At 38.6% G+C, this 72,089-nt stretch overlaps 5 long non-coding RNA genes across 6 annotated transcripts; all 5 read left to right on the top strand.

Moving 5' to 3' along the window:
• Positions 1-7,181: 7,181 nt before the first annotated feature.
• LOC127151388 (uncharacterized) lies at positions 7,182-8,361 on the top strand. The gene is made up of 2 exons (XR_007824312.1): positions 7,182-7,404; positions 8,033-8,361. It is a non-coding gene; the product is annotated as an uncharacterized LOC127151388 (long non-coding RNA).
• A 22,458-nt stretch (positions 8,362-30,819) lies between these two features.
• Positions 30,820-31,960, top strand: LOC127151390 (uncharacterized). The gene is made up of 3 exons (XR_007824314.1): positions 30,820-31,054; positions 31,150-31,226; positions 31,300-31,960. It is a non-coding gene; the product is annotated as an uncharacterized LOC127151390 (long non-coding RNA).
• A 3,002-nt stretch (positions 31,961-34,962) lies between these two features.
• On the top strand, positions 34,963-36,151 carry LOC127151394 (uncharacterized). Its single transcript, XR_007824323.1, has 2 exons — positions 34,963-35,195; positions 35,823-36,151. It is a non-coding gene; the product is annotated as an uncharacterized LOC127151394 (long non-coding RNA).
• Positions 36,152-38,286: 2,135 nt separating this feature from the next.
• On the top strand, positions 38,287-43,621 carry LOC127151391 (uncharacterized). 2 transcript variants are annotated; one of them, XR_007824316.1, is made up of 2 exons: positions 38,287-38,834; positions 39,462-39,707. It is a non-coding gene; the product is annotated as an uncharacterized LOC127151391 (long non-coding RNA). The 2 variants fall into 2 exon arrangements; XR_007824315.1 differs by lacking the exon at positions 39,462-39,707 and adding an exon at positions 43,376-43,621 and having other exon boundaries at positions 38,613-38,834.
• Positions 43,622-57,927: 14,306 nt separating this feature from the next.
• On the top strand, positions 57,928-59,033 carry LOC127151395 (uncharacterized). The gene is made up of 2 exons (XR_007824324.1): positions 57,928-58,147; positions 58,775-59,033. It is a non-coding gene; the product is annotated as an uncharacterized LOC127151395 (long non-coding RNA).
• The last annotated feature ends 13,056 nt before the right edge of the window (positions 59,034-72,089 follow it).

A 72,089-nucleotide genomic window follows, 5' to 3' on the forward strand; every position in this document is an offset into this window, starting at 1 on the left:
CCGAACACCTACAAGCCAAGCCGAGCTCCCTGTTCACCGAGCCACCTAAGCCTTCCTCCCTCCACTTCGGGTCACGGTGAGTCTTCAGTAAGGATTATTTTGATGAACTTCCTAATGTTGCTACGTCCGATTCGAATTTGAATATTGGAATAAGATTTGGTCCCACCTTTTCTCCCTTGAAGGTATTAAGGAGTTGACGTTTAAGTTCTCGGGTTCCGCGACAAGCTTGTTTGGAGATAGCTTTCCTTTCCTTGGGTAAGTCAACGGATGTTGCTTAGGACCATTTAAAATGACTTCTACTAGTATCATCGATTAAAACCTTCGTGTTTTCGTTTAGGTGGATCCGTTGAGCGTGGACTCGATAGAGGGGCATAACCAAGTTTCAGGTAAGGGTTTTCCTACTACTGAACCTCGGAGCGAGGCTGGAAACGTAGTAGTCCACAGGGGATTACACGTTAGTAACTGTACCGAATAAATATATGTGTGCTTGACTTTTAAGCATTGTTATTATTACTCTTGTCTGATGTAAAGGTAACGCGACCGCTGGTTGTAGCTTGTGTGCTATCGGGTATAAGGAGTTACTTGCTAATAGACCCCGATGCTGGATGTTCGGTATAGGGTGGTTATGTTAATGGGCTACGTTGTAGATTGGAATTGTATGTTGATGGACCTTGAAGTTACGGTTAGGTACGTGGTAGTCATGGGTCTGGACACTGATCATGGAGTTTGGACGGGAAGGACAGCGGGTCCGATTTTGATTGATTAGTTGATTGGGTCTAGGGGTTACCATAATGGTGTGCGAATTGGAAACACGTATAGCAACTGAGGGTGTAGTTGTTTAAACCTATACTATTTGACTGGCAAAGCCTATGGCGAAAGTGTAATATGAGTGTTGATGGGGTATGACTGTGGTAGACGGTTAGTATGGACTGAGGGTAACGGTTAGCTTCATCTATGGGGTAGTGTACCTTACGGATATGTGCATCCTGCGAGAGCACTAGACTGATACGTGCATCCTTCGGGGGCACTAGACTGATATGTGCATCCTTCGGGAGCACTAGACTGATATGTGCATCTTTCGGGATCACTAGACTGATAGGTGTATCCTTCGGGATCACGAGACTGATATGTGCGTTCTACGGAACCACTAGACTGTTATGTAGGGTACCCCTGAATAGGAAGTTAACAGTTGTTCCCTAACGGGCCCAGTAGTGGGTCCCTTACTGGGTATGTTTATACTCACCCTTTTCTCTTCTTAAACTTTTCAGGTAAGGGCACAGCTAGGGGCAGACCGACGAGAGGCAGGAAGGATGCGTGAAGGTCATATGGACACGTCTGATTTTCTTATTGCTTCCGTCGATGTATTTTGTTAGAATATTTGGTTTTGTGATTTTGAGTTGATGACCTGAGTTTTTATTTGAAACTTTTGTGACTGTGATTTAAAATAGGGCCCGATATTGTTTTTTTGTAATATTTCTAACGTTTTAAGAAATCGTAACCGGTCCGTTATGAATTTTGTTTTGTGTGGTCGAGTCTTAGTACTGAGTATTGACCTTAGCTTAGTCCGGAAAGTTGGGTCGTTACACAACGAGAGATTAGTAGTAGTATTCATACTAAAATTTGGTCCGTTTCTTTAATAACTTTCTCTAGTTTCGATGGACTATTATGTTTTCTTTAATTGTTTCTTTTTCTTTCTAAACCTGACAGATGTGGACAAAGTAGAAAGTTGGGTGAATGGGTGTGATCAAACGTGTAAGAAGAACTGATGCTAAAGAAAAGAAGATGAAGTATACTGAGAGGAGAAGGGAACAGGGATTGGCTTTCCAAGATATACTATATATGAATAAACAAAAATCAAGTGGTGAAAATTAAAACCATTGGTTTAAAAAGATTATTATTTCATATTTAAGCATATGTTTTGTTTTGATATAAATAAAGTTTCAAGTTTTTGCATGTCGTTAATTATGAGCAATGGGTAAAAAAGAGCCCTTTCTCTCTTTTAATGCTATACGAGAATTATGTGTGTTTTGCCAAAATTTTTGCTTTACTATAGATTGTGTGTGTGTGTGTGTGTTTGTGGTTGAATTGGTGAATAAAGGTTAATAATCTCACAAACAAATTTTATTTCGTTGATTTGAAAATATTTCTAAGGCACCAATTATCTGTTTGAAGGTGGACGATCTAATCTCGGTCCACCTTATAATTGTTAAACTAAAAATTAATCTTAATTTGAAATAAGTGTTTTGGTTTTAAAAGATAGGATGGGTCAGTTGGATGCATCGAGCATTTTCACTAGGTTGGACATCCCATAACACCCTCTCATTACTCCTAGCTCACTAATTTCTCTTAAAAAATAATCCTAAATAGTTCTCGAAACCTACACAGCTATATAACAATCAAAATGATACCTCTAAAGTTTGTTTTATTTCTATTTTCAATTTAAAAAGTTGAGTTTCAGTTCCCCCTCCATTTATTGTTAAAAAAAAATGAACTATTTTAATTTCAATTTTTTTGAAGAAAATATTATAGATGAACAGGGAAAGTGTGAAAATAATTAATTTGAATGATTAGACAATAAGGTAAGGATAGAAATAATTCATTTTAATCCAAAAAAATTCACAGGTTATTTCGATAAGATAACTTTATGTTTCTTCTTTGGTCTCGAGGTGTCATGAACGATTTGTCTTCCAAAACAAAAAAAGTTATTTAACATCTCTTGAATGCTTTGTGTTTGAACAAGATTACATAACAAAATACTGTAGCGTGTGAGTAATTGTATATAAAAGAGAAAAAAATGAAGAGGAAAGAATTAAGGGAGCTATAATTTTTATGTTTTTTTATTGATAAGGAAAAACCATATATTTTTAAATCATCTGTATCCATTCAAATCTTCACATATTTCAAAGAAAAACATATCCTTCAAGTAATTATAGGTTTTAGGGTGTCCTTCACCCAAAGAGAAAAGGAAATTAATAATAATAATAATAATAATAATAATAATAATAATAATAATAATAATAATAATAATAATAATACTCACGAAGGATTATGCATGGCTTTTGATTCCTAGTTTTTTTTTTTTTTTTAAATAACTTTATTCCTTGTTCCAATTATTTTAACTCTGAATTTTTAAATTGTTTTCTTTAAAAAAGCTATGAGATATTCTTTCTAAAATTAAATATTAAAATGGATGGAAAAATGACGTGAAAAACAATAAATTATTAAAGAACTAAAATATTTGTTTTATTGTTTATGACCCAACATATTTCATATAAAAGAATGAATATTATTAATTATAGTAAAATGAAAAATGTATTACAAAAATCAAACGTTGAAAAGGTTAAGTACTTGATTTCTAACTTAATCATAATATTAGATCATAAGTACAAGAACTGGCTTTTCATTTCGTACATCAATTGAATAATGAAAGAAAGGTAATTGTAACAAATAAAAATGGTTGAAATGCCTTGAATTTAATTTGTTATGTGGTGCTACAAGCAACAAAGAACATTTGCACCGTTTGTATTAAGAAAACATTCTCTCTAATAATAGATTTTCTCTCTATCTCGTAAATGTAGCTAACACTTCGTTCGTAAACTACGTATATCAAATGTGTCGATTTCTCCACACGTTTTTGGTAATTTTATAGTTCGTCGTCATTTCTTCAACAAAAGTTGTGACATCTCTCTTTATCTTTTCAATGTGGGTGATTCTCAACTTACTCCAAACTATGTAATCTATTTGAGTTCACGAGTCCTTGTCCGAATATAATATCTTTTTATACTTGTAACGACCCAACTTTCCGGACTAAGCTGAGGTCACCACCAAATACCAAAACTCGACCATTCAACATAAAATTTAAAACGGACCAGTTACGATTCATTAAAGCATTAGAAACCTTACAAAAAGACAGTTTCGGGCCCTATTTTAAATCAATCAAAAAGTCACAAATAAAAACTCAAGTCACCAGTTTAAAATCACAAGTCAAAATATTCTGACAAAATACATAGCGGAAGCGATAAGAAAACCAGACGCGTCCATATGGCCTTCACGCGTCCTTCCTGCCTCTCGTCGGTCTGCCCCTCGCTGTGCCCTTACCTGAAAAGTTAAAGAAGAGAAAAGGGTGAGTATAAACATACCCAGTAAGGGACCCACTACTGGGCCCGTTAGGGGACAACAGTTAACTTCCTATTCGGGGGTACCCTACATAACAGTCTAGTGGTTCCGTAGAACGCACATATCAGTCTAGTGCTCCCGAAGGAGGCACATATCAGTCTGGTGCTCCCGAAGGATGCACGTATCAGTCTGGTGCTCCCGAAGGATGCACGTATCAGTCTGGTGCTCCCGAAGGATGCACGTATCAGTCTCGTGCTCTCGAAGGATGCACACGTCTGTCTAGTGCTCTCGAAGGATGCACCTATCAGTCTAATGCTCCCGAAGGATGCACCTATCCGTAAGGCACACTACCCCATAGATGAAGCTAACCGTTACCCCTCAGTCCATACTAAACCGTCTACATCAGTCATACCCCAACGGCATTCATATTACAGTTCCGCCATAGGCTTTGTCAGTCAGATAGTATAGGTTTAAACAACTACGCCCTCAGTTGCTATACGCATCACCAATTCGCACACCATTAGGGAAAACCCTAGACCCAATCAACTAACCAACCAAAACCGGACTCACTGTCCTTCCCCGTCCAAACTCCATGATCAACATCCAGACCAATGCTTTACTACATACTGAACCGTAACTTCAAGGTCCATCAACATAAAATCTCAATCTACAATTAGCAGTCACAGTATCTTTACATCAGATAAAATATAATAACAGTGCTTAACAGTCAACACGCATACAGTTATTCAGTACAGTCACTAACGTGTAATCCCTTGTGGATTACTACGTTTTCAGCCTGGATTCGGGGTCCAGTAGTAGGAAAACCCTTACCTGATACTCGGTTATGCCCCTCGATTGAATCCACGCTCAACGGATCAACCTAAACGAAAACACAAAGGTTTTAGTTGATGACTCTAGTAGAAGTCGTTTTAAAAGGTCCGAAACGACACCCGTTGACTTACCCAAGGAAAGGAAGCTATCTCCAACCAAGCCTGCCGCAGAACCCGAGGGCTTAAACGTCAACTCCTTACTACCTTTAAGGGGTGAAAGATAGGATCAAAACTTATTCCAATAATCAACTCGAATCGGATATGGCAACATTAGGGAATTCATCAAACAAAACCTTACCGAAGACTCACCGTGAACCGAAGTGGAGGAAGGAAGGCTTAGGTGGCTCGGCTCGGCTCGGCTTGGACTCGGCTCAGCTCGGCTCGGCTCGGCTCGGCTTAACTCGGCTTGGTTCTCGGCTCGGCTCGGCTCGGCTTGGTTCTCGGCTCGGCTTGCTTCTCGGCTCGGCTCGGCTCGGCTCGGCTTGGCTTGGTTCTCGGCTCGGCTCGGCTCGGCTCGGCTTGGTTCTCGGCTCGGCTCGGCTCAGTTTTCGGCTCGGCTCGGGTACGGCTCGCGGCTCGGCTGAGATTCACGACTCGGCTTGGCTTCGCGCGGCGCCTGCAATACTCGAGCTCCACGATCGTTGAAGGCTCGCCGCCGGCCGCTTGGCGAACGGTGCAACTCGCTTCAATGCGGCGGACGGCCAACGGAGGAGGCGTTCGGCGGTGGAAACAAATGGACAGGCGGCGGTGGCGTTGGCTGGCTGCGAAACGGAGATCCGGTAAGCTTCACGACTGCGACTGTGGGCTCGGGTTGACCGGAGAAGAAGGAGAAGAAGGGCTGAGGTCGCGTCGGCTGAAGAACAACCAAGCTGGAGACGAAGGAGCCGGCGGTGATGCAGAAACGAAGAAGAAAGAGATGGAGGCGGTGGATGGCGGCGTCGGGTGGAGGATGGAGGAAGAAGAGAAAACGGATGGGGCTCGCGGCGCGGTGGAGAAGAAGAAAGCGGAAACGAAAAAGAAGGGGGGGTCTGTGTCGTGCGCGGGTTAGGGTTACGTTTTTAAAAAAAAAAATTATTATTATTATTATATATATATATATATATATATATATATATCTTTTAATAATAAAATAAATAGGATATTATTATTATTATATATATATATATATATCAATTTTTTAATTATCATAATTAATAATAAACAAATCTATAAAGTATTATTATTATATACATATATATATTAACTTTAAAAAATTTTATTAATAACAATAATACTAATAATAATAATAATAATAGAAAATATTAATATTAAATTTTATATAAGGATAAAAATAAATACTAATAAAAATAATGATATAATTACTATTATATTATTATTATATAAATTTAAAAATATAAATTTCAGAATTCCAGAAATAAATCCAAATTTAAAATTTCCGAAAAATTACATAAAACGGTAAAAGTTTACCTCGAAAATTCGGGGCGTTACAATACTAATTGTGACATCAACTTTCTATTTTTATACTAATTGATTAAATATTAAATTAGTAATTGGAGAGAAATATGATGCAGATATAGTGATTCAAATCGTAAGCCTCATGATCGCTAACACATATCACATGTCAGTTGACCTATATGTTTTATACTAATAAAATTCTTTATGTCGATTGATAACTCAGCTAATTAGGTGAAGAAATATGTTATGATCCTGAAAAATAAATAAATAAACAATTGGTATAGAGATCACTTCTAGGTTTAATAACTTAAGCGTGTTGTAATATTTTGAAGAAAAATAATTATAAATGTAACAAATGATACTATGATCTTATTAATTGATATGGTCTAGGTCTATCATTGATGTAGCACTATATATGTGTGTGTGTCTATTTGTTATATTTAGAACTAAAGAATCCGTTGGGAGTGTCAAACATAATTTAAGGGCATGTTGAAGTAAATTTTCAAAATAGCAAATTGGTAAACTACAAATGGATCGTCGACATTTGTAGGGTTTTAACGTGTAAGGTGTATTTAGCCACAAGCGGAAATTACATTTGTCCAAAAACTTGAGGTGAAGGGAAGCGTGGCAGCGTGTCATCGTAATACGTTCGTTTTCCGATAGTATCGTCATGAATACCGTTTCTTCCTCAATCCGATTTGTAGGGTCGTGGTTTAAACCAAGAGTTTTTTTTTCTATATATATATAGAGGGTTTTTCAATCTTATTTTCTATAGAACCAAGTGCTCAACGATACATAATTTTGAACCACAAGAAAATTGAAATTAAGAAAAAAATGAAATCAGTTGTAATTTTTTTTATTATTCTTAGCATACTTGGTGCAGAATCCACATCTACATTTAAGGATTCCCATATGGATAAACATGCGGTTGATCTTCATAAATTTTGTAAACTTGGTTGTGTCTTTTCTCTTTGCAGCAATGTTTCCACCCCAGAAAACCTGAGTGAGCTAATTTCTAGTACTCTTGTATTACCTATTTTATTCTTGTACATTTTTGGATGAAGCTAATATATATTTTAATCGTTTAAGTTTTTGGACTTTTGACGTCTCAATCTAAATGCTATTACATATAAGTAACCTCTTGTTTGGTTCTTTTCTTCTTCCGGCTTCTATAATATTGTTCCTTTCACATGGCTCTTTTGATTATACATATCTATGAATGTCACATTCTAGTTGTGATATTCTGGTCCACCTACAGCTAATTCACATCATCTTCTCTTTTGTTCCAAAAAAAAAAAAAAAAAGAGTTTTAGGTTAATGTGTTTTTTGATATTTCTTTTAAATTTTAAGCAGTAGTACTGCTGGCAAACATGTTGTAATGAAAATAATTCATAGAGGAAGACAATGTTTGCTATTGAGCATGAAATGTCATTAGAGATGATCCTTGTCATGACTAACATTCAATTAGAGTAGTATTCATATACAAAATTTGTATCTCGAACTCACAATCAACGAGAGATTTGTAGTAGTATTCATACTAAAATTTGGTCCGTTTCTTTAATAACTTTCTCTAGTTTTGATGGACTATTATGTTTTCTTTAATTGTTTCTTTTTCTTTCTAAACCTGACAGATGTGGACAAAGTAGAAAGTTGTGTGAATGGGTGTGATCAAACGTGTAAGAAGAACTGATGCTAAAGAAAAGAAGATGAAGTATACTGAGAGGAGAAGGGAACGAGGATTGGCTTTCCAAGATATACTATATATGAATAAACAAAAATCAAGTGATGAAAATTAAAACCATTGGTTTAAAAAGATTATTATTTCATATTTAAGCATATGTTTTGTTTTGATATAAATAAAGTTTCAAGTTTTTGCATGTCGTTAATTATGAGCAATGGGTAAAAAGGAGCCCTTTCTCTCTTTTAATGCTATACGAGAATTAAGTGTGTTTTGCCAGAATTTTTGCTTTACTATAGATTGTGTGTGTGTGTGTGTGTGTTTGTGGTTGAATTGGTGAATAAAGGTTAATAATCTCACAAACAAATTTTATTTCGTTGATTTGAAAATATTTCTAAGGCACCAATTATCCGTTTGAAGGTTGACGATCTAATCTCGGTCCACCTTATAATTGTTAAACTAAAAATTAATCTTAATTTGAAATAAGTGTTTTGGTTTTAAAAGATAGGATGGGTCAGTTGGATGCATCGAGCATTTTCACTAGGTGGACACCCCATAACACCCTCTCATTACTCCTAGCTCACTAATTTCTCTTAAAAAATAATCCTAAAAAGTTCTCGAAACCTACACAGCTATATAACAATCAAAATGATACCTCTAAAGTTTGTTTTATTTCTATTTTCAATTTAAAAAGTTGAGTTTTAATTCCCCCTCCATTTATTGTTAACAAAAATGAACTATTTTAATTTCATTTTTTTTTAGAAGTTATTATAGATGAACTGGGAAAGTGTGAAAATAATTAATTTGAATGATTAGAAAATAAGGGAACGATAGAAATAATTCATTTTAATCAAAAAAAAAAAAAATTCACAGGTTATTTCGATAGTTAACTTTATGTTTCTTCTTTGGTCTCGATGGGTCATGAACGATTTGTCTTCCTAAACAAAAAAAGTTATTTAGCATCTCTTGAATGCAACGTGTATCAACAAGATTACTTAATAGAATACTGTAGCGTGTGAGTAATTGTATATAAATGAGAAAAAAATGAAGAGGAAAGAATTAAGGGAGCTATAATTTTTTATGTTTTTTTATTGATAAGGAAAAACCATATATTTTTAAATCATCTGTATCCATTCAAATCTTCACATATTTCAAAGAAAAACATATCCTTCAAGTAATTATAGGTTTTAGGGTGTCCTTCACCCAAAGAGAAAAGGAAATAATAATAATAATAATAATAGTAATAATACTCACGAAGGATTATGCATGGCTTTTGATTCTTAGTTTTTTTTTTTTTAAATAACTTTATTCCTTGTTCCAATTATTTTAACTCTGAATTTTTAAAATGTTTTCTTTAAAAAAGCTATGAGATACTCTTTCTAAAATGAAATATTAAAATGGATGGAAAAATGAAGTGCAAAAACAATAAATTATTAAAGTACTAAAATATTTGTTTTATTGTTTATGACCCAACATATTTCATATAAAAGAGTGAATATTATTAATTATAGTAAAATGAAAAATGTATTACAAAAATCAAACGTTGAAAGGCTTAAGTACTTGATTTCTAACTTAATCATAATATTAGATCATAAGTACAAGAACTGACTTTTCATTTCGTACATCAATTGAATAATGAAAGAAAGGTAATTGTAACTAATAAAAATGGTTGAAATGCCTTGAATTTAATTTGTCATGTGGTGCTACAAACAACAAAGAACATTTGCACCGTTTGTATTAAGAAAACATTCTCTCTAATAATAGATTTTCTCTCTATCTCGTAAATGTAGCTAACACTTCGTTCGTAAACTACGTATATCAAATGTGTCGATTTCTCCATACGTTTTTGGTAATTCTATAGTTCGTCGTCGATTTCTTCAACAAAAGTTGTGACATCTTTCTTTATCTTTTCAATGTGGGTGATTCTCAACTTACTCCAAACTATGTAGTCTATTTGAGTTCACGAGTCCTTGTCCGAATATAATATCTTTTTATACTAATTGTGACATCAACTTTCTATTTTTATACTAATTGATTTAATATTAAATTAGTAATTGGAGAGAAATATGATGCGGATATAGTGATTCAAATCGTAAGCCTCATGATCGCTAACACATATCACATGTCAGTTGACCTATATGTTTTATACTAATAAAATTCTTTATGTCGATTGATAACTCAGCTAATTAGGTGAAGAAATATGTTATGATCCTGAAAAATAAATAAATAAACAATTGGAATAGAGATCACTTCTAGGTTTAATAACTTAAGCGTGTTGTAATATTTTGAAGAAAAATAATTATAAATGTAACAAATGATACTATGATCTTATTAATTGATATGGTCTAGGTCTATCATTGATGTAGCACTATATATATGTGTGTGTCTATTTGTTATATTTAGAACTAAAAAATCCGTTGGGAGTGTCAAACATAATATAAGGGCATGTTGAAGTAAATTTTCAAAATAGCAAATTGGTAAACTACAAATGGATCGTCCACATTTGTAGGGTTTTAACGTGTAAGGTGGATTTAGCCACAAGCGGAAATTACATTTGTCCAAAAACTTGAGGTGAAGGGAAGCGTGGCAGCGTGTCATCGTAATACGTTCGTTTTCCGATAGTATCGTCATGAATACCGTTTCTTCCTCAATCCGATTTGTAGGGTCGTTGTTTAAACCAAGAGTTTTTTTTTCTATATATATATAGAGGGTTTTTCAATCTTATTTTCTATAGAACCAAGTGCTCAACGATACATAATTTTGAACCACAAGAAAATTGAAATTAAGAAAAAAATGAAATCAGTTGTAATTTTTTTGATTATTCTTAGCATACTTGGTGCAGAATCCATATCTACATTTAAGGATTCCCCTACGGATACCAACCATGCGGTTGATCTTCATAAATTTTGTAAACTTGGTTGTGTCTTTTCTCTTTGCAGCAATGTTTCCACCCCAGAAAACCTGAGTGAGCTAATTTCTAGTACTCTTGTATTACCTATTTTATTCTTGTACATTTTTGGATGAAGCTAATATATATTTTAATCGTTTAAGTTTTTGGACTTTTGACGTCTCAATCTAAATGCTATTACATATAAGTAACCTCTTGTTTGGTTCTTTTCTTCTTCCGGCTTCTATAATATTGTTCCTTTCACATGGCTCTTTTGATTATACTTATCTATGAATGTCACATTCTAGTTGTGATATTCTGGTCCACCTACAGCTAATTCACATCATCTTCTCTTTTGTTCCAAAAAAAAAAAAAAAAGAGTTTTAGGTTAATGTGTTTTTTGATATTTCTTTTAAATTTTAAGCAGTAGTACTGCTGGCAAACATGTTGTAATGAAAATAATTCATAGAGGAAGACAATGTTTGCTATTGAGCATGAAATGTCATTAGAGATGATCCTTGTCATGACTAACATTCAATTAGAGTAGTATTCATATACAAAATTTGTATCTCGAACTCACAATCAACGAGAGATTTGTAGTAGTATTCATACTAAAATTCGGTCCGTTTCTTTAATAACTTTCTCTAGTTTTGATGGACTATTATGTTTTCTTTAATTGTTTCTTTTTCTTTCTAAACCTGACAGATGCGAACAAAGTAGAAAGTTGTGTGAATGGGTGTGATCAAACGTGTAAGAAGAACTGATGCTAAAGAAAAGAAGATGAAGTATACTGAGAGGAGAAGGGAACGAGGATTGGCTTTCCAAGATATACTATATATGAATAAACAAAAATCAAGTGATGAAAATTAAAACCATTGGTTTAAAAAGATTATTATTTCATATTTAAGCATATGTTTTGTTTTGATATAAATAAAGTTTCAAGTTTTTGCATGTCGTTAATTATGAGCAATGGGTAAAAAGGAGCCCTTTCTCTCTTTTAATGCTATACGAGAATTAAGTGTGTTTTGCCAGAATTTTTGCTTTACTATAGATTGTGTGTGTGTGTGTGTGTGTTTGTGGTTGAATTGGTGAATAAAGGTTAATAATCTCACAAACAAATTTTATTTCGTTGATTTGAAAATATTTCTAAGGCACCAATTATCCGTTTGAAGGTTGACGATCTAATCTCGGTCCACCTTATAATTGTTAAACTAAAAATTAATCTTAATTTGAAATAAGTGTTTTGGTTTTAAAAGATAGGATGGGTCAGTTGGATGCATCGAGCATTTTCACTAGGTGGACACCCCATAACACCCTCTCATTACTCCTAGCTCACTAATTTCTCTTAAAAAATAATCCTAAAAAGTTCTCGAAACCTACACAGCTATATAACAATCAAAATGATACCTCTAAAGTTTGTTTTATTTCTATTTTCAATTTAAAAAGTTGAGTTTCAATTCCCCCTCCATTTATTGTTAACAAAAATGAACTATTTTAATTTCATTTTTTTTTAGAAGATATTATAGATGAACCGGGAAAGTGTGAAAATAATTAATTTGAATGATTAGAAAATAAGGGAACGATAGAAATAATTCATTTTAATCAAAAAAAAAAAAAATTCACAGGTTATTTCGATAGTTAACTTTATGTTTCTTCTTTGGTCTCGATGGGTCATGAACGATTTGTCTTCCTAAACAAAAAAAGTTATTTAGCATCTCTTGAATGCAACGTGTATCAACAAGATTACTTAATAGAATACTGTAGCGTGTGAGTAATTGTATATAAATGAGAAAAAAATGAAGAGGAAAGAATTAAGGGAGCTATAATTTTTTATGTTTTTTTATTGATAAGGAAAAACCATATATTTTTAAATCATCTGTATCCATTCAAATCTTCACATATTTCAAAGAAAAACATATCCTTCAAGTAATTATAGGTTTTAGGGTGTCCTTCACCCAAAGAGAAAAGGAAATAATAATAATAATAATAATAGTAATAATACTCACGAAGGATTATGCATGGCTTTTGATTCTTAGTTTTTTTTTTTTTAAATAACTTTATTCCTTGTTCCAATTATTTTAACTCTGAATTTTTAAAATGTTTTCTTTAAAAAAGCTATGAGATACTCTTTCTAAAATGAAATATTAAAATGGATGGAAAAATGAAGTGCAAAAACAATAAATTATTAAAGTACTAAAATATTTGTTTTATTGTTTATGACCCAACATATTTCATATAAAAGAGTGAATATTATTAATTATAGTAAAATGAAAAATGTATTACAAAAATCAAACGTTGAAAGGCTTAAGTACTTGATTTCTAACTTAATCATAATATTAGATCATAAGTACAAGAACTGACTTTTCATTTCGTACATCAATTGAATAATGAAAGAAAGGTAATTGTAACTAATAAAAATGGTTGAAATGCCTTGAATTTAATTTGTCATGTGGTGCTACAAACAACAAAGAACATTTGCACCGTTTGTATTAAGAAAACATTCTCTCTAATAATAGATTTTCTCTCTATCTCGTAAATGTAGCTAACACTTCGTTCGTAAACTACGTATATCAAATGTGTCGATTTCTCCATACGTTTTTGGTAATTCTATAGTTCGTCGTCGATTTCTTCAACAAAAGTTGTGACATCTTTCTTTATCTTTTCAATGTGGGTGATTCTCAACTTACTCCAAACTATGTAGTCTATTTGAGTTCACGAGTCCTTGTCCGAATATAATATCTTTTTATACTAATTGTGACATCAACTTTCTATTTTTATACTAATTGATTTAATATTAAATTAGTAATTGGAGAGAAATATGATGCGGATATAGTGATTCAAATCGTAAGCCTCATGATCGCTAACACATATCACATGTCAGTTGACCTATATGTTTTATACTAATAAAATTCTTTATGTCGATTGATAACTCAGCTAATTAGGTGAAGAAATATGTTATGATCCTGAAAAATAAATAAATAAACAATTGGAATAGAGATCACTTCTAGGTTTAATAACTTAAGCGTGTTGTAATATTTTGAAGAAAAATAATTATAAATGTAACAAATGATACTATGATCTTATTAATTGATATGGTCTAGGTCTATCATTGATGTAGCACTATATATATGTGTGTGTCTATTTGTTATATTTAGAACTAAAAAATCCGTTGGGAGTGTCAAACATAATATAAGGGCATGTTGAAGTAAATTTTCAAAATAGCAAATTGGTAAACTACAAATGGATCGTCCACATTTGTAGGGTTTTAACGTGTAAGGTGGATTTAGCCACAAGCGGAAATTACATTTGTCCAAAAACTTGAGGTGAAGGGAAGCGTGGCAGCGTGTCATCGTAATACGTTCGTTTTCCGATAGTATCGTCATGAATACCGTTTCTTCCTCAATCCGATTTGTAGGGTCGTTGTTTAAACCAAGAGTTTTTTTTTCTATATATATATAGAGGGTTTTTCAATCTTATTTTCTATAGAACCAAGTGCTCAACGATACATAATTTTGAACCACAAGAAAATTGAAATTAAGAAAAAAATGAAATCAGTTGTAATTTTTTTGATTATTCTTAGCATACTTGGTGCAGAATCCATATCTACATTTAAGGATTCCCCTACGGATACCAACCATGCGGTTGATCTTCATAAATTTTGTAAACTTGGTTGTGTCTTTTCTCTTTGCAGCAATGTTTCCACCCCAGAAAACCTGAGTGAGCTAATTTCTAGTACTCTTGTATTACCTATTTTATTCTTGTACATTTTTGGATGAAGCTAATATATATTTTAATCGTTTAAGTTTTTGGACTTTTGACGTCTCAATCTAAATGCTATTACATATAAGTAACCTCTTGTTTGGTTCTTTTCTTCTTCCGGCTTCTATAATATTGTTCCTTTCACATGGCTCTTTTGATTATACTTATCTATGAATGTCACATTCTAGTTGTGATATTCTGGTCCACCTACAGCTAATTCACATCATCTTCTCTTTTGTTCCAAAAAAAAAAAAAAAAGAGTTTTAGGTTAATGTGTTTTTTGATATTTCTTTTAAATTTTAAGCAGTAGTACTGCTGGCAAACATGTTGTAATGAAAATAATTCATAGAGGAAGACAATGTTTGCTATTGAGCATGAAATGTCATTAGAGATGATCCTTGTCATGACTAACATTCAATTAGAGTAGTATTCATATACAAAATTTGTATCTCGAACTCACAATCAACGAGAGATTTGTAGTAGTATTCATACTAAAATTCGGTCCGTTTCTTTAATAACTTTCTCTAGTTTTGATGGACTATTATGTTTTCTTTAATTGTTTCTTTTTCTTTCTAAACCTGACAGATGCGAACAAAGTAGAAAGTTGTGTGAATGGGTGTGATCAAACGTGTAAGAAGAACTGATGCTAAAGAAAAGAAGATGAAGTATACTGAGAGGAGAAGGGAACGAGGATTGGCTTTCCAAGATATACTATATATGAATAAACAAAAATCAAGTGATGAAAATTAAAACCATTGGTTTAAAAAGATTATTATTTCATATTTAAGCATATGTTTTGTTTTGATATAAATAAAGTTTCAAGTTTTTGCATGTCGTTAATTATGAGCAATGGGTAAAAAGGAGCCCTTTCTCTCTTTTAATGCTATACGAGAATTAAGTGTGTTTTGCCAGAATTTTTGCTTTACTATAGATTGTGTGTGTGTGTGTGTGTGTGTTTGTGGTTGAATTGGTGAATAAAGGTTAATAATCTCACAAACAAATTTTATTTCGTTGATTTGAAAATATTTCTAAGGCACCAATTATCCGTTTGAAGGTTGACGATCTAATCTCGGTCCACCTTATAATTGTTAAACTAAAAATTAATCTTAATTTGAAATAAGTGTTTTGGTTTTAAAAGATAGGATGGGTCAGTTGGATGCATCGAGCATTTTCACTAGGTGGACACCCCATAACACCCTCTCATTACTCCTAGCTCACTAATTTCTCTTAAAAAATAATCCTAAAAAGTTCTCGAAACCTACACAGCTATATAACAATCAAAATGATACCTCTAAAGTTTGTTTTATTTCTATTTTCAATTTAAAAAGTTGAGTTTCAATTCCCCCTCCATTTATTGTTAACAAAAATGAACTATTTTAATTTCATTTTTTTTTAGAAGATATTATAGATGAACCGGGAAAGTGTGAAAATAATTAATTTGAATGATTAGAAAATAAGGGAACGATAGAAATAATTCATTTTAATCAAAAAAAAAAAAATTCACAGGTTATTTCGATAGTTAACTTTATGTTTCTTCTTTGGTCTCGATGGGTCATGAACGATTTGTCTTCCTAAACAAAAAAAGTTATTTAGCATCTCTTGAATGCAACGTGTATCAACAAGATTACTTAATAGAATACTGTAGCGTGTGAGTAATTGTATATAAATGAGAAAAAAATGAAGAGGAAAGAATTAAGGGAGCTATAATTTTTTATGTTTTTTTATTGATAAGGAAAAACCATATATTTTTAAATCATCTGTATCCATTCAAATCTTCACATATTTCAAAGAAAAACATATCCTTCAAGTAATTATAGGTTTTAGGGTGTCCTTCACCCAAAGAGAAAAGGAAATAATAATAATAATAATAATAGTAATAATACTCACGAAGGATTATGCATGGCTTTTGATTCTTAGTTTTTTTTTTTTTAAATAACTTTATTCCTTGTTCCAATTATTTTAACTCTGAATTTTTAAAATGTTTTCTTTAAAAAAGCTATGAGATACTCTTTCTAAAATGAAATATTAAAATGGATGGAAAAATGAAGTGCAAAAACAATAAATTATTAAAGTACTAAAATATTTGTTTTATTGTTTATGACCCAACATATTTCATATAAAAGAGTGAATATTATTAATTATAGTAAAATGAAAAATGTATTACAAAAATCAAACGTTGAAAGGCTTAAGTACTTGATTTCTAACTTAATCATAATATTAGATCATAAGTACAAGAACTGACTTTTCATTTCGTACATCAATTGAATAATGAAAGAAAGGTAATTGTAACTAATAAAAATGGTTGAAATGCCTTGAATTTAATTTGTCATGTGGTGCTACAAACAACAAAGAACATTTGCACCGTTTGTATTAAGAAAACATTCTCTCTAATAATAGATTTTCTCTCTATCTCGTAAATGTAGCTAACACTTCGTTCGTAAACTACGTATATCAAATGTGTCGATTTCTCCATACGTTTTTGGTAATTCTATAGTTCGTCGTCGATTTCTTCAACAAAAGTTGTGACATCTTTCTTTATCTTTTCAATGTGGGTGATTCTCAACTTACTCCAAACTATGTAGTCTATTTGAGTTCACGAGTCCTTGTCCGAATATAATATCTTTTTATACTAATTGTGACATCAACTTTCTATTTTTATACTAATTGATTTAATATTAAATTAGTAATTGGAGAGAAATATGATGCGGATATAGTGATTCAAATCGTAAGCCTCATGATCGCTAACACATATCACATGTCAGTTGACCTATATGTTTTATACTAATAAAATTCTTTATGTCGATTGATAACTCAGCTAATTAGGTGAAGAAATATGTTATGATCCTGAAAAATAAATAAATAAACAATTGGAATAGAGATCACTTCTAGGTTTAATAACTTAAGCGTGTTGTAATATTTTGAAGAAAAATAATTATAAATGTAACAAATGATACTATGATCTTATTAATTGATATGGTCTAGGTCTATCATTGATGTAGCACTATATATATGTGTGTGTCTATTTGTTATATTTAGAACTAAAAAATCCGTTGGGAGTGTCAAACATAATATAAGGGCATGTTGAAGTAAATTTTCAAAATAGCAAATTGGTAAACTACAAATGGATCGTCCACATTTGTAGGGTTTTAACGTGTAAGGTGGATTTAGCCACAAGCGGAAATTACATTTGTCCAAAAACTTGAGGTGAAGGGAAGCGTGGCAGCGTGTCATCGTAATACGTTCGTTTTCCGATAGTATCGTCATGAATACCGTTTCTTCCTCAATCCGATTTGTAGGGTCGTTGTTTAAACCAAGAGTTTTTTTTTCTATATATATATAGAGGGTTTTTCAATCTTATTTTCTATAGAACCAAGTGCTCAACGATACATAATTTTGAACCACAAGAAAATTGAAATTAAGAAAAAAATGAAATCAGTTGTAATTTTTTTGATTATTCTTAGCATACTTGGTGCAGAATCCATATCTACATTTAAGGATTCCCCTACGGATACCAACCATGCGGTTGATCTTCATAAATTTTGTAAACTTGGTTGTGTCTTTTCTCTTTGCAGCAATGTTTCCACCCCAGAAAACCTGAGTGAGCTAATTTCTAGTACTCTTGTATTACCTATTTTATTCTTGTACATTTTTGGATGAAGCTAATATATATTTTAATCGTTTAAGTTTTTGGACTTTTGACGTCTCAATCTAAATGCTATTACATATAAGTAACCTCTTGTTTGGTTCTTTTCTTCTTCCGGCTTCTATAATATTGTTCCTTTCACATGGCTCTTTTGATTATACTTATCTATGAATGTCACATTCTAGTTGTGATATTCTGGTCCACCTACAGCTAATTCACATCATCTTCTCTTTTGTTCCAAAAAAAAAAAAAAAAGAGTTTTAGGTTAATGTGTTTTTTGATATTTCTTTTAAATTTTAAGCAGTAGTACTGCTGGCAAACATGTTGTAATGAAAATAATTCATAGAGGAAGACAATGTTTGCTATTGAGCATGAAATGTCATTAGAGATGATCCTTGTCATGACTAACATTCAATTAGAGTAGTATTCATATACAAAATTTGTATCTCGAACTCACAATCAACGAGAGATTTGTAGTAGTATTCATACTAAAATTCGGTCCGTTTCTTTAATAACTTTCTCTAGTTTTGATGGACTATTATGTTTTCTTTAATTGTTTCTTTTTCTTTCTAAACCTGACAGATGCGAACAAAGTAGAAAGTTGTGTGAATGGGTGTGATCAAACGTGTAAGAAGAACTGATGCTAAAGAAAAGAAGATGAAGTATACTGAGAGGAGAAGGGAACGAGGATTGGCTTTCCAAGATATACTATATATGAATAAACAAAAATCAAGTGATGAAAATTAAAACCATTGGTTTAAAAAGATTATTATTTCATATTTAAGCATATGTTTTGTTTTGATATAAATAAAGTTTCAAGTTTTTGCATGTCGTTAATTATGAGCAATGGGTAAAAAGGAGCCCTTTCTCTCTTTTAATGCTATACGAGAATTAAGTGTGTTTTGCCAGAATTTTTGCTTTACTATAGATTGTGTGTGTGTGTGTGTGTGTGTTTGTGGTTGAATTGGTGAATAAAGGTTAATAATCTCACAAACAAATTTTATTTCGTTGATTTGAAAATATTTCTAAGGCACCAATTATCCGTTTGAAGGTTGACGATCTAATCTCGGTCCACCTTATAATTGTTAAACTAAAAATTAATCTTAATTTGAAATAAGTGTTTTGGTTTTAAAAGATAGGATGGGTCAGTTGGATGCATCGAGCATTTTCACTAGGTGGACACCCCATAACACCCTCTCATTACTCCTAGCTCACTAATTTCTCTTAAAAAATAATCCTAAAAAGTTCTCGAAACCTACACAGCTATATAACAATCAAAATGATACCTCTAAAGTTTGTTTTATTTCTATTTTCAATTTAAAAAGTTGAGTTTCAATTCCCCCTCCATTTATTGTTAACAAAAATGAACTATTTTAATTTCATTTTTTTTTAGAAGATATTATAGATGAACCGGGAAAGTGTGAAAATAATTAATTTGAATGATTAGAAAATAAGGGAACGATAGAAATAATTCATTTTAATCAAAAAAAAAAAAATTCACAGGTTATTTCGATAGTTAACTTTATGTTTCTTCTTTGGTCTCGATGGGTCATGAACGATTTGTCTTCCTAAACAAAAAAAGTTATTTAGCATCTCTTGAATGCAACGTGTATCAACAAGATTACTTAATAGAATACTGTAGCGTGTGAGTAATTGTATATAAATGAGAAAAAAATGAAGAGGAAAGAATTAAGGGAGCTATAATTTTTTATGTTTTTTTATTGATAAGGAAAAACCATATATTTTTAAATCATCTGTATCCATTCAAATCTTCACATATTTCAAAGAAAAACATATCCTTCAAGTAATTATAGGTTTTAGGGTGTCCTTCACCCAAAGAGAAAAGGAAATAATAATAATAATAATAATAATAGTAATAATACTCACGAAGGATTATGCATGGCTTTTGATTCTTAGTTTTTTTTTTTTTAAATAACTTTATTCCTTGTTCCAATTATTTTAACTCTGAATTTTTAAAATGTTTTCTTTAAAAAAGCTATGAGATACTCTTTCTAAAATGAAATATTAAAATGGATGGAAAAATGAAGTGCAAAAACAATAAATTATTAAAGTACTAAAATATTTGTTTTATTGTTTATGACCCAACATATTTCATATAAAAGAGTGAATATTATTAATTATAGTAAAATGAAAAATGTATTACAAAAATCAAACGTTGAAAGGCTTAAGTACTTGATTTCTAACTTAATCATAATATTAGATCATAAGTACAAGAACTGACTTTTCATTTCGTACATCAATTGAATAATGAAAGAAAGGTAATTGTAACTAATAAAAATGGTTGAAATGCCTTGAATTTAATTTGTCATGTGGTGCTACAAACAACAAAGAACATTTGCACCGTTTGTATTAAGAAAACATTCTCTCTAATAATAGATTTTCTCTCTATCTCGTAAATGTAGCTAACACTTCGTTCGTAAACTACGTATATCAAATGTGTCGATTTCTCCATACGTTTTTGGTAATTCTATAGTTCGTCGTCGATTTCTTCAACAAAAGTTGTGACATCTTTCTTTATCTTTTCAATGTGGGTGATTCTCAACTTACTCCAAACTATGTAGTCTATTTGAGTTCACGAGTCCTTGTCCGAATATAATATCTTTTTATACTAATTGTGACATCAACTTTCTATTTTTATACTAATTGATTTAATATTAAATTAGTAATTGGAGAGAAATATGATGCGGATATAGTGATTCAAATCGTAAGCCTCATGATCGCTAACACATATCACATGTCAGTTGACCTATATGTTTTATACTAATAAAATTCTTTATGTCGATTGATAACTCAGCTAATTAGGTGAAGAAATATGTTATGATCCTGAAAAATAAATAAATAAACAATTGGAATAGAGATCACTTCTAGGTTTAATAACTTAAGCGTGTTGTAATATTTTGAAGAAAAATAATTATAAATGTAACAAATGATACTATGATCTTATTAATTGATATGGTCTAGGTCTATCATTGATGTAGCACTATATATATGTGTGTGTCTATTTGTTATATTTAGAACTAAAAAATCCGTTGGGAGTGTCAAACATAATATAAGGGCATGTTGAAGTAAATTTTCAAAATAGCAAATTGGTAAACTACAAATGGATCGTCCACATTTGTAGGGTTTTAACGTGTAAGGTGGATTTAGCCACAAGCGGAAATTACATTTGTCCAAAAACTTGAGGTGAAGGGAAGCGTGGCAGCGTGTCATCGTAATACGTTCGTTTTCCGATAGTATCGTCATGAATACCGTTTCTTCCTCAATCCGATTTGTAGGGTCGTTGTTTAAACCAAGAGTTTTTTTTTCTATATATATATAGAGGGTTTTTCAATCTTATTTTCTATAGAACCAAGTGCTCAACGATACATAATTTTGAACCACAAGAAAATTGAAATTAAGAAAAAAATGAAATCAGTTGTAATTTTTTTGATTATTCTTAGCATTCTTGGTGCAGAATCCACATCTACATTTAAGGATTCCCCTACGGATACCAACCATGCGGTTGATCTTCATAAATTTTGTAAACTTGGTTGTGTCTTTTCTCTTTGCAGCAATGTTTCCACCCCAGAAAACCTGAGTGAGCTAATTTCTAGTACTCTTGTATTACCTATTTTATTCTTGTACATTTTTGGATGAAGCTAATATATATTTTAATCGTTTAAGTTTTTGGACTTTTGACGTCTCAATCTAAATGCTATTACATATAAGTAACCTCTTGTTTGGTTCTTTTCTTCTTCCGGCTTCTATAATATTGTTCCTTTCACATGGCTCTTTTGATTATACTTATCTATGAATGTCACATTCTAGTTGTGATATTCTGGTCCACCTACAGCTAATTCACATCATCTTCTCTTTTGTTCCAAAAAAAAAAAAAAAGAGTTTTAGGTTAATGTGTTTTTTGATATTTCTTTTAAATTTTAAGCAGTAGTACTGCTGGCAAACATGTTGTAATGAAAATAATTCATAGAGGAAGACAATGTTTGCTATTGAGCATGAAATGTCATTAGAGATGATCCTTGTCATGACTAACATTCAATTAGAGTAGTATTCATATACAAAATTTGTATCTCGAACTCACAATCAACGAGAGATTTGTAGTAGTATTCATACTAAAATTCGGTCCGTTTCTTTAATAACTTTCTCTAGTTTTGATGGACTATTATGTTTTCTTTAATTGTTTCTTTTTCTTTCTAAACCTGACAGATGCGAACAAAGTAGAAAGTTGTGTGAATGGGTGTGATCAAACGTGTAAGAAGAACTGATGCTAAAGAAAAGAAGATGAAGTATACTGAGAGGAGAAGGGAACGAGGATTGGCTTTTGTAACGCCCAACATTTTTCGGTTTCCTTTATTATTTTGGACCACTAATAATATTAATATTAAGTGTGGTTATGGGAATTTTAAACTTCTTGGAAGAACCTTGTCTTTTAATTCTCGAGTAATTAAGGTTGAAAATCTTTATTTGGTTTATGATAATAAGTATTTTTGGAAATAATTGGGGAAGTTTTATAAAACTAAGGTTGGTTGGTTAAGGGAGAAATGTGGGGACCAGTTGGGGCTTAATTGGTAAATTCCAAAAGATTGGAGATATAGTAGGTGGTTATTTCTAATTAATTAAAGGAATTGGAAAAAGAAAAAAAAAATAATAAATTCTCTCTTTAAAGCAGCCTCGGGACGCGCACAAGAAAATCAAAAAAAAAAAGAAAAGAAGAAAGAAAGCTTTTAAGCCGCCGCCGCCGCCGAAACCCTAGCCGCCTACCCACGCCACACGCCCAGCCGCGCCGGAGACATCAAACCAAGTCAAGCCACCGCACGCCGAGGATCAGCTACGCACGCCAGTCGTGTTTGCAGCCGGAACCAGCCGCGCCGCGTCGATCCGAGGAAGGGCAGTCAGCCGCGTCGCGACGCCCCGATCCAACGCTGAGGAGCCGCAGCCGATTCCTCAGCCAAGCCGTGTCCGCAACGCCGTCGTTCACACGCCCAGCCACGCCGCGCCGCTTAGATCCGACGCAGCGCAGCCGGAACGTTCGCCCGCCACGCCGCGCCGCTTAGATCCGACGCAGCGCAGCCGGAACGTTCGCCAGCCAGCCGCCGCGCCGACTGAAATCCAGCAGCTAAGCCTCGCGCGCCTCCAGCCGCCGAACCCGAACCCGGAACCGCCCCGCGCCCGCTCGCCTGAACCCGAAACCGAACCCGCGCCCGTGCCCACACGTGCCTAGCTCTCCCCGCGTGCAAGCCGCGCCGCGCCGCCTGCACTGCAAGCCGAGCCGCGCCTCCTTGCTGACGCGAGCCGAGCCGCGTCTCCTCCCTGATGCAAGCCGAGCCGCCCGCGTAGCTTCCTGTACCGAGCCGAGCCGCGTCTGCCCAAGCCGAGCCGGTCCTGTCTTCTTCCAGCCGAGCCGCCAGGACTAAATTGGCTCCATCCACCTATATTTTGGTAAGCTAATTAATTATTGTGGTTTTTCCGGTAAGACTCCATGCTCGGACGTTAGTTAAATTAATTCGGATCTAAATTAAATTATTTTCCTCAAGGGACGTCTTGGACCAAGAATTTACTGCAGCGCGGGATTTCTTCAGTAGGGGCTCGAGCACTGCAACCTCCTTCTAGGGTAAGTTAGTTCAATTGAGTCTTGAACCGTTGGTCGTTGGCGACCTATTTACGAATTTTGACTTATTAAACAGCTAGGACTTCGTCGCTTGGAAAGCGTACTGCCTCGCGGTTAGGACTCGACAAGTAGATCTCCAGGTAAGAGATTCTACTACTAGTTTCATGTTTGAAGTATGAGACTGTGTATGCCCTATGTTGCATATTGAGAAATTGACAGTATGATGCCTGAAATAAATGTTAGTATGATGCAAATGACGATATAGTTGTGCTATAGCCTGTTATGTGTGGCAAGATCTATTTTTGGTTACGACGAATGTCGGGACGGAGAGTGTAGAAATGATTTATGTGACATGTTATATGCTGATGCCATGTGTATGTATACTGCAATTAGAGTACCTGTTAGCTCGATTCTGTTAGAGTCGTACCTGCATGGGTGTCCTTCGGGATCACCACCTTCTGAGGACTGTGTGGTCCGACGGGACGCCAGTCTAGCATGATATAGACATGACTCGAGTGACTCGACGGGGTCCTCGCATCCCGATTGTCCTAGGTGTCCCCGGGCACCGAAGACCAGAGCTACGTTCCTACGGGAGCGCATGATTGCACGTGTTCGGGAACGTGCCAGAGATTGGGTACCAGTTATCAGGACTCTAACAGGAAGTTAACAGGCACCTAGTGGGACTAGTAGTGGGTCCCTTACTGAGTATTTTTATACTCATTCTCTCCATTTTATGTTTTCAGGTAGAGGACGAGGCAAGGGCAAGGGCAAGCTGGCGAGCGACCCGAAGTGAGACCGAGGAGGGCCATAGGGACTACCGCTTCCGCTTATTTCTTAGTTCAGATTTTAGCATTTGAGTTTGAGTACTTTTTATTTTTCACTATCTTTTATGTAGATAGGGCCCGAGTAGGATTTCAGAACGTTTTTACATTTTTGCATGACTACCTTGTTTATGTTTTTATAAATGAATTTCTCGAACCGTATGCTTTTTAATAAAATTTTTAGACTTAAACCACTTGTTCTATATTTAGTGATGACTTCGATTCAGCATAAGGAGTTGGGTCGTTACAGTTGGTATCAGAGCACAGTGTTTTAGGTTCTGTAGACTGACCTACGATGTAAGTCACTTTTGTTTTTGGTTTTTACTTCACCCTATGGCTATACGGTCCTTCGGCACTCGCCAGGTATGTCTAAAGCCTTGCTAATGTTAAGATTACAATTTTGCCTGAATAGTCTAAGACCTAGATATAGGGTGTTAAGTTCTTGTGGTGAAAAGTTTGTTGGTGAATTTTAGGGAGAATGCCGCCACGTAGAGGTACACGCCGAGGAGGTGGTAGGGGAGGCAGAGGAGCCGGTCGTGGCCAGCCGGAGGCGCCACCTGTTGCACCGGCAGTCGACCCAAACGCACCGGTCACCCAGGCGGACCTCGCCGCAATGGAGCAGCGTTATCAGGACATGCTGCAAGCTGCTTTGGCGCCTTTCCTTGCCGCCCAGCAGAACCAGGCCGCCCCTGTTCAGGCCGAGGCCGCCCCTGCTCAGGCCCAGGCCGCCCCTGTTCAGGCTCAGGCCGTCGCTCCTCCAGCCCCTGAGGAAGCTCAACCAGTACCAGTTCAACTGTCGACCGAGGCGAAACACTTACGGGATTTCAGGAAGTATAATCCCAAGACCTTTGACGGATCCATGGACAACCCCACAAAGGCCCAAATGTGGTTGACGTCCATAGAGACTATTTTCCGGTACATGAAGTGCCCAGAAGACCAGAAGGTGCAGTGTGCAGTCTTCTTCTTGGAGGACAGGGGCACCGCCTAGTGGGAGACCGCGGAGAGAATGCTAGGGGGCGATGTAAGCAAAATAACATGGGAGCAGTTCAAGGAGAACTTCTATGCTAAGTTTTTCTCCGCCAATGTGAAGCACGCCAAGCTGCAAGAGTTCCTAAACTTGGAGCAAGGCGACATGACGGTGGAGCAGTACGACGCCGAGTTCGATATGTTGTCCCGCTTTGCTCCCGGTATGGTAAGGGACGAGGCTGCCAGGACGGAGAAATTCGTTAGAGGACTCAGGCTAGACCTTCAGGGCATTGTCAGAGCCCTCCGCCCAGCCACGCATGCTGATGCACTACGTATAGCACTGGATTTGAGCCTGCCTGAGAGAGCCGAGGCGTCTAAGGCTGCCGGCAGAGGGTCAGCCTTGGGGCAGAAGAGGAAGGTTGAGACGCAGCCTGACGTAGCACCGCAGCGGACACTGAGGTCAGGAGGTGTCTTCCAGAGGCACCGACGGGAGCTTGCAGCAGCCGGGAGGACTCTGAGAGAGCTACCCGCTTGTACTACCTGCGGGAGAGTCCACGGAGGTCGTTGCTTGGCTGGGAGTGGAGTCTGCTTCAGGTGCAGACAGCCGGGGCACACTGCTGATATGTGTCCTCGGAAACCCTTCGAGACGACACCGCCCCAGCCTTCTGCGGCCCAGCAGGGGAGAGTTTTCGCCACTACCCGGCAGGAGGCCGAGCGAGCTGGCACTGTGGTGACAGGTACGCTCCCAATTTTGGGGCACTATGCTTTTGTGCTATTTGACTCTGGGTCATCCCACTCGTTTATATCCTCCGTTTTCGTTCAGCATGTGGGTTTAGAGGTAGAGCCTTTGGGTAGTGTTTTGTCGGTTTCTACTCCATCTGGGGAGGTCCTGTTGTCCAAAGAACAAATAAAGGCATGTCGGGTAGAGATAGCGAATCGTATGTTAGACGTGACCTTGCTAGTGTTAGACATGCAGGATTTTGATGTGATACTAGGCATGGATTGGCTGTCAGCCAACCATGCAAATATAGACTGTTATGGCAAGGAAGTTGTCTTCAACCCTCCCTCCGAGGCTAGTTTCAAATTCAGGGGGGCAGGCATGGTATGTATACCCAAGGTCATCTCAGCCATGAAGGCTAGTAAACTACTCAGCCAGGGTACTTGGGGTATTTTGGCAAGCGTAGTGGATGTGAGAGAGCCAGAAGTTTCCCTATCTTCCGAACCAGTGGTAAGAGAGTACCCCGACGTTTTCCCAGACGAACTCCCAGGACTTCCGCCTCCCAGAGAGGTAGACTTCGCCATCGAGTTAGAGCCGGGCACTGCTCCTATCTCGAGGGCCCCTTACAGAATGGCTCCAGCCGAGCTAAAGGAGTTGAAGGTCCAGTTACAGGAGTTGCTGGACAAAGGCTTCATCCGGCCCAGTGTGTCGCCTTGGGGAGCCCCAGTATTGTTCGTGAAGAAGAAGGATGGGTCAATGCGCCTTTGTATTGACTACCGAGAGCTGAACAAGGTGACAGTCAAAAACCGCTACCCCTTGCCCAGGATTGATGACCTGTTCGATCAGTTGCAGGGAGCCACCGTCTTCTCCAAGATCGACCTGCGATCAGGCTATCACCAGTTGAGGATTAGGGACGGTGACATCCCCAAGACGGCCTTTCGATCGAGGTACGGACATTACGAATTCGTTGTGATGTCTTTCGGCTTGACTAACGCTCCTGCAGTATTCATGGATTTGATGAACAGGGTGTTTAAGGACTTTCTAGACTCGTTCGTCATAGTCTTCATTGACGACATCCTCATTTACTCAAAAACTGAGGCTGAGCACGAGGAGCACTTACACCAAGTTTTGGAGACCCTTCGAGCCAACAAGTTGTATGCCAAGTTCTCCAAGTGTGAATTCTGGTTAAGGAAGGTGACGTTTCTTGGCCACGTGGTTTCCAGTGAGGGAGTTTCAGTAGATCCCGCAAAGATTGAAGCAGTGACCAACTGGACCCGACCGTCCACAGTTAGTGAAATTCGAAGTTTTCTGGGCTTGGCAGGTTACTACAGGAGGTTCGTGGAAGACTTCTCACGTATAGCCAGCCCGTTGACCCAGTTGACCAGGAAGGGAACCCCTTTTGTCTGGAGCCCAGCTTGCGAGAGGAGCTTTCAGGAGCTCAAACAGAAGCTAGTGACTGCACCGGTCCTGACAGTGCCCGATGGTTCGGGAAACTTTGTAATCTATAGTGACGCCTCCAAGAAGGGACTGGGCTGTGTTCTGATGCAGCAGGGTAAGGTAGTTGCTTATGCCTCCCGCCAGTTGAAGATCCATGAGCAGAACTACCCTACCCATGACTTGGAGTTGGCAGCTGTAGTCTTTGCATTGAAGATATGGAGGCACTATCTGTACGGTGAGAAGATTCAGATTTACACCGACCATAAGAGCCTGAAGTACTTCTTCACCCAGAAGGAGTTGAACATGAGGCAGAGGAGGTGGCTTGAGTTGGTGAAAGACTACGACTGCGAGATCCTATACCACCCAGGTAAAGCAAATGTAGTGGCTGATGCGCTGAGTAGGAAAGTTGCACATTCAGCAGCGCTAATCACCAAGCAGACCCCCTTACTCAGGGACTTTGAGAGGGCAGAGATTGCAGTCTCAGTAGGTGAGGTTACCGCACAGTTGGCTCAGTTGACAGTTCAGCCAACCTTGAGGCAAAAGATCATTGCTGCTCAGCTGGACGACCCTTACTTGGCAGAGAAGCGTCGCGTGGTAGAGACAGAGCAAGGTGAAGGCTTCTCCATATCCTCTGACGATGGCCTTATGTTTGAGGGACGCCTGTGTGTGCCGGAAGACAGCGCAGTTAAGACGGAGCTTTTGACTGAGGCCCACAGTTCCCCGTTCACCATGCACCCTGGGAGTACGAAGATGTACCAGGACTTAAGGAGTGTCTACTGGTGGAGGGGCATGAAGAGGGATGTGGCAGACTTTGTCAGTAGATGCTTGGTGTGCCAGCAGGTGAAGGCACCTAGGCAGCATCCAGCAGGGTTGTTGCAACCCTTGAGTGTGCCAGGGTGGAAGTGGGAGAGTGTGTCGATGGACTTTATTACGGGACTGCCCAAGACCCTAAAGGGCTACACGGTGATCTGGGTTGTGGTCGACAGACTCACGAAGTCGGCCCATTTCGTGCCAGGGAAATCCACTTACACTGCCAGTAAGTGGGGGCAGCTATATATGACAGAGATTGTGAGACTACATGGAGTACCCGTATCCATCGTTTCAGACAGAGACGCCCGTTTCACATCGAAGTTCTGGAAAGGACTTCAAATTGCATTAGGTACAAGGTTGGACTTCAGCACGGCATTCCACCCTCAGACTGATGGTCAGACAGAGAGATTGAACCAGATTTTGGAAGACATGCTGCGAGCCTGCGTACTAGAGTTTTCAGGAAGTTGGGACTCTCATCTGCATCTGATGGAGTTTGCCTATAACAATAGCTACCAGGCTACTATCGGTATGGCACCGTTCGAGGCTCTGTATGGCAAGTGCTGTAGATCCCCTGTCTGCTGGGGCGAAGTTGGAGAGCAGAGGATGCTAGGCCCCGAGTTAGTGCAGACGACCAACGCAGCCATACAGAAGATCCGAGCTCGTATGCTGACAGCCCAGAGCAGACAGAAGAGTTACGCTGATGTACGACGTAAGGACCTCGAGTTTGAAGTGGGAGATATGGTCTTTCTGAAGGTAGCGCCTATGAAGGGTGTTCTGAGGTTCGCGAAGAAGGGGAAGCTGAGTCCACGCTTCGTAGGGCCGTTCGAGATATTGGAGCGAATTGGCCCCGTGGCTTACCGCTTGGCGCTACCCCCATCTTTTGCTGCAGTGCACGACGTATTCCATATCTCCATGTTGAGGAAATATGTTGCAGACCCAACACACGTGGTGGACTTCGAGCCACTGCAGATTAGCGAGAATCTGAGCTACGAGGAGCAGCCTGTCGAGGTCCTGGCAAGGGAGGTCAAGAAGCTTCGCAGTCGAGAAATTCCACTGGTCAAAATCCTTTGGCAAAACCATGGAGTGGAAGAGGCAACGTGGGAGAAAGAAGAGGACATGAGAGCCCAGCACCCCGAGCTGTTCGAGGATTAGAACTTTCGAGGACGAAAGTTTTTTTTTAGGAGGGAAGATTGTAACGCCCAACATTTTTCGGTTTCCTTTATTATTTTGGACCACTAATAATATTAATATTAAGTGTGGTTATGGGAATTTTAAACTTCTTGGAAGAACCTTGTCTTTTAATTCTCGAGTAATTAAGGTTGAAAATCTTTATTTGGTTTATGATAATAAGTATTTTTGGAAATAATTGGGGAAGTTTTATAAAACTAAGGTTGGTTGGTTAAGGGAGAAATGTGGGGACCAGTTGGGGCTTAATTGGTAAATTCCAAAAGATTGGAGATATAGTAGGTGGTTATTTCTAATTAATTAAAGGAATTGGAAAAAGAAAAAAAAAATAATAAATTCTCTCTTTAAAGCAGCCTCGGGACGCGCACAAGAAAATCAAAAAAAAAAAGAAAAGAAGAAAGAAAGCTTTTAAGCCGCCGCCGCCGCCGAAACCCTAGCCGCCTACCCACGCCACACGCCCAGCCGCGCCGGAGACATCAAACCAAGTCAAGCCACCGCACGCCGAGGATCAGCTACGCACGCCAGTCGTGTTTGCAGCCGGAACCAGCCACGCCGCGTCGATCCGAGGAAGGGCAGTCAGCCGCGTCGCGACGCCCCGATCCAACGCTGAGGAGCCGCAGCCGATTCCTCAGCCAAGCCGTGTCCGCAACGCCGTCGTTCACACGCCCAGCCACGCCGCGCCGCTTAGATCCGACGCAGCGCAGCCGGAACGTTCGCCCGCCACGCCGCGCCGCTTAGATCCGACGCAGCGCAGCCGGAACGTTCGCCAGCCAGCCGCCGCGCCGACTGAAATCCAGCAGCTAAGCCTCGCGCGCCTCCAGCCGCCGAACCCGAACCCGGAACCGCCCCGCGCCCGCTCGCCTGAACCCGAAACCGAACCCGCGCCCGTGCCCACACGTGCCTAGCTCTCCCCGCGTGCAAGCCGCGCCGCGCCGCCTGCACTGCAAGCCGAGCCGCGCCTCCTTGCTGACGCGAGCCGAGCCGCGTCTCCTCCCTGATGCAAGCCGAGCCGCCCGCGTAGCTTCCTGTACCGAGCCGAGCCGCGTCTGCCCAAGCCGAGCCGGTCCTGTCTTCTTCCAGCCGAGCCGCCAGGACTAAATTGGCTCCATCCACCTATATTTTGGTAAGCTAATTAATTATTGTGGTTTTTCCGGTAAGACTCCATGCTCGGACGTTAGTTAAATTAATTCGGATCTAAATTAAATTATTTTCCTCAAGGGACGTCTTGGACCAAGAATTTACTGCAGCGCGGGATTTCTTCAGTAGGGGCTCGAGCACTGCAACCTCCTTCTAGGGTAAGTTAGTTCAATTGAGTCTTGAACCGTTGGTCGTTGGCGACCTATTTACGAATTTTGACTTATTAAACAGCTAGGACTTCGTCGCTTGGAAAGCGTACTGCCTCGCGGTTAGGACTCGACAAGTAGATCTCCAGGTAAGAGATTCTACTACTAGTTTCATGTTTGAAGTATGAGACTGTGTATGCCCTATGTTGCATATTGAGAAATTGACAGTATGATGCCTGAAATAAATGTTAGTATGATGCAAATGACGATATAGTTGTGCTATAGCCTGTTATGTGTGGCAAGATCTATTTTTGGTTACGACGAATGTCGGGACGGAGAGTGTAGAAATGATTTATGTGACATGTTATATGCTGATGCCATGTGTATGTATACTGCAATTAGAGTACCTGTTAGCTCGATTCTGTTAGAGTCGTACCTGCATGGGTGTCCTTCGGGATCACCACCTTCTGAGGACTGTGTGGTCCGACGGGACGCCAGTCTAGCATGATATAGACATGACTCGAGTGACTCGACGGGGTCCTCGCATCCCGATTGTCCTAGGTGTCCCCGGGCACCGAAGACCAGAGCTACGTTCCTACGGGAGCGCATGATTGCACGTGTTCGGGAACGTGCCAGAGATTGGGTACCAGTTATCAGGACTCTAACAGGAAGTTAACAGGCACCTAGTGGGACTAGTAGTGGGTCCCTTACTGAGTATTTTTATACTCATTCTCTCCATTTTATGTTTTCAGGTAGAGGACGAGGCAAGGGCAAGGGCAAGCTGGCGAGCGACCCGAAGTGAGACCGAGGAGGGCCATAGGGACTACCGCTTCCGCTTATTTCTTAGTTCAGATTTTAGCATTTGAGTTTGAGTACTTTTTATTTTTCACTATCTTTTATGTAGATAGGGCCCGAGTAGGATTTCAGAACGTTTTTACATTTTTGCATGACTACCTTGTTTATGTTTTTATAAATGAATTTCTCGAACCGTATGCTTTTTAATAAAATTTTTAGACTTAAACCACTTGTTCTATATTTAGTGATGACTTCGATTCAGCATAAGGAGTTGGGTCGTTACAGCTTTCCAAGATATACTATATATGAATAAACAAAAATCAAGTGATGAAAATTAAAACCATTGGTTTAAAAAGATTATTATTTCATATTTAAGCATATGTTTTGTTTTGATATAAATAAAGTTTCAAGTTTTTGCATGTCGTTAATTATGAGCAATGGGTAAAAAGGAGCCCTTTCTCTCTTTTAATGCTATACGAGAATTAAGTGTGTTTTGCCAGAATTTTTGCTTTACTATAGATTGTGTGTGTGTGTGTGTGTGTGTTTGTGGTTGAATTGGTGAATAAAGGTTAATAATCTCACAAACAAATTTTATTTCGTTGATTTGAAAATATTTCTAAGGCACCAATTATCCGTTTGAAGGTTGACGATCTAATCTCGGTCCACCTTATAATTGTTAAACTAAAAATTAATCTTAATTTGAAATAAGTGTTTTGGTTTTAAAAGATAGGATGGGTCAGTTGGATGCATCGAGCATTTTCACTAGGTGGACACCCCATAACACCCTCTCATTACTCCTAGCTCACTAATTTCTCTTAAAAAATAATCCTAAAAAGTTCTCGAAACCTACACAGCTATATAACAATCAAAATGATACCTCTAAAGTTTGTTTTATTTCTATTTTCAATTTAAAAAGTTGAGTTTCAATTCCCCCTCCATTTATTGTTAACAAAAATGAACTATTTTAATTTCATTTTTTTTAAGAAGATATTATAGATGAACCGGGAAAGTGTGAAAATAATTAATTTGAATGATTAGAAAATAAGGGAACGATAGAAATAATTCATTTTAATCAAAAAAAAAAAAATTCACAGGTTATTTCGATAGTTAACTTTATGTTTCTTCTTTGGTCTCGATGGGTCATGAACGATTTGTCTTCCTAAACAAAAAAAGTTATTTAGCATCTCTTGAATGCAACGTGTATCAACAAGATTACTTAATAGAATACTGTAGCGTGTGAGTAATTGTATATAAATGAGAAAAAAATGAAGAGGAAAGAATTAAGGGAGCTATAATTTTTTATGTTTTTTTATTGATAAGGAAAAACCATATATTTTTAAATCATCTGTATCCATTCAAATCTTCTAATATTTCAAAGAAAAACATATCCTTCAAGTAATTGTAGGTTTTAGGGTGTCCTTCACCCAAAGAGAAAAGGAAATAATAATAATAATAATAATAGTAATAATACTCACGAAGGATTATGCATGGCTTTTGATTCTTAGTTTTTTTTTTTTTAAATAACTTTATTCCTTGTTCCAATTATTTTAACTCTGAATTTTTAAAATGTTTTCTTTAAAAAAGCTATGAGATACTCTTTCTAAAATGAAATATTAAAATGGATGGAAAAATGAAGTGCAAAAACAATAAATTATTAAAGTACTAAAATATTTGTTTTATTGTTTATGACCCAACATATTTCATATAAAAGAGTGAATATTATTAATTATAGTAAAATGAAAAATGTATTACAAAAATCAAACGTTGAAAGGCTTAAGTACTTGATTTCTAACTTAATCATAATATTAGATCATAAGTACAAGAACTGACTTTTCATTTCGTACATCAATTGAATAATGAAAGAAAGGTAATTGTAACTAATAAAAATGGTTGAAATGCCTTGAATTTAATTTGTCATGTGGTGCTACAAACAACAAAGAACATTTGCACCGTTTGTATTAAGAAAACATTCTCTCTAATAATAGATTTTCTCTCTATCTCGTAAATGTAGCTAACACTTCGTTCGTAAACTACGTATATCAAATGTGTCGATTTCTCCATACGTTTTTGGTAATTCTATAGTTCGTCGTCGATTTCTTCAACAAAAGTTGTGACATCTTTCTTTATCTTTTCAATGTGGGTGATTCTCAACTTACTCCAAACTATGTAGTCTATTTGAGTTCACGAGTCCTTGTCCGAATATAATATCTTTTTATACTAATTGTGACATCAACTTTCTATTTTTATACTAATTGATTTAATATTAAATTAGTAATTGGAGAGAAATATGATGCGGATATAGTGATTCAAATCGTAAGCCTCATGATCGCTAACACATATCACATGTCAGTTGACCTATATGTTTTATACTAATAAAATTCTTTATGTCGATTGATAACTCAGCTAATTAGGTGAAGAAATATGTTATGATCCTGAAAAATAAATAGATAAACAATTGGAATAGAGATCACTTCTAGGTTTAATAACTTAAGCGTGTTGTAATATTTTGAAGAAAAATAATTATAAATGTAACAAATGATACTATGATCTTATTAATTGATATGGTCTAGGTCTATCATTGATGTAGCACTATATATATGTGTGTGTCTATTTGTTATATTTAGAACTAAAAAATCCGTTGGGAGTGTCAAACATAATATAAGGGCATGTTGAAGTAAATTTTCAAAGTAGCAAATTGGTAAACTACAAATGGATCGTCCACATTTGTAGGGTTTTAACGTGTAAGGTGGATTTAGCCACAAGCGGAAATTACATTTGTCCAAAAACTTGAGGTGAAGGGAAGCGTGGCAGCGTGTCATCGTAATACGTTCGTTTTCCGATAGTATCGTCATGAATACCGTTTCTTCCTCAATCCGATTTGTAGGGTCGTTGTTTAAACCAAGAGTTTTTTTTTCTATATATATATAGAGGGTTTTTCAATCTTATTTTCTATAGAACCAAGTGCTCAACGATACATAATTTTGAACCACAAGAAAATTGAAATTAAGAAAAAAATGAAATCAGTTGTAATTTTTTTGATTATTCTTAGCATACTTGGTGCAGAATCCACATCTACATTTAAGGATTCCCCTACGGATACCAACCATGCGGTTGATCTTCATAAATTTTGTAAACTTGGTTGTGTCTTTTCTCTTTGCAGCAATGTTTCCACCCCAGAAAACCTGAGTGAGCTAATTTCTAGTACTCTTGTATTACCTATTTTATTCTTGTACATTTTTGGATGAAGCTAATATATATTTTAATCGTTTAAGTTTTTGGACTTTTGACGTCTCAATCTAAATGCTATTACATATAAGTAACCTCTTGTTTGGTTCTTTTCTTCTTCCGGCTTCTATAATATTGTTCCTTTCACATGGCTCTTTTGATTATACTTATCTATGAATGTCACATTCTAGTTGTGATATTCTGGTCCACCTACAGCTAATTCACATCATCTTCTCTTTTGTTCCAAAAAAAAAAAAAAAAGAGTTTTAGGCTAATGTGTTTTTTGATATTTCTTTTAAATTTTAAGCAGTAGTACTGCTGGCAAACATGTTGTAATGAAAATAATTCATAGAGGAAGACAATGTTTGCTATTGAGCATGAAATGTCATTAGAGATGATCCTTGTCATGACTAACATTCAATTAGAGTAGTATTCATATACAAAATTTGTATCTCGAACTCACAATCAACGAGAGATTTGTAGTAGTATTCATACTAAAATTTGGTCCGTTTCTTTAATAACTTTCTCTAGTTTTGATGGACTATTATGTTTTCTTTAATTGTTTCTTTTTCTTTCTAAACCTGACAGATGCGGACAAAGTAGAAAGTTGTGTGAATGGGTGTGATCAAACGTGTAAGAAGAACTGATGCTAAAGAAAAGAAGATGAAGTATACTGAGAGGAGAAGGGAACGAGGATTGGCTTTCCAAGATATACTATATATGAATAAACAAAAATCAAGTGATGAAAATTAAAACCATTGGTTTAAAAAGATTATTATTTCATATTTAAGCATATGTTTTGTTTTGATATAAATAAAGTTTCAAGTTTTTGCATGTCGTTAATTATGAGCAATGGGTAAAAAGGAGCCCTTTCTCTCTTTTAATGCTATACGAGAATTAAGTGTGTTTTGCCAGAATTTTTGCTTTACTATAGATTGTGTGTGTGTGTGTGTGTGTTTGTGGTTGAATTGGTGAATAAAGGTTAATAATCTCACAAACAAATTTTATTTCGTTGATTTGAAAATATTTCTAAGGCACCAATTATCCGTTTGAAGGTTGACGATCTAATCTCGGTCCACCTTATAATTGTTAAACTAAAAATTAATCTTAATTTGAAATAAGTGTTTTGGTTTTAAAAGATAGGATGGGTCAGTTGGAAGCATCGAGCATTTTCACTAGGTGGACACCCCATAACACCCTCTCATTACTCCTAGCTCACTAATTTCTCTTAAAAAATAATCCTAAAAAGTTCTCGAAACCTACACAGCTATATAACAATCAAAATGATACCTCTAAAGTTTGTTTTATTTCTATTTTCAATTTAAAAAGTTGAGTTTCAATTCCCCCTCCATTTATTGTTAACAAAAATGAACTATTTTAATTTCATTTTTTTTTAGAAGATATTATAGATGAACCGGGAAAGTGTGAAAATAATTAATTTGAATGATTAGAAAATAAGGGAACGATAGAAATAATTCATTTTAATCAAAAAAAAAAAAAATTCACAGGTTATTTCGATAGTTAACTTTATGTTTCTTCTTTGGTCTCGATGGGTCATGAACGATTTGTCTTCCTAAACAAAAAAAGTTATTTAGCATCTCTTGAATGCAACGTGTATCAACAAGATTACTTAATAGAATACTGTAGCGTGTGAGTAATTGTATATAAATGAGAAAAAAATGAAGAGGAAAGAATTAAGGGAGCTATAATTTTTTATGTTTTTTTATTGATAAGGAAAAACCATATATTTTTAAATCATCTGTATCCATTCAAATCTTCACATATTTCAAAGAAAAACATATCCTTCAAGTAATTATAGGTTTTAGGGTGTCCTTCACCCAAAGAGAAAAGGAAATAATAATAATAATAATAATAGTAATAATACTCACGAAGGATTATGCATGGCTTTTGATTCTTAGTTTTTTTTTTTTTAAATAACTTTATTCCTTGTTCCAATTATTTTAACTCTGAATTTTTAAAATGTTTTCTTTAAAAAAGCTATGAGATACTCTTTCTAAAATGAAATATTAAAATGGATGGAAAAATGAAGTGCAAAAACAATAAATTATTAAAGTACTAAAATATTTGTTTTATTGTTTATGACCCAACATATTTCATATAAAAGAGTGAATATTATTAATTATAGTAAAATGAAAAATGTATTACAAAAATCAAACGTTGAAAGGCTTAAGTACTTGATTTCTAACTTAATCATAATATTAGATCATAAGTACAAGAACTGACTTTTCATTTCGTACATCAATTGAATAATGAAAGAAAGGTAATTGTAACTAATAAAAATGGTTGAAATGCCTTGAATTTAATTTGTCATGTGGTGCTACAAACAACAAAGAACATTTGCACCGTTTGTATTAAGAAAACATTCTCTCTAATAATAGATTTTCTCTCTATCTCGTAAATGTAGCTAACACTTCGTTCGTAAACTACGTATATCAAATGTGTCGATTTCTCCATACGTTTTTGGTAATTCTATAGTTCGTCGTCGATTTCTTCAACAAAAGTTGTGACATCTTTCTTTATCTTTTCAATGTGGGTGATTCTCAACTTACTCCAAACTATGTAGTCTATTTGAGTTCACGAGTCCTTGTCCGAATATAATATCTTTTTATACTAATTGTGACATCAACTTTCTATTTTTATACTAATTGATTTAATATTAAATTAGTAATTGGAGAGAAATATGATGCGGATATAGTGATTCAAATCGTAAGCCTCATGATCGCTAACACATATCACATGTCAGTTGACCTATATGTTTTATACTAATAAAATTCTTTATGTCGATTGATAACTCAGCTAATTAGGTGAAGAAATATGTTATGATCCTGAAAAATAAATAGATAAACAATTGGAATAGAGATCACTTCTAGGTTTAATAACTTAAGCGTGTTGTAATATTTTGAAGAAAAATAATTATAAATGTAACAAATGATACTATGATCTTATTAATTGATATGGTCTAGGTCTATCATTGATGTAGCACTATATATATGTGTGTGTCTATTTGTTATATTTAGAACTAAAAAATCCGTTGGGAGTGTCAAACATAATATAAGGGCATGTTGAAGTAAATTTTCAAAATAGCAAATTGGTAAACTACAAATGGATCGTCCACATTTGTAGGGTTTTAACGTGTAAGGTGGATTTAGCCACAAGCGGAAATTACATTTGTCCAAAAACTTGAGGTGAAGGGAAGCGTGGCAGCGTGTCATCGTAATAAGTTCGTTTTCCGATAGTATCGTCATGAATACCGTTTCTTCCTCAATCCGATTTGTAGGGTCGTTGTTTAAACCAAGAGTTTTTTTTTCTATATATATATAGAGGGTTTTTCAATCTTATTTTCTATAGAACCAAGTGCTCAACGATACATAATTTTGAACCACAAGAAAATTGAAATTAAGAAAAAAATGAAATCAGTTGTAATTTTTTTTATTATTCTTAGCATACTTGGTGCAGAATCCACATCTACATTTAAGGATTCCCCTACGGATACCAACCATGCGGTTGATCTTCATAAATTTTGTAAACTTGGTTGTGTCTTTTCTCTTTGCAGCAATGTTTCCACCCCAGAAAACCTGAGTGAGCTAATTTCTAGTACTCTTGTATTACCTATTTTATTCTTGTACATTTTTGGATGAAGCTAATATATATTTTAATCGTTTAAGTTTTTGGACTTTTGACGTCTCAATCTAAATGCTATTACATATAAGTAACCTCTTGTTTGGTTCTTTTCTTCTTCCGGCTTCTATAATATTGTTCCTTTCACATGGCTCTTTTGATTATACTTATCTATGAATGTCACATTCTAGTTGTGATATTCTGGTCCACCTACAGCTAATTCACATCATCTTCTCTTTTGTTCCAAAAAAAAAAAAAAAAGAGTTTTAGGTTAATGTGTTTTTTGATATTTCTTTTAAATTTTAAGCAGTAGTACTGCTGGCAAACATGTTGTAATGAAAATAATTCATAGAGGAAGACAATGTTTGCTATTGAGCATGAAATGTCATTAGAGATGATCCTTGTCATGACTAACATTCAATTAGAGTAGTATTCATATACAAAATTTGTATCTCGAACTCACAATCAACGAGAGATTTGTAGTAGTATTCATACTAAAATTTGGTCCGTTTCTTTAATAACTTTCTCTAGTTTTGATGGACTATTATGTTTTCTTTAATTGTTTCTTTTTCTTTCTAAACCTGACAGATGTGGACAAAGTAGAAAGTTGTGTGAATGGGTGTGATCAAACGTGTAAGAAGAACTGATGCTAAAGAAAAGAAGATGAAGTATACTGAGAGGAGAAGGGAACAGGGATTGGCTTTCCAAGATATACTATATATGAATAAACAAAAATCAAGTGATGAAAATTAAAACCATTGGTTTAAAAAGATTATTATTTCATATTTAAGCATATGTTTTGTTTTGATATAAATAAAGTTTCAAGTTTTTGCATGTCGTAATACGTTCGTTGTAACGACCCAACTTTCCGGACTAAGCTGAGGTCACTACCAAATACCAAAACTCGACCATTCAACATAAAATTTAAAACGGACCAGTTACGATTCATTAAAAGCATTAGAAACATTACAAAAAGACAGTTTCGGGCCCTATTTTAAATCAATCATAAAAAGTCTCAAATAAAAACTCAAGTCATCAGTTCAAAATCACAAGTCAAATATTCTGACAAAATACATAGCGGAAGCGATAAGAAAACCAGACGCGTCCATATGGCCTTCACGCGTCCTTCCTGCCTCTCGTCGGTCTGCCCTTCGCTGTGCCCTTACCTGAAAAGTTAAAGAAGAGAAAAGGGTGAGTATAAACATACCAAGTAAGGGACCCACTACTGGGCCCGTTAGGGGACAACAGTTAACTTCCTATTCGGGGGTACCCTACATAACAGTCTAGTGGTTCCGTAGAACGCACATATCAGTCTAGTGCTCCCGAAGGATGCACACATCAGTCTCGTGCTCCCGAAGGATGCACATATCAGTCTAGTGCTCCCGAAGGATGCACGCATCAGTCTAGTGTTCTCGAAGGATGCACAGATCAGTCTAGTGCTCCCGAAGGATGCACATATCAGTCTAGTGCTCCTGAAGGATGCACACATCAGTCTAGTGCTCCCGAAGGATGCACATATCCGTAAGGCACACTACCGCATAGATGAAGCTAACCGTTACCCCTCAGTCCATACTAAACTGTCTACAACAGTCACACCCCAACGGCATTCATATTGCAATTCCGCCATAGGCTTTGTCAGTCAGATAGTATAGGTTTAAACAACTACACCCTCAGTTGCTAAACGCATCACCAATTCGCACACCATTAGGGAAGACCCTAGACCCAATCAACTAACCAACCAAAACCGGACTCACTGTCCTTCCCCGTCCAAACTCCATGATCAACATCCAGACCAATGATTACTACATACTGAACCGTGACTTCAAGGTCCATCACATAAAATCCCAATCTACAATTAGCAGTCACAGTACCTTTACATCAGACAAAATATAATAACAGTGCTTAACAGTCAACACACATACATTTATTCAGTACAGTCAATAACGTGTAATCCCCTGTGGATTTCCACGTTTTCAGCCTCGATCCGAGGTCCAGTAGTAGGAAAACCCTTACCTGAAACTCGGTTATGCCCCTCGATCGAATCCACGCTCAACGGATCAACCTAAACGAAAACACAAAGGTTTTAGTTGATGACTCTAGTAGACGTCGTTTTAAAAGGTCCGAAACGACACCCGTAGACTTACCCAAGGAAAGGAAAGCTATCTCCAAACAAGCCTGCCGCGGGACCCGAGAACTTAAGCGTCAACTCCTTACTACCTTCAAGGGAGAAAAGTAGGGCCATATCTTATTCCAATATTCAAACTCGAATCGGATGTAGCAACATTAGGGAATTCATCGAAAACAATCCTTACCGAAAACTCACCGTGACCCGGAGTGGAGGAAGGAACGCTTAGGTGGCTCGGTGAACAGGGAGCTCGGCTCGGCTCGGCTCACCCTCGGCTCGGCTCGGCCTGGCCTCGGCTCGACTCACTCTCGGCTCGGTTCGGCTTGGCCTCGGCTCGGCTCAACTCGGCTCGCGGCTCGGCTTGGCCTCGGCTCGCGGCTCGGCTCAACTCAACTCGGCTTGGCTTGGTCTTCGGCTTAATTCGGCTCGTGGCTCAACTCGTGGCGCGGCTTGTGGCGCGGCTCGTGGCGCAGCTCAGCTCGGTCTCCGGTTCGGGTCGGCTTGGATTCGCGATTCGGGTCGGGTTCGATTGAAACCGGAGCAACCACGAGCGACGGATTTCAGCGTTCGGCGACCGGGATGATTCGCAGCTTGTCCGACGACTGGCCCTACTTCCACGCGGCGGAGGGCGACGGCGGATATGGTCGGACGAAGGACGCACGGCGGCGTTCGGTTGTTTGAACCCGAGAGGAGACCCGAAATGGTAGGAAGCCGCGGCGGTGAGATTCCGACGACGGAGACGAAGGCGGACGACTACCACACGGACGGAGACGGAGAGGAAGAGAGATGGTGGCGGAAACGGTCGGAAGGAGAAGAGAATGAAGAGGAAGAGATGGCGGCGGCGCTTCGTGAAGGCGGTGGAGAAGAAAACGGAAATGAAGGGGGGGGGTCTGTGTCGCGCGCACCCTCTTAGGGTTTTTTAAAAAAAAAAAATTTATTATATATATATATATACTTTTAATAATTATAAAATAATAATAATAATATAAGGTAACAATAATAATATATAGTAATATTAATATTAAATAATAAAAATAAATTTAACATTAGATAATAATATTGTTATTGTTTTAAAATAATAATATTACTATAATATTAAATAATAATAATAATTTATTATGTAGTAAATATTTTATCATTAAATGAATTAATTAATTTAAACAAGAGTCAAGTTTTGTTGTTTGAAAATAAAGAAAATTGAAAGGAAAAAGAAAAGAAAAGAAAAGAAAAGAAAAGAAACTTCAGATTTGGCCAAGCAAATCCTAACAACGTGGAAAATTCAAGTGATAAAATACAAATTAGCCTACCTTTGATTTTCCTTTCTCTTAGAAAAATAAAAAGTTTTCAAAATGCGTTCAATAGGTTTGGTCACCTGCCCGGTGGGTCCTGCCCCCAAAAAGCTTAGTATCGTCATGAATACCGTTTCTTCCTCAATCCGATTTGTAGGGTCGTGGTTTAAACCAAGAGTTTTTTTTTCTATATATATATAGAGGGTTTTTCAATCTTATTTTCTATAGAACCAAGTGCTCAACGATACATAATTTTGAACCACAAGAAAATTGAAATTAAGAAAAAAATGAAATCAGTTGTAATTTTTTTGATTATTCTTAGCATACTTGGTGCAGAATCCACATCTACATTTAAGGATTCCCCTACGGATACCAACCATGCGGTTGATCTTCATAAATTTTGTAAACTTGGTTGTGTCTTTTCTCTTTGCAGCAATGTTTCCACCCCAGAAAACCTGAGTGAGCTAATTTCTAGTACTCTTGTATTACCTATTTTATTCTTGTACATTTTTGGATGAAGCTAATATATATTTTAATCGTTTAAGTTTTTGGACTTTTGACGTCTCAATCTAAATGCTATTACATATAAGTAACCTTTTGTTTGGTTCTTTTCTTCTTCCTGCTTCTATAATATTGTTCCTTTCACATGGCTCTTTTGATTATACATATCTATGAATGTCACATTCTAGTTGTGATATTCTGGTCCACCTACAGCTAATTCACATCATCTTCTCTTTTGTTCCAAAAAAAAAAAAAAAAAAGAGTTTTAGGTTAATGTGTTTTTTGATATTTCTTTTAAATTTTATGCAGTAGTACTCCTGGCAAACATGTTGTAATGAAAATAATTCATAGAGGAAGACAATGTTTGCTATTGAGCATGAAATGTCATTAGAGATGATCCTTGTCATGACTAACATTCAATTAAAGTAGTATTCATATACAAAATTTGTATCTCGAACTCACAATCAACGAGAGATTAGTAGTAGTATTCATACTAAAATTTGGTCCGTTTCTTTAATAACTTTCTCTAGTTTCGATGGACTATTATGTTTTCTTTAATTGTTTCTTTTTCTTTCTAAACCTGACAGATGTGGACAAAGTAGAAAGTTGTGTGAATGGGTGTGATCAAACGTGTAAGAAGAACTGAAGCTAAAGAAAAGAAGATGAAGTATACTGAGAGGAGAAGGGAACAAGGATTGGCTTTCCAAGATATACTATATATGAATAAACAAAAATCAAGTGGTGAAAATTAAAACCATTGGTTTAAAAAGATTATTATTTCATATTTAAGCATATGTTTTGTTTTGATATAAATAAAGTTTCAAGTTTTTGCATGTAACGCCTCAAAAATTAAGATAATTTATTGGGCGTTATTTTGAATCCATTTAATGAGAATTATTTGATTTATGTGGGAATTGAAATTAATTAAATATTTGTTGGATGAATATTTAATTAATTAGAGGTTTTGGCATGTGTTGTTTGTTGAGATTTTGATTAGATGGTAAGTTAAGAGAATTAAGTAAAGTTGTGGACTTTTAGTGTTGTTGATGTTGAATTTAATTAAATAATTATGGATGTTATTTAATTAAATTGTGGGGTGGAAAGTTTGTTGGAGATTTAATAATTATATGTATATGTGGAAATATATATATAATTATTATGTTAAAGGAAAAGATAATTATTTTTGGAGAAAGATAAATAATAATTAATTATTGTGGAAGATAATTAATTATTTTTGGAGAAAGATAAATAATAATTAATTATTGTGGAAGATAATTAATTATTTTTGGAGAAAGATAAATAATAATTAATTATTGTGGAAGATAATTAATTATTTTTGGAGAAAGATAAATAATAATTAATTATTGTGGAAGATAATTAATTATTTTGGAAGAAAGGTAAATAATAATTAATTATTGTGGAAGATAATTAATTATTCTGCAGAAAGATAAATATTGATTCTGGAGTGAAGTTGTTATGGTTGGGTTAAGATAATTCATGTTGGAAGTTATAAGTGATTTATTGGAAAAAAAATTTGATTGATTAAAAGAATTGAGGATTTAAGTTAATTTGAGATTTTGGAGGGAAAAGTTGGTTTTGGTGGAATTGGATTTAATTGAGTATATATATATGGATATATATATATATATATATATATATATATATATATATATATATATATATATATATAATTATTAATTTGGAAAAGTGAATTAATTATATGATGGAATATAATTATATTTGTTTGGAAAAGAAGATAATCCATGAGGAGAGAGATGGTTGATTTGATTGGACGAAAAAGATATATATTTATAAGAGAGAATAATGGTTTAAATAAATATATATTTATTGTAGATTTTGGTGAGAGAAAAATAATAATAATAAAGAAGTATTATTATTATTATTAATGGTTATAAATGCCTAAGATTAAGGCATTTATTTAGGAAAGATAATGGGAATAAAGATATATGTATATTTTTTGGTATTATATATATATATATATATATATATATATCCTAAAAGGAAAAGGAAAAGGAAATAATAATAATAAATATTATTGTTATTATTTGGGTCTATAAATAGCATTAAAATGTTTAAGATGGAAATAAAGGAAAAAGAAAAAGGTTCTTTATCTTCTTCTCTAAGATAACCCTCTGCTGTCGCCGCCTCAGTTGAAGTTAAGAATGGTCTCTTTGGAAGCTTGAGGATTTAAAGTGATGAATTTTTCATCAAGGATAAGAGGATTTTTCAACCTTCATTTGAGTAACCTTGGTAAGCCAAAGAAATTAAATTAATATTTTATTAATTTAATTTTGGATCTATTTGGGGTTTCTGTAAAGGTTCAATTGGCTAAACTTTTTTAAGATCTAAATCTTAGATTTTTTCCAATCAAGGTTGAATTGGTTTCAACCCAATTTTTAGAAAGTTAATTAATTTGGGAGAATTTTTTGGTGTTAGCCAATTGCTAATTTCATTGATTAAAATACTAAGTTTTCCTTTTATGATTAAGATCAAGTTAATTGGAGAATTTTTACTGTCAACTAGGGAGTATCTTGTTTGGCTAAAATCTCAAGGTAAGAGATTCTCCTACTAGACTTTCGAACTGAATTTAAGAGACCGCATGTAATTATGATTATGCATTGATGGTAGCAAAAATGCATAACTTGATGCTACTGATAATGACTGTCATTTTATGGATGATTGATGATGATGACTGAGATTATTATGTTGATGATTGATGATGATGACTGATGTTATGTTAATGACCGGTAGTATGTTGTTGATGACTGTTGATGATTGTTAATGCATGATATATTAATCACATGATTAAGGACGTTAAGATTAATACTTATGCCATGTTATGATGTTATGTTATGCTACATGCTATGGATAGGGTGTTCTGTTAACTTTGTCTATTAGAGTCGTACCTGCATGGGTGTCCTTCGGGATCACCACCTATTTAGAACTGTGTGGTTCGACGGGACGCCAGTCTAGCATGGATATAGATATGATTCGAGTGATTCGACGGGGTCCTCGCATCCCGATTGTCTTAGTGTTACCCCGGGTTCACTACAGACCAGCATGTCCTAGGTGCTCCCTCGAGACACCGAAGACCAGATTTTCGTTCCTACGGGAGCGCATGTTGCACGTGTTCGGGAACGTGCCAGAGATTGGGTACCATTTTCAGGACTCTAATGGGAAGTTAATAGACACCTAGCGGGACTAGTAGTAGGTCCCTTACTGAGTATATGTTTATACTCACTCTTTCTATGTTTAACATTTCAGGCGAAGGTAAAGGTAGAGGAAAGCTGGCGAGCGACAGAGAAGGATCCGTGACATGCCATATGAGGACTCAGTTTTGCTTCCGCATTTATGTTTCAGTGTTTTAATATTCCGTTTTTAATGAAAATTTATTCTTCCCTCGTTTCAAAAAGGTGTCTCTTGTCATTGTTTCTTTTTAGTAATGACCTCAGCTTAGTATAAAGAGTTGGGTCGTTACATTGCATGTCGTTAAAAAAGAGCCCTTTCTCTCTTTTAATGCTATACGAGAATTAAGTGTGTTTTGCAAAAATTTTTGCTTTACTATAGATTATGTGTGTGTGTGTTTGTGGTTGAATTGGTGAATAAAGGTTAATAATCTCACAAACAAATTTTATTTCGTTGATTTGAAAATATTTCTAAGGCACCAATTATCTGTTTGAAGGTGGACGATCTAATGTCGGTCCACCTTATAATTGTTAAACTAAAAATTAATCTTAATTTGAAATAAGTGTTTTGGTTTTATAGATGAACAGGGAAAGTGTGAAAATAATTAATTTGAATGATTAGAGAATAAGGTAACGATAGAAATAATTCATTTTAATCCAAAAAAATTCACAGGTTATTTCGATAAGATAACTTTATGTTTCTTCTTTGGTCTCGAGGTGTCATGAACGATTTGTCTTCCAAAACAAAAAAAGTTATTTAACATCTCTTGAATGCATTGTGTTTCAACAAGATTACATAACAGAATACTGTAGCGTGTGAGTAATTGTATATAGATGAGAAAAAAATGAAGAGGAAAGAATTAAGGGAGCTATAATTTTTATGTTTTTTTATTGATAAGGAAAAACCATATATTTTTAAATCATCTGTGTAACGCCCAACAAATTCGATTTTTTTTGTTCATTGTCATTAATATTTAAATGTGGTCATGGGAATTTTAAATTTATTGGAAGAACCTTACCATTTTGATTTCTCGAGTAATTAAGGTTGGGAATCCTTATTTTGTTTAAGATAATAAGTATTTTTTTTATTTATTGGAAATAATTGGGGAAGTCTTTACTAAACTAAAGTTGGTTGTTTTGGTGAGATTTGGGGAGAGAGAGGAGGTGGTTGTTTTGGGTTTTTTTTTAAAGGAAAAGAAAAGAGTTATTTTCTTATAAAGCTGCGTTGGGACCCGTGCATAAGAAAAAACAAAAAAAGAGAGAGAAGCAATTAAGTTCTCCTTGAAACCCTAGCCGCCGAAACCCTAGCCGCCGCCTTCGCCGCCAGCGTTCAAGCGCAAGCGCTCGGGAGCCAGCCGCAGTAGAAGCCGAACCACCCTCCCAGCCGCGCCGGACGAGTCAAGCCATCGTACGCCTAGGAGGAGCTACGCCGCGCCGTGTCTGCAGCCGTCTCTCGCACGCCCGAAGCCGAGTCGAAGTCACCTTCGCGCGTCCGCAGCCAACCCGTCAGCCAGCCGAGTCGCGCCGCTTCGATCCGACGCAGCGCAGCCGAAACGCTCCTTTGCAGCCGTCGCCGAGCGAAGCCGTGGGTAGCCGACCACCAGCAGCCGTCGCGCCACCCGAAATCCGGAAGCCAGCGCCTCGCGCGCAAGGATCCGACCGAAAACCCGCCCCGCGACCCGAACCGACGCGCGCCATCTTTCAGAACCCGACCCGCGCCCGCGTGCGTCCGCGTGTGAGCCGCGTCCGCGTGTGAGCCGCGCCGCGCGCTTCTGTGTAGCCGAGTCGCGCCCGCGTGCAAGCCGCGCCGCCTGCACCACAACCTGGGCCGCGTCTCCCTTCTGTCGCAAGCCGAGCCGCACGCATAAAGTTCCTGTACCGAGCCGAGTCGAGTCGCGCCTGCGCCAAGCCGAGCCGGTCCCTGTCCTTTTCCAGCCGAGCCGCGAAGACTAATTTGGCTCCATCCACCTAAATTTTGGTAATTAAATTAATTATTGTGGCATTACCCGGTAAGACTCAATGTTTCGAACGCTAATTAATTTAATTTGGGACTAAATTAAATTATTTTCCTTAAGGGACGTCTTGGACCAAGTAATTGCTGCAGCGCGGGATTTCTTCGGTAGGGGCTCGAGCACTGCAACCTCTTTCTAGGGTAAGTCATTTCAAATGAGTCTTGAACCGTTAGTCGTTGGTGACCTAATTACGAATTTTGGTATATTAAACAGTTAGGACCTCGTCGCTTGGAAAGCATACTGCCTCGCGGTTAGGACTCATCAAGTAAATCTCCAGATAAGAGATTCTACTACTAGCTCCATGTATAGAATTATGAGATTTTGTATACTTCAATTGTGCGTGTTGGGGGCTAGACCGTACGATGCATGAAAACAATGATAGTATGATGCAAATGACGATATGGTTATATTATAGAATGTTGTGTGATGACGAGAGCTATTATGTCTGTAAGACGGATGTCGAGATGGAGAGTGTAATGATGATTTATCTGTTATGTTATATGCCGATGCCATGTGTATGTATACTGCGATTAGGGTACCTGTTAGCTTGACCTGTTAGAGTCGTACCTGCATGGGTGTCGTTCGGGATCACCACCTATTGAGGACTGTGTGGTCTGACGGGACACCAGTCTAGCATGGATATAGATAGGACTCGAGTGACTCGACGGGGCCCTCGCATCCCGATTGTCCTAGGTGTCCCCCGGGGCACCGAAGACCAGAGTTACGTTCCTACGGGAGCGCATGTTGCACGTGTTCGGGAACGTGCCAGAGATTGGGTACCAGTTACAGGACTCTAACAGGAAGTTAACAGACACCTAGTGGGACTAGTAGTGGGTCCTTTACTGTGTATTTTATACTCACTCTCTTCATTTCATGTTTTCAGGTAGAGGACGAGGCAAGGGCAAAGGCAAGCTGGCGAGCGACCCGAAGTGACCGTGGCGGGCCATAGGGACTACTGCTTCCGCTTATCTTTATTTTAGACTTTCGTACCTGAGTTTGAGTATTCTTCAGTACTTATCATCTTATTATGTAGATAGGGCCCGAGTAGGACTTAAGAACGCATTACATCTTTTTGCATAATTACCTTGTTTGAATTTTCATAAATAAAATTCCTCAAACCTTATGCGTTTTTAATAAATTTTATGACTTAAACCACTTGTTCTATATTTAGTAATGACTTCGATTCAGTATAAGGTGTTGGGTCGTTACAGTTGGTGTCAGAGCACAGTGTTTTAGGTTCTGTAGACTGACCTACGATGTAAGTCATTGTTTTGTTTTGGTTTTACCTCACCCTATGGCTATACGGTCCTTCGGCACTCGCCAGGTATGTCTAAAGCCTTGCTAATGTTAAGATTACAATTTTGCCTGAATAGTCTAGACCTAGAGATAGGCTGTTAAGCTCTTGTGGTGAAAAGTTTTGTTAGTGAATTTTAGGGAGAATGCCGCCACGTAGAGGTGCACGCCGAGGAGGTGGTAGGGGAGGCAAAGGAGCCGGTCGTGGCCAGCCGGAGGTGCAACCTGCTGCACCGGCGGTCGACCCTAACGCACCGGTCACCCAGCGGATCTCTCCGCGATGGAGCAGCGTTATCAGGACATGCTGCAAGCTGCTTTGGCGCCTTTCCTTGCCGCCCAGCAGAACCAGGCCGCCCCTGTTCAGGCCCAGGCCGTCGCTCCTCCAGCTCCTGAGGAAGCTCAACCCGTACCAGTTCAACTGTCCGCCGAGGCTAAACACTTACGGGACTTTAGGAAGTATAATCCTAAGACCTTTGACGGATCCATGGACAACCCCACAAAGGCCCAAATGTGGTTGACATCCATAGAGACTATCTTCCGGTACATGAAGTGCCCAGAAGACCAGAAGGTGCAGTGTGCAGTCTTCTTCTTGGAGGATAGGGGTACTGCCTGGTGGGAGACCGCTCAGAGAATGCTGGGGGGCGACGTCAGCAAGATAACTTGGGAGCAGTTCAAGGAGAACTTCTATGCTAAGTTCTTCTCTGCCAATGTGAAGCACGCCAAGCTGCAAGAGTTCCTAAACTTGGAGCAAGGCGACATGACGGTGGAGCAGTACGACGCCGAGTTCGATATGCTGTCCCGCTTTGCTCCCGATATGGTAAGGGATGAGGCTGCCAGGACGGAGAAATTCGTTAGAGGACTCAGGCTAGATCTTTAGGGCATTGTCCGAGCTCTCCGGCCAGCCACGCATGCTGATGCACTACGTATAGCACTGGATTTGAGCCTGCCTGAGAGAGCCGATTCGTCTAAGGCTGCCGGCAGAGGGTCAGCCTTGGGGCAGAAGAGAAAGGTGGAGACGCAGCCTGACGTAGTACCGCAGCGAACTCTGAGGTCAGGAGGTGTCTTTCAGAGACACCGACGGGAGCTTGCAGCAGCCGGGAGGACTCTGAGAGAGCTACCCGCTTGTACTACCTGTGGGAGAGTCCACGGAGGTCGTTGCTTGGCTGGAAGTGGAGTCTGCTTCAGGTGCAGACAGCCGGGGCACACTGCTGATGTGTGTCCTCGGAAACCCTTTGAGACGACACCGCCCCAGCCTTCTGCGTCCCAGCAGGGGAGAGTTTTCGCCACTACCCGGCAGGAGGCCGAGCGAGCTGGTACAGTGGTGACAGGTACGCTCCCAATTTTGGGGCATTATGCTTTTGTGCTATTTGACTCTGGGTCATCCCACTCGTTTATATCCTCTGTTTTCGTTCAGCATGTGGGTTTGGAGGTAGAACCTTTGGGTAGTGTTTTGTCGGTTTCTACTCCATCTGGGGAGGTCCTGTTGTCGAAAGAACAAAAAAAGGCATGTCGGTTAGAGATAGCGAATCGTATGTTAGACGTGACCTTGCTAGTGTTAGACATGCAGGATTTTGACGTGATACTAGGCATGGATTGGCTGTCAGCCAACCATGCAAATATAGACTGTTTTGGCAAGGAAGTTGTCTTTAACCCTCCCTCCGGGGCTAGTTTCAAATTCAGGGGGGTAGGCATGGTATGTATACCCAAGGTCATCTCAGCCATGAAGGCTAGTAAACTACTCAGCCAGGGTACTTGGGGCATCTTGGCAAGCGTAGTGGATATTAGAGATCCAGAAGTTTCCCTATCTTCCGAACCAGTGGTAAGGGAGTACCCTGACGTTTTCCCAGACGAACTCCCAGGACTTCTGCCTCCCAGAGAGGTAGACTTCGCCATCGAGTTAGAGCCGGGCACTGCCCCTATCTCGAGGGCCCCTTACAGAATGGCTCCAGCCGAGCTAAAAGAGTTGAAGGTCCAGTTACAGGAGTTGCTGGACAAAGGCTTCATCCGGCCCAGTGTGTCGCCTTGGGGAGCCCCAGTATTGTTCGTGAAGAAGAAGGATGGGTCGATGCGCCTTTGTATTGACTACCGAGAGCTGAACAAGGTGACAGTTAAAAACCGCTACCCCTTTCCCAGGATTGATGACCTGTTCGATCAGTTGCAGGGAGCCACTGTCTTTTCCAAGATCGACCTGCGATCATGCTATCACCAGTTGAGGATTAGGGACGGTGACATTCCCAAGACGGCCTTTCGTTCGAGGTACGGACATTACGAGTTCGTTGTGATGTCTTTCGGCTTGACTAACGCTCCTACAATGTTCATGGATTTGATGAACAGGGTGTTTAAGGACTTTCTAGACTCGTTCGTCATAGTCTTCATTGATGACATCTTGATTTACTCAAAAACTGAGGCTGAGCACGAGGAGCACTTGCACCAGGTTTTGGAGACTCTTCGAGCCAACAAGTTGTATGCCAAGTTCTCCAAGTGTGAATTCTGGTTAAGGAAGGTGACGTTCCTTGGCCACGTGGTTTCCAGTGAGGGAGTTTCAGTGGATCCCGCAAAGATTGAAGCGGTGACCAACTGGCCTCGACCGTCCACGGTTAGTGAAATTCGAAGTTTTCTGGGCTTGGCAGGTTACTACAGGAGGTTCGTGGAAGACTTCTCACGTATAGCCAGCCCGTTGACCCAGTTGACCAGGAAGGGAACCCCTTTTATCTGGAGCCCAGCATGCGAGAGTAGCTTTCAGGAGCTCAAACAGAAGCTAGTGACTGCACCAGTCCTGACAGTGCCCGATGGTTCGGGAAACTTTGTGATCTATAGTGATGCCTCCAAGAAGGGACTGGGCTGCGTCCTGATGCAGCAAGGTAAGGTAGTTGCTTATGCCTCTCGCCAGTTGAAGATTCATGAGCAGAACTACCCTACCCACGACTTGGAGTTGGCAGCTGTAGTCTTTGCACTGAAGATATGGAGGCACTATCTGTACGGTGAGAAGATCCAGATTTACACCGACCATAAGAGCCTAAAGTACTTTTTCACTCAGAAGGAGTTGAACATGAGGCAGAGGAGGTGGCTCGAGTTGGTGAAAGACTACGACTGCGAGATCCTGTACCACCCAAGTAAAGCAAATGTAGTGGCTGACGCGCTGAGTAGGAAGGTTGCACATTTAGCAGCGCTAATCACCAAGCAGACCCCCTTACTCAAGGATTTTGAGAGAGCCGAGATTGCAGTCTCAGTAGGTGAGGTTACCGCACAGTTGGCTCAGTTGTCAGTTCAGCCAACCTTGAGGCAAAAGATCATCGCTGCTCAGCTGAATGATCCTTACTTGGCCGAGAAGCGTCGTATGGTAGAGACAGGGCAAGGTGAGGGCTTCTCCATATCCTCTGACGATGGCCTTATGTTTGAGGGACGCCTGTGTGTGCCGGAAGACAGCGCAGTTAAGACGGAGCTTTTGACTGAGGCTCACAGTTCCCCATTTACCATGCACCCTGGGAGTACGAAGATGTACCAGGACTTAAGGAGTGTCTATTGGTGGAGGGGCATGAAGAGGGAAGTGGCAGACTTTGTCAGCAGGTGCTTGGTGTGCCAGCAGGTGAAGGCACCTAGACAGTGTCCAGCCGGGTTGTTGCAACCCTTGAGTGTGCCAGGGTGGAAATGGGAGAGTGTGTCGATGGATTTTATTACGGGACTGCCCAAGACCCTAAAGGGCTACACGGTGATCTGGGTTGTGGTCGACAGACTCACGAAGTCGGCCCATTTCGTGCCAGGGAAATCCACTTACACTGCCAGTAAGTGGGGGCAGTTATATATGACAGAGATTGTGAGACTACATGGAGTACCCGTATCCATCATTTCAGACAGAGACGCTCGTTTCACATCGAAGTTCTGGAAAGGACTCCAACTTGCATTAGGTACGAGGTTGGACTTCAGCACAGCATTCCACCCTCAGACTGATGGTCAGACAGAGAGATTGAACCAGATTTTGGAAGATATGCTGCGGGCCTGCGTGCTAGAGTTTTCAGGAAGTTGGGACTCTCATCTGCATCTGATGGAGTTTGCCTATAATAACAGCTACCAGGCTACTATCGGTATGGCACCGTTCGAGGCTCTGTATGGCAAGTGCTGTAGATCCCCGGTCTGCTGGGGCGAGGTTGGAGAGCAGAGGATGCTAGGCCCCGAGTTAGTGCAGACTACCAACGTAGCCATACAGAAGATCCGAGCTCGTATGTTGACAGCACAGAGCAGACAGAAGAGTTATGCTGATGTACGACATAAGGACCTCGAGTTTGAAGTGGGAGACATGGTCTTTCTGAAGGTAGCACCTATGAAGGGTGTTCTGAGGTTCGTGAAGAAGGGGAAGCTGAGTCCACGCTTCGTAGGGCCGTTTGAGATACTGGAGCGGATTGGCCCCGTGGCTTATCGCTTGGCGCTACCCCCATCTTTTGCTGCAGTGCACGACGTATTCCATATCTCCATGCTGAGGAAATATGTCGCAGACCCAACACATGTGGTGGACTTCGAGCCACTACAGATTAGCGAGAACTTGAGCTACGAGGAGCAGCCTGTCGAGGTCCTGGCAAGGGAGGTCAAGAAGCTTCGCAGTCGAGAAATTCCACTGGTCAAAATCCTTTGGCAGAACCATGGAGTGGAAGAGGCCACGTGGGAGAAAGAAGAGGACATGAGAGCCCAGTACCCCGAGCTGTTCGAGGATTAGAACTTTCGAGGACGAAAGTTTTCTAAAGAGGGAAGATTGTAACGCCCAACAAATTCGATTTTTTTTGTTCATTGTCATTAATATTTAAGTGTGGTCATGGGAATTTTAAATTTATTGGAAGAACCTTACCATTTTGATTTCTCGAGTAATTAAGGTTGGGAATCCTTATTTTGTTTAAGATAATAAGTATTTTTTTTATTTATTGGAAATAATTGGGGAAGTCTTTATTAAACTAAAGTTGGTTGTTTTGGTGAGATTTGGGGAGAGAGAGGAGGTGGTTGTTTTGGGTTTTTTTTTAAAGGAAAAGAAAAGAGTTATTTTCTTATAAAGCTGCGTTGGGACCCGTGCATAAGAAAAAACAAAAAAAGAGAGAGAAGCAATTAAGTTCTCCTTGAAACCCTAGCCGCCGCCTTCGCCGCCAGCGTTCAAGCGCAAGCGCTCGGGAGCCAGCCGCAGTAGAAGCCGAACCACCCTCCCAGCCGCGCCGGACGAGTCAAGCCGTCGTACGCCTAGGAGGAGCTACGCCGCGCCGTGTCTGCAGCCGTCTCTCGCACGCCCGAAGCCGAGTCGAAGTCACCTTCGCGCGTCCGCAGCCAACCCGTCAGCCAGCCGAGTCGCGCCGCTTCGATCCGACGCAGCGCAGCCGAAACGCTCCTTTGCAGCCGTCGCCGAACGAAGCCGTGGGTAGCCGGACCACCAGCAGCCGCCGCGCCACCCGAAATCCGGAAGCCAGCGCCTCGCGCGCAAGGATCCGACCGAAAACCCGCCCCGCGACCCGAACCGACGCGCGCCATCTTTCGGAACCCGACCCGCGCCCGCGTGCGTCCTCGTGTGAGCTGCGCCGCGCGCTTCTGCGTAGCCGAGTCGCGCCCGCGTGCAAGCCGCGCCGCCTGCACCACAACCTGAGCCGCGTCTCCCTTCTGTCGCAAGCCGAGCCGCACGCGTAAAGTTCCTGTACCAAGCCGAGTCGAGCCGCGCCTACGCCAAGCCGAGGCGGTCCCTGTCCTTTTCTAGCCGAGCCGCCAAGACTAATTTGGCTCCATCCACCTAAATTTTGGTAATTAAATTAATTATTGTGGCATTGCCCGGTAAGACTCAATGTTTCGGACGCTAATTAATTTAATTTGGGACTAAATTAAATTATTTTCCTTAAGGGACGTCTTGGACCAAGTAATTGCTGCAGCGCGGGATTTCTTCGGTAGGGGCTCGAGCACTGCAACCTCTTTCTAGGGTAAGTCATTTCAAATGAGTCTTGAACCGTTAGTCGTTGGTGACCTAATTACGAATTTTGGTATATTAAACAGTTAGGACCTCGTCGCTTGGAAAGCATACTGCCTCGCGGTTAGGACTCATCAAGTAAATCTCCAGATAAGAGATTCTACTACTAGCTCCATGTATAGAATTATGAGATTTTGTATACTTCAATTGTGCGTGTTGGGGGCTAGACCGTACGATGCATGAAAACAATGATAGTATGATGCAAATGACGATATGGTTATATTATAGCATGTTGTGTGATGACGAGAGCTGTTATGTCTGTAAGACGGATGTCGAGATGGAGAGTGTAATGATGATTTATCTGTTATGTTATATGCTGATGCCATGTGTATGTATACTGCGATTAGGGTACCTGTTAGCTTGACCTGTTAGAGTCGTACCTGCATGGGTGTCGTTCGGGATCACCACCTATTGAGGACTGTGTGGTCTGACGGGACACCAGTCTAGCATGGATATAGATAGGACTCGAGTGACTCGACGGGGTCCTCGCATCCCGATTGTCCTAGGTGTCCCCCGGGGCACCGAAGACCAGAGTTACGTTCCTACGGGAGCGCATGTTGCACGTGTTCGGGAACGTGCCAGAGATTGGGTACCAGTTACAGGACTCTAACAGGAAGTTAACAGACACCTAGTGGGACTAGTAGTGGGTCCCTTACTGTGTATTTTATACTCACTCTCTTCATTTCATGTTTTCAGGTAGAGGACGAGGCAAGGGCAAAGGCAAGCTGGCGAGCGACCCGAAGTGACCGTGGCGGGCCATAGGGACTACTGCTTCCGCTTATCTTTATTTTAGACTTTCGTACCTGAGTTTGAGTATTCTTCAGTACTTATCATCTTATTATGTAGATAGGGCCCGAGTAGGACTTAAGAACGCATTACATCTTTTTGCATAATTACCTTGTTTGAATTTTCATAAATAAAATTCCTCAAACCTTATGCGTTTTTAATAAATTTTATGACTTAAACCACTTGTTCTATATTTAGTAATGACTTCGATTAAGTATAAGGAGTTTGGTCGTTACAATCTGTATCCATTCAAATCTTCACATATTTCAAAGAAAAACATATCCTTCAAGTAATTATAGGTTTTAGGGTATCCTTCACCCAAAGAGAAAAGGAAATTAATAATAATAATAATAATAATAATACTCACGAAGGATTATGCATGGCTTTTGATTCCTAGTTTTTTTTTTTTTTTAAATAACTTTATTCCTTGTTCCAATTATTTTAACTCTGAATTTTTAAATTGTTTTCTTTAAAAAAGCTATCAGATATTCTTTCTAAAATGACATATTAAAATGGATGGAAAAATGACGTGAAAAGCAATAAATTATTAAAGAACTAAAATATTTGTTTTATTGTTTATGACCCAACATATTTCATATAAAAGAGTGAATATTATTAATTATAGTAAAATGAAAAATGTATTACAAAAATCAAACGTTGAAAGGGTTAAGTACTTGATTTCTAACTTAATCATAATATTAGATCTTAAGTACAGAACTGACTTTTCATTTCGTACATCAATTGAATAATGAAAGAAAGGTAATTGTAACTAATAAAAATGGTTGAAATGCCTTGAATTTAATTTGTTATGTGGTGCTACAAACAACAAAGAACATTTGCACCGTTTGTATTAAGAAAACATTCTCTCTAATAATAGATTTTCTCTCAATCTCGTAAATGTAGCTAACACTTCGTTCGTAAACTACGTATATCAAATGTGTCGATTTCTCCATACGTTTTTGGTAATTCTATAGTTCGTCGTCATTTCTTCAACAAAAGTTGTGACATCTCTCTTTATCTTTTCAATGTGGGTGATTCTCAACTTACTTCAAACTATGTAGTCTATTTGAGTTCACGAGTCCTTGTCCGAATATAATATTTTTTTATACTAATTGTGACATCAACTTTCTATTTTTATACTAATTGATTTAATATTAAATTAGTAATTGGAGAGAAATATGATGCGAATATAGTGATTCAAATCGTAAGCCTCATGATCGCTAACACATATCACATGTCAGTTGACCTATATGTTTTATACTAATAAAATTCTTTATGTCGATTGATAACTCAGCTAATTAGGTGAAGAAATATGTTATGATCCTGAAAAATAAATAAATAAACAATTGGAATAGAGATCACTTCTAGGTTTAATAACTTAAGCGTGTTGTAATATTTTGAAGAAAAATAATTATAAATGTAACAAATGATACTATGATCTTATTAATTGATATGGTCTAGGTCTATCATTGATGTAGCACTATATATATGTGTGTGTCTATTTGTTATATTTAGAACTAAAAAATCCGTTGGGAGTGTCAAACATAATTTAAGGTCATGTTGAAGTAAATTTTCAAAATAGCAAATTGGTAAACTACAAATGGATCTTCCACATTTGTAGGGTTTTAACGTGTAAGGTGCATTTAGCCACAAGCGGAAATTAAATTTGTCCAAAAACTTGAGGTGAAGGGAAGCGTGGCAGCGTGTCATCGTAATACGTTCGTTTTCCGATAGTATCGTCATGAATACCGTTTCTTCCTCAATCCGATTTGTAGGGTCGTGGTTTAAACCAAGAGTTTTTTTTTCTATATATATATAGAGGGTTTTTCAATCTTATTTTCTATAGAACCAAGAGCTCAACGATACATAATTTTGAACCACAACAAAATTTAAATTAAGAAAAAATGAAATCAGTTGTAATTTTTTTTATTATTCTTAGCATACTTGGTGCAGAATCCACATCTACATTTAAGGATTCCCTTACGGATACCAACCATGCGGTTGATCTTCATAAATTTTGTAAACTTGGTTGTGTCTTTTCTCTTTGCAGCAATGTTTCCACCCCAGAAAACCTGAGTGAGCTAATTTCTAGTACTCTTGTATTACCTATTTTATTCTTGTACATTTTTGGATGAAGCTAATATATATTTTAATCGTTTAAGTTTTTGGACTTTTGACGTCTCAATCTAAATGCTATTACATATAAGTAACCTCTTGTTTGGTTCTTTTCTTCTTCCGGCTTCTATAATATTGTTCCTTTCACATGGCTCTTTTGATTATACATATCTATGAATGTCACATTCTAGTTGTGATATTCTGGTCCACCTACAGCTAATTCACATCATCTTCTCTTTTGTTCCAAAAAAAAAAAAAAAAGAGTTTTAGGTTAATGTGTTTTTTGATATTTCTTTTAAATTTTATGCAGTAGTACTGCTGGCAAACATGTTGTAATGAAAATAATTCATAGAGGAAGACAATGTTTGCTATTGAGCATGAAATGTCATTAGAGATGATCCTTGTCATGACTAACATTCAATTAGAGTAGTATTCATATACAAAATTTGTATCTCGAACTCACAATCAACGAGAGATTAGTAGTAGTATTCATACTAAAATTTGGTCCGTTTCTTTAATAACTTTCCCTAGTTTCGATGGACTATTATGTTTTCTTTAATTGTTTCTTTTTCTTTCTAAACCTGACAGATGTGGACAAAGTAGAAAGTTGTGTGAATGGGTGTGATCAAACGTGTAAGAAGAACTGATGCTAAAGAAAAGAAGATGAAGTATACTGAGAGGAGAAGGGAACAGGGATTGGCTTCCCAAGATATACTATATATGAATAAACAAAAAGCAAGTGGTGAAAATCAAAACCATTGGTTTAAAAAGATTATTATTTCATATTTAAGCATATGTTTTGTTTTGATATAAATAAAGTTTCAAGTTTTTGCATGTCGTTAAAAAAGAGCCCTTTCTCTCTTTTAATGCTATACGAGAATTAAGTCTGTTTTGCCAGAATTTTTGCTTTACTATAGATTGTGTGTGTGTTTGTGTTTGTCGTTGAATTGGTGAATAAAGGTTAATAATCTCACAAACAAATTTTATTTCGTTGATTTGAAAATATTTCTAAGGCACCAATTATCTGTTTGAAGGTTGACGATGTAATCTCGGTCCACCTTATAATTGTTAAACTAAAAATTAATCTTAATTTGAAATAAGTGTTTTGGTTTTAAAAGATAGGATGAGTCAGTTGGATGCATCGAGCATTTTCACGAGGTGGACACCCCATAACACCCTCTCATTACTCCTAGCTCACTAATTTCTCTTAAAAAATAATCCTAAAAAGTTCTCGAAACCTACACAGCTATATAACAATCAAAATGATACCTCTAAAGTTTGTTTTATTTCTATTTTCAATTTAAAAAGTTGAGTTTCAATTCCCCCTCCATTTATTGTTAAAAAAAATAAACTATTTTAATTTCATTTTTTTAGAAGATATTATAGATGAATCGGGAAAGTGTGAAAATAATTAATTTGAATGATTAGAGAATAAGGGAACGATAGAAATAATTCATTTTAATCAAAAAAAATTCACAGGTTATTTCGATAAGATAACTTTATGTTTCTTCTTTGGTCTCGATGGGTCATGAACGATTTGTCTTCCAAAACAAAAAAAGTTATTTAGCATCTCTTGAATGAAACTTTTTTCAACAAGATTACTTAATAGAATACTGTAGCGTGTGAGTAATTGTATATAAATGAGAAAAAAATGAAGAGGAAAGAATTAAGGGAGCTATAATTTTTTATGTTTTTTTATTGATAAGGAAAAACCATATATTTATAAATCATCTGTATCCATTCAAATCTTCACATATTTCAAAGAAAAACATATCCTTCAAGTAATTATAGGTTTTAGGGTGTCCTTCACCCAAAGAGAAAAGGAAATAATAATAATAATAATAATAATAGTAATAATACTCACGAAGGATTATGCATTGCTTTTGATTCTTAGTTTATTATTTTTAATAACTTTATTCCTCGTTCCAATTATTTTAACTCTGAATTTTTAAATTGTTTTCTTTAAAAAAGCTATGAGATACTCTTTCTAAAACGAAATATTAAAATGGATGGAAAAATGAAGTGCAAAAACAATAAATTATTAAAGTACTAAAATATTTGTTTTATTGTTTATGACCCAACATATTTCATATAAAAGAGTGAAAATTATTAATTATAGTAAACTGAAAAATGTATTACAAAAATCAAACGTTGAAAGGCTTAAGTACTTGATTTCTAACTTAATCATAATATTAGATCATAAGTACAAGAACTGACTTTTCATTTCGTACATCAATTGAATAATGAAAGAAAGGTAATTGTAACTAATAAAAATGGTTGAAATGCCTTGAATTTAATTTGTCATGTGGTGCTACAAACAACAAAGAACATATGCACCGTTTGTATTAAGAAAACATTCTCTCTAATAATAGATTTTCTCTCTATCTCGTAAATGTAGCTAACACTTCGTTCGTAAACTACGTATATCAAATGTGTCGATTTCTCCATATGTTTTTGGTAATTCTATAGTTCGTCGTCGATTTCTTCAACAAAAGTTGTGACATCTTTCTTTATCTTCTCAATGTGGGTGATTCTCAACTTACTCCAAACTATGTAGTCTATTTGAGTTCACGAGTCCTTGTCCGAATATAATATCTTTTTATACTAATTGTGACATCAACTTTCTATTTTTATACTAATTGATTTAATATTAAATTAGTAATTGGAGAGAAATATGATGCGGATATAGTGATTCAAATCGTAAGCCTCATGATCGCTAACACATATCACATGTCAGTTGACCTATATGTTTTATACTAATAAAATTCTTTATGTCGATTGATAACTCAGCTAATTAGGTGAAGAAATATGTTATGATCCTGAAAAATAAATAAATAAACAACTGGAATAGAGATCACTTCTAGGTTTAATAACTTAAGAGTGTTGTAATATTTTGAAGAAAAATAATTATAAATGTAACAAATGATACTATGATCTTATTAATTGATATGGTCTAGGTCTATCATTGATGTAGCACTATATATATGTGTGTGTCTATTTGTTATATTTAGAACTAAAAAATCCGTTGGGAGTGTCAAACATAATTTAAGGGCATGTTAAAGTAAATTTTCAAAATAGCAAATTGGTAAACTACAAATGGATCGTCCACATTTGTAGGGTTTTAACGTGTAAGGTGCATTTAGCCACAAGCGGAAATTACATTTGTCCAAAAACTTGAGGTGAAGGGAAGCGTGGCAGCGTGTCATCGTAATACGTTCGTTTTCCGATAGTATCGTCATGAATACCGTTTCTTCCTCAATCCGATTTGTAGGGTCGTGGTTTAAACCAAGAGTTTTTTTTTCTATATATATATAGAGGGTTTTTCAATCTTATTTTCTATAGAACCAAGTGCTCAACGATACATAATTTTGAACCACAAGAAAATTGAAATTAAGAAAAAAATGAAATCAGTTGTAATTTTTTTTTGATTATTCTTAGCATACTTGGTGCAGAATCCACATCTACATTTAAGGATTCCCCTACGGATACCAACCATGCGGTTGATCTTCATAAATTTTGTAAACTTGGTTGTGTCTTTTCTCTTTGCAGCAATGTTTCCACCCCAGAAAACCTGAGTGAGCTAATTTCTAGTACTCTTGTATTACCTATTTTATTCTTGTACATTTTTGGATGAAGCTAATATATATTTTAATCGTTTAAGTTTTTGGACTTTTGACGTCTCAATCTAAATGCTATTGTAACGACCCAACTCCTTATACTGAGCCGAAGTCATTACTAAATGTAGAACAAGTGGTTTAAGTCATACAATTTAGCAAAAACGCATAAGGTTTGAGAAATTTATTTATGAAAATCCAATAAAATAATATGCAAAGATGAAATTTCGTTCTAAAGTTCTACTCGGGCCCTATCTACTAATAAAATGGTAAATAGTGAAAAATACTCAAACTCAGGTTCCAAAGTCAAAACAAGAATAAGCGGAAACAAAAAGTCCCTAAGGCTCGACACGGTCACTTCGGGTCGCTCGCCAGCTTGCCTTTGCCCTTGCCTCGTCCTCTACCTGAAAACATGACATGAAGAGAGTGAGTATAAAATACTCAGTAAGGGACCCACTACTAGTCCCACTAGGTGCCTGTTAGCTTCCTATAAGAGTCCTGTAACTGGTACCCAATCTCTGGCACGTTCCCGAACACGTGCAATCATGCGCTCCCGTAGGAACGTAACTCTGGCCTTCGGTGTCCCGGGGGACACCTAGGACAATCGGGATGCGAGGACCCCGTCGAGTCACTTGAGTCATATCTATATACATGTTAGACTGGTGTCCCGTCGGACCACACATTCCTAAATAGGTGGTGATCCCGAAGGACACCCATGCAGGTACGACCCTAATAGGTTAAGCTAACAGGTACCCTAATCACAGCATAAATACACATGGCATCATCATATAATTATAACAGATTAATCATCATTTCACTCTCCATCTCAACATCCATCGTACAGCCATAGCGGTTCTCGACATCACAACATCATGTTATAATATAATTGTATCATCAATGGCATCATACTATCATAAATTTTATGCATCGTACAGTCTAGCCCTCAACATGCACCATTGGAGGTGACCTCATAACTCTAAACGTGGAGCTAGTAGTAGAAATCTCTTACCTGGAGATTTACTTGACGAGTCCTAACTGCGAGGCAAGTATGCTTTCCAAGCGACGAGGTCCTAACTGTTTAATACGCCAAAATTCGTAATTAGGTCACCAACGACTAACGGTTCAAAACTCAGTTGAAATGACTTACCCTAGAAAGAGGTTGCAATGGTTGAGCCCCTACTGAAGAAATCTCACGCTGCAGCGGTTACTTGGTCCAAGACGTCCCTTAAGGAAATTATCTAATTTAATTCCAAATTAAATTATTTAGTGCCCAAAACATTGAATCTTACTGGGTAATGCTAAAATAATTAATTTAATTACCAAAAATTAGGTGGAAGGAGCCAAATTAGTCTTGGCGGCTTGGCTGGAAAAAGGACAGGGATCGGCTCGGCTTGGAGGTTGAAGACTGGCTCGGCTCGCGGCGCAGACAGGCGCGGCTCGTGGTGCAGACAGACGCGGCTCGGCTCGGCTCAGTGCAGAGGCTACGCACGTGCGGCTCGCACGCGGGCGCTGCTCGGCTCACGGGTGTACGCGACGCGGGCCGGGCTTCGGGTCGGAGGCACGCGTTGGATCGGGTCGCGGAGCGTGGTTTCGGCCGGGTCGGATCTTTGCGCGCGAGGCGCTGGGTTCTGGGTTTTGGACGGCGTGACGGCGCGACGACTTCAGACGGACGTTCCGGCTGCGCTGCATCGGATCAAAGCGGCGCGACGTGGCTGGACGTGCGAACGTCGGCTATGCGGCACGGCTGGCTGACGGATCGGCTGCGGCTCCTCAGCGCCTGATTGGAGCGACGCGACGCGGCTCGGCTTGGCTGCTCTGCCTCGGATCAAAGCGGCGCGACGAGTTTCGGCTGGCAGACACGGCGCGGCGTGCGTTGCTGTTCCTAGGCGTGCGGTGGCTCGACTCGGTTTAAGTTCTCCGGCGCGGCTGGGAGGGTGGCGTCGGCTCGATGGCGTGCGTTGGTCGTTCGACGGCGGCGGCTATGGTGGGAGCAACTTGGGGTTAGGGTTTTCTTGGGAAGGTGATGAGTTTCACGCCTCCCAATGCCCCATTTTTAAAAGAATAAAAGAATAAAAAAAAGATAAAATAAAACCCACACAAAATTACTTTCTTTTCTTCTTTTATTATTAATTTCTTTTCTACTTTAATCCAATGGCAACTCTCCTCTCTCTCTCTTCATTAAAGCCACCTTTGACCCTTTCCAAGGCATTAATTAATTTGTTGCTTCACAATTAATTAATTTATTTCACCCTTAAACCTCAACAATTAAAATAACCAACCAAGGAAAATTTTAACCTTAATTAAGTGTAAGTCAAAATAATCTCATTCCATAACCACTTTTAAAAATAAAAAAAAATACTCTTGATATGAACAATGGAACTCTAATCTACTGGGGCGTTACAACTATTACATATAAGTAACCTCTTGTTTGGTTCTTTTCTTCTTCCGGCTTCTATAATATTGTTCCTTTCACATGGCTCTTTTGATTATACATATCTATGAATGTCACATTTTAGTTGTGATATTCTGGTCCACCTACAGCTAATTCACATCATCTTCTCTTTTGTTCCAAAAAAAAAAAAAAGTTTTAGGTTAATGTGTTTTTTGATATTTCTTTTAAATTTTAAGCAGTAGTACTGCTGGCAAACATGTTGTAATGAAAATAATTCATAGAGGAAGACAATGTTTGCTATTGAGCATGAAGTGTCATTAGAGATGATCCTTGTCATGACTAACATTCAATTAGAGTAGTATTCATATACAAAATTTGTATGTCGAACTCACAATCAACGTGTAACGCCCCGAATTTTTGAGGTAAACTTTTATCGTTTTGCGTAAAATTTTTCGGAAATTTTAAATTTTTGAGTAAATTCTGAAATTTCTAAATTAATATTTGTAAATTTATATAATAATAATATAATATTAATTATATTATTATTATTATTATTATTATTTATTTTAATCTTTATATATAATTTAATATTAATGTTAGTTTTTATTATTATTATTAGTATTATTATTATTATTATTATTATTTATAATTATTATAAGTTAATATATATATATATATATATAATAATTTTTTTAAAAAAAATAAACCCTAAGGCGCGCGCGAGACACGGCCCCCCCCTTTTCATCCATTTTCGTTTTCTCTTCCTTGCGCCGCCGCCCCTCCCTTCTCTTTCGATTTCTCCTTCTTCTTCTTCTTCCTTCATCGTCCGCCGCCGCTGTTTTCTTTTCTTTTTCCTTCCGTTCGCGCGCGTCCCCATCCTCTCCATCTCCGTCCTCTGTCCCCGTCTTCATCTCCGTCGGCGTTCTTAGCTTCACCGGTTGTTCGCCGCAGCCACCATCCGCGCGTTGCGCCGTCTGTCGTCCATCTACAGCCGACGTTTCTCTCTCTCTTCGTTTCTGCCACCGCCGGCGGCCTCTCCCTTCTCATCTCGTGTTCCCGATGCAAACAGAACACCGAGGGGAGCGCCGTCGTTGCCGAAAGGAGGAAGGAATACACCGAGCCGCGAAGTGAAGCCGACTCGAGCCACGAATCCGAGTTGAGCCGAGCCGCGAGCCGAATTGAGCCGAGCCGCGAGCTGAGCCGTGAGCCGAGCCGAGCCAAGTCGAGCCGAGGACCGAGCCGAGCCGAGCCGTAAACTGATCCAAGCCGAGCCAAGCCGCGAGCAGGCCAACCCAAGCCACGAGCCAAGCCTAGCCGAGCCGAACACCTCCAACCAAGCCGAGCTCCCTGTTCACCGAGCCACCTAAGCCTTCCTCCCTCCACTTCGGGTCACGGTGAGTCTTTGGTAAGGATTATTTTGATGAACTTCCTAATGTTGCTACGTCCGATTCGAATTTGAATATTGGAATAAGATTTGATCCCACCTTTTCTCCCTTGAAGGTATTAAGGAGTTGACGTTTAAGTTCTCGGGTTCCGCGGCAGGCTTGTTTGGAGATAGCTTTCCTTTCCTTGGGTAAGTCAACGGATGTTGCTTATGACCATTTAAAATGACTTCTACTAGTATCATCGATTAAAACCTTCGTATTTTCGTTTAGGTGGATCCGTTGAGCGTGGACTCGATCGAGGGGCATAACCAAGTTTCAGGTAAGGGTTTTCCTACTACTGGACCTCGGAGCGAGGCTGGAAACGTAGTAGTCCACAGGGGATTACACGTTAGTAACTGTACCGAATAAATATATGTGTGCTTGACTTTTAAGCATTGTTATTATTACTCTTGTCTGATGTAAAGGTAACGTGACCGCTAGTTGTAGCTTGTGTGCTATCGGGTATAAGGAGTTACTTGCTAGTAGACCCCGATGCTGGATGTTCGGTATAGGGTGGTTATGTTAATGGGCTACGTTGTAGATTGAAATTGTATGTCGATGGACCTTGAAGTTACGGTTAGGTACGTGGTAGTCATGGGTCTGGACACTGATCATGGAGTTTGGACGGGAAGGACAGCGAGTCCGATTTTGATTGATTAGTTGATTGGGTCTAGGGGTTACCATAATGGTGTGCAAATTGGAAACGCGTATAGCAACTGAGGGTGTAGTTGTTTAAACCTATACTATCTGACTGGCAAAGCCTATGGCGAAAGTGTAATATGAGTGTTGATGTGGTATGACTGTGGTAGACGGTTAGTATGGACTGAGGGGTAACGGTTAGCTTCATCTATGGGGTAGTGTACCTTACGGATATGTGCATCCTGCGGGAGCACTAGACTGATACGTTCATCCTTCGGGAGCACTAGACTGATATGTGCATCCTTCGGGAGCACTAGACTGATATGTGCATCTTTCGGGATCACTAGACTGATAGGTGTATCCTTCGGGATCACGAGACTGATATGTGCGTTCTACGGAACCACTAGACTGTTATGTAGGGTACCCCTGAATAGGAAGTTAACAGTTGTTCCCTAACGGGCCCAGTAGTGGGTCCCTTACTGGGTATGTTTATACTCACCCTTTTCTCTTCTTAAACTTTTCAGGTAAGGGCACAGCTAGGGGCAGACCGACGAGAGGCAGGAAGGATGCGTGAAGGCCATATGGACGCGTCTGATTTTCTTATTGCTTCCGCCGATGTATTTTGTTAGAATATTTGGTTTTGTGATTTTGAGTTGATGACCTGAGTTTTTATTTGAAACTTTTGTGACTGTGATTTAAAATAGGGCCCGATACTGTTTTTTTTTGTAATATTTCTAACGTTTTAAGAAATCGTAACCGGTCCGTTATGAATTTTGTTTTGTGTGGTCGAGTCTTAGTACTGAGTAGTGACCTCAGCTTAGTCCGGAAAGTTGGGTCGTTACGGTTGGTATCAGAGCCTAAGTTTTAGGTTCTGTAGACTGACTTATAATGTGAGTCTGTGTTTTGTGTCCTTATGGCTAAAACGATCCTTGCCACTCGTCAAGTACGCTCTCATGAAATTATATGTATAACTCTATATGCATTACCTTACCTAAGTTAAACTGCAAAGTTAATTACCATTTATGACTAAAGGGATCATTGGTGGTTGTTAGGGAATGCCGCCAAGGAGAGGTGCATGTAGGGGTGGCCGAGGAGGCCGAGGAAGGGGAGCAGGACGTGTTCAACCTGAGGTGTGCAGCCTGTAGCCCAAGCCACTGACCCGGCTGCGCCAATTACTCATGCGGATCTAGCTGCCATGGAGCAGAGGTTTAGGGATTTGATTATGCAGATGCGGGAGCAGCAGCAGCCTGCCCCGCCAGCTCCAGCACCAGCTCCTGCTCCAGCTCCGGCTCCAGTACCAGTTGCGCCCCAGGTTGTGCCGGATCAGTTGTCAGCAGAGGCTAAGCACCTGAGGGATTTCAGGAAGTATAATCCCACGACGTTCGATGGGTCTTTGGAGGACCCCACCAGGGCTCAGCTGTGGTTATCGTCTTTGGAGACCATATTCCGATACATGAAGTGCCCTGAGGATCAAAAAGTTTAGTGTGCTGTTTTCATGTTGACAGACAGAGGTACTGCATGGTGGGAGACTACAGAGAGAATGCTAGGTGGTGATGTGAGCCAAATCACGTGGCAACAGTTCAAAGAGTGTTTCTATGCAAAATTCTTCTCTGCTAGTTTGAGAGATGCCAAGCGGCAGGAGTTCCTGAACTTAGAGCAGGGTGACATGACAGTGGAGCAGTATGATGCGGAGTTTGACATGTTATCCGGCTTCGCTCCCGAAATGATAGCGACCGAGGCGGCCAGAGCTGATAAGTTTGTTAGAGGCCTCCGACTGGACATTCAGGGTTTGGTTCGAGCCTTCCGACCGGCTACTCATGCCGATGCAATGCGCCTGGCAGTGGATCTCAGTTTACAGGAGAGGGCTAACTCGTCTAAGACCGCTGGTAGAGGTTCAACATCGGGATAGAAGAGGAAGGCTGAGCAGCAGCCTGTTCCAGTGCCACAGCGGAACTTCAGATCAGGTGGTGAGTTCCGGCGCTTCCAGCAAAAACCTTTTAAGGCAGGGGAAGCTGCCAGAGGGAAGCCGTTGTGTACCACTTGTGAAAAGCACCATCTGGGTCGTTACTTATTCGGGACCAGGACTTGCTTTAAGTGTAGGCAAGAGGGTCATACAGCTGATAGATGCCCGTTGAGACTTACGGGGAACGCGCAGAATCAGGGAGCAGGTGCTCCACATCAGGGTAGGGTCTTTGCTACCAACAAGACTGAGGCTGAGAGGGCAGGCACGGTGGTGACAGGTACGCTTCCAGTATTGGGGCATTACGCCCTAATTTTGTTTGATTCAGGATCGTCACATTCTTTTATCTCTTCCGCATTTGTGTTGCATGCTCGCTTAGAGGTAGAGCCCTTACACCATGTTCTATCAGTATCTACTCCTTCCGGGGAGTGTATGTTGTCGAAGGAAAAGGTGAAAGCATGCCAGATTGAGATAGCAGGCCATGTGATTGAAGTAACGCTGTTAGTCCTGGATATGCTCGACTTTGATGTAATCCTGGGTATGGATTGGTTGGCCGCTAACCACGCCAGCATAGACTGTTCCCGTAAGGAGGTAACATTTAACCCTCCCTCGATGGCCAGTTTTAAATTTAAGGGAGAAGGGTCAAGGTCGTTGCCTCAGGTAATCTCAGCCACCAGGGCCAGTAAACTGCTCAGTCAGGGTACTTGGGGTATCTTAGCGAGCGTGGTGGATACTAGAGAGGTCGATGTATCCCTGTCATCAGAACCGGTGGTGAGGGACTATCCAGATGTCTTTCCTGAAGAACTTCCAGGGTTACCTCCTCACAGAGAGGTTGAGTTTGCCATAGAGTTGGAGCCGGGCACGATTCCTATATCCAGAGCCCCTTATAGGATGACCCCCGCAGAGCTGAAAGAATTAAAGGTGCAGTTACAAGAATTGCTTGATAAGGGATTCATTCGACCGAGCGTGTCACCTTGGGGTGCGCCAGTTTTATTTGTTAAGAAGAAGGATGGATCGATGCGTCTATGCATTGACTATAGGGAGTTGAATAAGGTAACCGTTAAGAACAGATATCCCTTGCCCAGGATCGACGATCTATTTGACCAGTTACAGGGAGCCACAGTGTTCTCCAAGATTGATCTTCGGTCGGGATACCATCAGCTGAGGATTAAGGATGGTGATGTACCAAAGACAGCATTTCGTTCCAGGTATGGACATTACGAGTTTATTGTGATGTCTTTTGGTTTGACGAATGCTCCGGCAGTGTTTATGGACTTGATGAACAGAGTGTTTAGGGAGTTCCTAGATACTTTTGTGATCGTGTTTATCGACGATATCTTGATATACTCCAAGACGGAGGCCGAACATGAGGAACATTTATGTATAGTTTTGCAAACACTTCGGGATAATAAGTTGTATGCAAAGTTCTCGAAATGCGAGTTTTGGCTGAAGCAGGTGTCCTTTCTGGGCCACGTGGTTTCTAAGGCTGGAGTCTCTGTGGATCCAGCTAAGATAGAGGCGGTCACCGGTTGGACCCAACCTTCCACAGTCAGTGAGGTTCGTAGCTTTCTGGGTTTAGCAGGTTATTATCGACGGTTTGTGGAGAACTTTTCTCGTATAGCTACTCCTCTTACTCAGTTGACCAGGAAGGGAGCTCCTTTTGTTTGGAGCAAGGCATGTGAGGACAGTTTCCAGAACCTTAAATAGAAGCTAGTTACCGCACCGGTTCTTACTGTACCTGATGGTTCTGGCAGTTTTTTGATTTATAGTGATGCTTCCAAGAAGGGTTTGGGTTGTGTTTTGATGCAACAGGGTAAGGTGGTCGCTTATGCTTCTCGTCAGTTGAAGAGTCATGAGCATAACTACCCTACACATGATTTAGAGTTGGCAGCAGTGGTTTTTGCTTTGAAAATATAGAGGCATTACTTATATGGTGAAAAGATACAGATCTTCACGGATCATAAGATCTTGAAATACTTCTTTACTCAGAAGGAATTGAATATGAGACAGCGAAGATGGCTTGAGTTAGTGAAGGATTACGATTGTGAGATACTGTATCATCCAGGCAAGGCAAATGTGGTAGCTGATGCTCTTAGTAGAAAGGTATGACATTCAGCAGCACTTATTACCCGACAAGCCCCGTTGCATCGGGATCTCGAGCGGGCTGAGATTGCTGTGTCAGTGGGGGCAGTCACTATGCAGTTAGCCCAGTTGACGGTACAGCCGACTTTGAGGCAAAGGATCATTGATGCTCAGGGTAACGATCCTTATTTGGTTGAGAAACGTGGCCTAGCAGAGGCAGGGCAAGCGGTTGAGTTCTCCATATCCTCTGATGGTGGACTTTTGTTTGAGAGACGCCTCTGTGTGCCGTCAGATAGTGCGGTTAAGACATAATTATTATCTGAGGCTTACAGTTCCCCGTTTTCCATGCACCCAGGTAGTACGAAGATGTATCAGGACCTGAAGCGGTTTATTGGTGGCGTAACATGAAGAGGGAGGTAGCAGAATTTGTTAGTAGATGCTTGGTGTGTCAGCAGATTAAGGCACCAAGGCAGAAACCAGCGGGTTTATTACAACCCTTGAGCATACCAGAATGGAAGTGGAAAAACGTGTCCATGGATTTCATTACAGGACTGTCGAGAACTCTGAGGGGTTTTACAGTGATTTGGGTTGTGGTGGACAGACTTACCAAATCAGCGCACTTCGTTCCGGGTAAATCCACCTATACTGCTAGTAAGTGGGCACAGCTGTACATGTCGGAGATAGTGAGATTACATGGAGTGCCAGTGTCGATTGTTTCAGATAGAGATGCCCGTTTCACTTCCAAATTCTGGAAGGGTTTGCAGACTGCTATGGTTACGAGGTTGGACTTTAGTACAGCTTTCCATCCACAGACTGACGGTCAGACTGAGCGTCTGAACCAAGTTTTAGAGGATATGTTGCGAGCGTGTGCATTGGAATTTCCAGGTAGCTGGGACTCCCACTTGCATTTGATGGAATTTTCTTATAATAACAGTTATCAGGCTACTATTGGCATGGCACCATTTGAGGCCTTGTACGGCAAATGTTGTAGATCCCCGGTTTGCTGGGGTGAGGTGGGTGAGCAGAGATTGATGGGTCCTGAGTTAGTTCAGTCTACTAACGAAGCGATACAGAAGATTAGATCACGCATGCATACCGCTCAGAGTAGGCAGAAGAGTTATGCAGATGTGAGGCGGAAGGATTTTGAGTTTGAGGTAGGGGACAAGGTGTTCTTAAAGGTAGCACCTATGAGAGGTGTCTTACGATTTGAAAGAAGGGGAAAGCTGAGTCCCCGTTTTGTTGGGCCGTTTGAAATTCTGGAGCGGATTGGCCCTGTAGCTTATCGCTTGGCGTTGCCACCATCACTCTCGACAGTTCATGATGTGTTTCATGTTTCTATGTTGAAGAAGTACGTGTCAGATCCATCCTATGTAGTGGATTACGAGCCACTGGAGATTGATGAAAACTTGAGCTATACTTAACAACCTGTTGAGGTGCTGGCTAGAGAGGTGAAAACGTTGAGGAATAAAGAAATCCCTTTAGTTAAAGTCTTATGGTGGAATCACCGAGTGGAAGAGGCTACATGAGAGCGAGAAGATGACATGAGGTCCCGTTATCCCGAACTGTTCGAAGAATAAAACTTTCGAAGACGAAAGTTCCCTAAGGAGGGAAGAATGTAACGCCCCGAATTTTCGAGGTAAACTTTTATCGTTTTGCGTAAATTTTTCGGAAATTTTAAATTTTTGAGTAAATTCTGAAATTTCTAAATTAATATTTGTAAATTTATATAATAATAATATAATATTAATTATATTATTATTATTATTATTTATTTTAATTTTTATATATAATT

The sequence above is a fragment of the Cucumis melo genome, chromosome 1 (assembly GCF_025177605.1).
Source record: "Cucumis melo cultivar AY chromosome 1, USDA_Cmelo_AY_1.0, whole genome shotgun sequence".
NCBI lineage: Eukaryota > Viridiplantae > Streptophyta > Magnoliopsida > Cucurbitales > Cucurbitaceae > Cucumis > Cucumis melo.